Source organism: Macrosteles quadrilineatus, unplaced genomic scaffold (assembly GCF_028750875.1).
Source record: "Macrosteles quadrilineatus isolate MER2022 unplaced genomic scaffold, UCM_ALF_1.0 Scaffold_9__3_contigs__length_116548681, whole genome shotgun sequence".
NCBI lineage: Eukaryota > Metazoa > Arthropoda > Insecta > Hemiptera > Cicadellidae > Macrosteles > Macrosteles quadrilineatus.
Genome location: NW_026542602.1, coordinates 19,755,828 through 19,827,916, shown reverse-complemented (window position 1 = coordinate 19,827,916; position 72,089 = coordinate 19,755,828). Strand labels below are relative to the sequence as shown.

The 72,089-nt window shown below is 32.0% G+C and overlaps 1 protein-coding gene across 1 annotated transcript; it reads left to right on the top strand.

Moving 5' to 3' along the window:
• Window positions 1–11,419: 11,419 nt before the first annotated feature.
• LOC129004389 (allatotropins-like) lies at window positions 11,420–57,629 on the top strand. The gene is made up of 4 exons (XM_054432960.1): window positions 11,420–11,461; window positions 54,338–54,419; window positions 56,074–56,285; window positions 56,948–57,629. The coding sequence occupies exons 3-4, from the start codon at window positions 56,074–56,076 to the stop codon at window positions 57,105–57,107; spliced, it is 372 nt and encodes a 123-aa protein (XP_054288935.1). The 5' UTR covers window positions 11,420–11,461; window positions 54,338–54,419; the 3' UTR covers window positions 57,108–57,629.
• The last annotated feature ends 14,460 nt before the right edge of the window (window positions 57,630–72,089 follow it).

The window sequence follows — 72,089 nt, the reverse complement described above, 5'->3', positions numbered from 1 at the left end:
TGACATAAGATGTGACTTTCTGAAATGGTTCAGAGATCTGGGATATTTAAGTGAGATTAACATCCCTCGTTTTTTCGCTGGGGAGGATGGTACTTTTAGTTTGCATATATTTTGTGACGCTAGTAAATTCGCATATGCTACTGTCGCATTTCTAAGGACTGAGGTCAATGGATCAGTCAATCTTCATTTCGTAGCAGCAAAGTCACGAGTAGCACCAGTGAAAGACCTATCAATCCCTCGACTGGAACTATTAGCAGCCACAATTGGAGCCAGAATTGGAAGGTCAATCTTCGATAGTCTTAATATCTCTGATTTAGAAACACATTTTTGGAGCGATTCAACCACAGTCATATCTTGGATTCAACGAGAAGACAATTGGGCTACTTTTGTTTGGAATAGATGTCAAGAAATAAGGTCATTATCTTGTAAAGACTCATGGAGGTATGTACCTGGAAACCTAAACCCCGCTGATGTAGCTAGTAGAGGATGCTCAGCTAAGGATCTAGTTGATTGTAAATGGTGGGAGGGCCCTCAGTGGCTAAGACAGCCTCCAGAAGAATGGCCAAAAGTTAAAATGATTTACAACGACGAAGAAATCCACAGTGAAAAGAAGAAAGGAATCGTATCAGTTTGTACGAATGCTGAAGAAACTAAGTCAGGCTGGTATTATAGATACTTCAGCAATTTTGAAAAGATCGTGCGTATGGTAGCATGGATTAATAGATTTTATAATAATTGCCGTAGAAGTGAAAAAGTAAATGGTTCCTTAACCCTGGAAGAAATAGAAAAAGCTGAAGCCAATGTTTGGAAACTAGTCCAGAAAGATAGTTTTTGTGGGCTGAAAGATGCTAAACTTGCAACATTATGTCCTTTTGAAGATAAGAATGGTTTGATTCGTGTAAAGTCGAAGCTTACTGACAGAAATGACCACGAAAACTTCAGAACACCAATAGTACTACCATCGAAACATCCTGTTGTGCAAATTTTAATACGCTCTAAGCATATCAAGGCTTGTCACGCAGGAGTTCAGTATTTATTAAGCATTTTGCGTGAAGACTATTGGATATTAAGTGGGCGAAAAACAGTAAAATCTGTAGTATCGTCTTGTGTGAAGTGTCTAAGATACAAAGGGAAAAGTCTACAAACTGGGCCCATTGGTCTTCCAGAAGACAGAGTAAAAGATGCTGCAGTATTTCAAATTAGTGGTGTCGATTTTGCAGGACCAATATATTTGCGAGATGGTCAGAAGGCTTGGATATGTCTTTTTACCTGTGCTGTTTATCGCGCAGTTCATTTAGAACTAGTTTCAAGTTTGTCAACTAAAGCATTTCTACAGGCTTTGAGAAGATTCATAGCTAGAAGAGGCAGACCCGCAATTGTATACAGCGACAATGCGACCAACTTTGTTGGCGCAAACAATGCCTTTACACAAATTGACTGGGATAAAATCCAGGAGTACAGTTCGGTCCAGCGAATTAAATGGAAATTCAATCCCCCTTCATCACCTTGGTGGGGTGGCTGGTGGGAGAGATAGATAGGAATGATGAAGCAACTTCTTCGAAAATGTTTGGGCAACTCAAGTTTAACTTATGAAGAATTCCAGACTATCCTTTGTGACTGTGAATCAGTTTTAAATGCACGTCCCCTCACATACATCTCTAACGAAGTAAATGACTTGATACCTTTGACTCCAGCAATGTTCTTGACTGACATTAAAGAAACTGGAACACCTGATGTGGACAAAATTAATCACGGAGAGTTGAACCGCAGGGTCCGGTACTGCCAAAAGTTAAAAGAAGATCTGAGAAAGAGATTTCGGAGCGAGTATTTGGGAGCACTAATGATGAAGTCGAAAAGGTCAACAAGGGACATACAAGTTGGAGAAGTTGTCATTGTGGAGACGGACGACAAAAGACGTCTAAATTGGCCTTTGGCAGTTGTAAAAGAACTCATACCGGGTAGAGATGGTAAAATTCGTCTAGCAAAACTCAAGACGAATTCAGGAATAATTTTGCGAACTATCCAAAAAATTTACCCTCTTGAAATACAAAATTGTGAGAAAGAAGAGTTCCTGAAAAATGAAAAAATTAAGAACAAAACGAAGCAGGATAATAAAGTGATAGATAAGAAAACTGTGACTAGAAGTGGACGGATGGTTAAACAACCAAAACGGTTTCTCCAATAAAAACCTTGTGTTGAGGAACAAGTTACCTTACGTTCCTCAAGGTGGGAGTATGTGAAAATGACTGATGAAGTTATGATCGACGCTCATATTTGACTGGACTTATGCTTAATATTTTATAAATTTGAAAATCAGCTGTATTTTAATTGTATAATTTTGGCAGTTGATTTATGTTGACTTTTTGTAAGTTTTCTAGAATAAAACAATGATGAAAATGTTACATTTAAAAATGAATTGATTTTTTCTGTGATTTAGTTCGAAAGGTCTAATTTCCACAAAAGTTGAACCGTACAATGTTTAATTGTTTCTAAGTTTGATTTGTTTCGGTAATTAATCCTTTTACAGGAATTGAGAACAATTCTAATTTTATTACAACCAGAAGAATTGTAAAAGTAAGTAAACAATGCTGTTAAGTGAATCTTTTTAATTCTGAGAACTGAATTGAAAAAGCTAGTTTAAGAAAAACGGATATCATAAATACAATAAATAATAAATTTGTAATTTCCGGCTTTATAGGTAACCAGGGAGACTGCTTTTAAAGTTTTAATTTGGCCGAAGATTAAACACCCGCTGCACAGTTTATATAAATCCTAGGTGTTTGAAGTAATATGTCATTTACTTTTACACTGCATTCAATTCTTTAAATAAAATGTACTTTTATATACTCCTAAATTTACAACGAAAAAAAATTTAATATAACTTAAATTTAAAATTCAAGTTCTACTTTTAGTTGAGCAACGAGATTTGCAGGTGAATTCGTATATTTACGTTATTGGAATGTTAAGCTTAATTCATTTGAGTATGTTAGAATTTGAATTATAATTTTAGGTTTTACAAGGCTGTTATTTCTGTAAAATAGTTGACATATTGTATTTTTGATTAAAACCCTATAAATATTAGTTTACCAATAATGAAAAACCTCTGTTAGGTTTGTGATTAGTAACAGTTTCCTGCTTAGTGTAGGTTTTTCTCAGGGCACTCCAATAACGTATACTTCAGTCTCATGGCCACTTGCCACCTAGACAGCGAGCATTACTTAACGAAAGTGACTTGTTATTTGGTCTTTTCACTACATACTTTCGCTTTCACCAAATAAAAACACGAACAAGTTGTCATTTTTACGGTAATTAGCATTATTTCACTAATATCTGTTACGAGTAATTTACAAATCACAAAAAATCTACTGTTAAAAATCATAAAACTATTAACATAATGCAAGGTATCTTTTAAATGAAAATAATCTTACATAATTGCAATACAAGATACAGTCTTGTAATTAAATTAACAAAATTCTTCCCTTTATCGGTCAAGTACTGTAATAGTAGTTTACGGAACGATTGCGTTAACACTATTTAGCTAACACACGGCCAATCTAACAACAAGAAACACCAAAAACAAACCAGCAAAACAGTGGCACGTTTTTCTCTAATGTTTAACCAGAGAGTAGTTACTCTAGATATAATATATTTATCTCAATGGTAAAACTATGCTGTTATGAAGTAAACAAAGCTGTTATGTGAAACTTTTAAATTCTAAGAACTGAACTGAAACGGCTACTTAAAAAAAAAAAAACTGTCGTAGGTAAAAGAATTTAAAATCATTAAACTGTTTTACGACCATCTTTAACTTTACATAGCATTGCCCAATAACTTTCCTACTATTCTTTATAAGGAAGAAATAACTTAGAACGAATAGAGAAATGAATATGTACTATAGGACTGGCCTTAGATCGCCTACAAGATTCTACATCATCCATACATGTCATGCCATGTCTTGGACATGTAGATGCTATCATTAGTAATGCTACTATCAATTATCAAGCAATCGTATCAATTATCACTTACGATTAGAATGAAACAATAATCTTTGGAATGTAATAGAGATGGTTATTGGGGCCAATATCAATACCATACAGTTTAGACACAGTACAATTAATTAAGATTTATCGTCCAGTCAAGTACCATTTGACTACATTTTTTAGCTTTGTATTTAAGGAAAATATCTATTATCCAAATTCATCTCTGAGATATTGATATTCTATTGGATACTTCTTTAACTGATTTTCCCGGGCAATACTGTATGTGGAGAATGGAAGGGCTATTGTGCCATGATTGTGTGAACTGTCTATAATTGTATTCAGATTGTAAGTAGTACAACCGGTTATTTATGTTTATTTACTAATTAAATCCTTGTGCCAAAATCTTTGTGTATAATCACTTTTTTTTAAAGTCTCCCAGATGATACGTTACTACTTACGATTATTTAGGAACGTTACCAATGTAGGGTTAAATAAGTTACTTATATGTGGGTAATACATCAACAGCAAGTTTTAGTAACGACTATATCGTCAAGCGTTTGGATTCAAGGTTACAAAACGAGTAACTGCACTCACTAATTAGGAAGTACATCTCTTGTCATTTATAATGTATACTATTTGAAATGTAAAATACTTTAAAATAGATTTAATTTTCATCCATTTAAACAACTCAGCATTATATATTTTCACTATGTATCTACTCCATTGAGTTGTATTCAGACAGGTCGAAGTGTTGGTTCAGATACACGCAACTTGGCAAAGATAAAGATCTGTTATTTACTTAACAGGTTGTTTTGTGAAATTAACTATGCATGAAGAGAGTCGCGTAAACGGCATCCATCATTGGCATTTGCGTGGTGCTGTACACGCATTTTATTCTCTCAAAAGAGAATAAGCAGTCTTAAAATGTTGATTAAATTGTTTGGTGGTTGAGAAACACCTGTAATACTGTAATACTTAATTAATTTATTACAAATTCCCACAACATAGACAAAATAAATTATGTCTATGTTAAGTGTAGTTATGTTACGTAATGCTACAGGGAACTCAGTAGTGTGGGTTCTAAATGGGGTATTAAAAGCTTAGTATTAAATGAAAGCTACTTCCAATTATGTCAAAATGGATTTATAAACTAGATTAGCATTGTAAATTTGCTGTTTTTTTTATTTAATCCGTAACCCTTACGTGTTCAACTACTTCAACGTAGTGAATTATTTGTTCTAAGCTATTCAGAATAATATTCTATAATAGGGAGAAACTGCAACATTTTGGTTCGAGTCTAAAAATGGTAAATACCTATTAATTAATATCTCAAAAAACTGTTACCATTTCATATAGCCTAAGAACAGATGTTGTTTTTGGACTCTAGGGAGTATACAAAAAAGTATTTCATTTTTCTTTATTAGTTGTATTATTGAATATTGAAATCACTTTCAACGATTACGAAAAAATCTTCTAAACAAATGCTGAAACACAGCATTCCTCAAAACAAAAAAAGTAAATCGGTCCTGGGTCAAGGTTGTACATTGATACCTATGGTACCGGTAATAGTTTTTTTTTCTATTTGCAGAATGCGGTATCAATAATTTAAAATGCATGACTAGCCTTGAAAAAAATTATTTGTAAAATATATGTATGCTTCTGAAATTCAACATTCGTGAAATCCATTTATTTTGACTAAATGTTTAGACAAATTTCAATCATACGCATTTCGTAGATGTACTATATTTTAAATTACTCGTATTTCGTTTACTAATAAAATATAAATGGGGGAAATTTTCTTATGATAAGTTAAATATTGTGTTTTATTTTTAACATTTAACATTTACACATATTTTTTGTAAAATTTTATCTCCAATCATCATTTTTGTTTTACTATTTATCAATAACCATACTTTTGGTTAATTTTATTTTATAAATTTTATGAGCAGGCTCTAATCAACAAAAGTATTGTTTTCTGACTGTTTTAAGACCTGAGAGAATGAGAGAGAATTTAAATGTTTGTCCTTATTTAAGTACCCTTTCGTCATAGAAATACTTTTCAAACTGGCTAAACGTAAGATTTTATGCAAAACGTAGATCCTGTTGTTATGTTTTTGTATATTAGAGTAATTCTGATCAACAAACTATTTATCTACTGTACATAATAAATTCAATGGATAATATTCTTTTATACTGTTTAAGTCGGATAATCTTAGTGTCGAGGTTTTATAGTTATTTTTAAAATGTTTACGCAATCGTCTATATTGTGAAACGGTTATCCACCAACATTCTTGTTTTAATAAATATATGTATATAGTCTAACGCTAACTACACCTTAAAGCATATAGTTTGTCATTGATTTACAATGCAATCAACAAGTAAGTGGTGAGGGCACAGACACACAAATGTTTCATGCATAGATTCATGCATAGAGATGGAAACTGTAGGTTTTGGAGGTACTCGATTAGCTTTATATTACAACCCGGTGTATAACGTATTTTGCGCATTCATACCATTGAAGTGTTTAATTCGGTTCAATTTAAGTACTAGTTTAATTTGGACTTTTAAATTATTACAAAAATAAGTTGATTTATAAAATAGTTAATATATTGTAGTATTGATTATATTTTTTATCATGGTATATTACAGATGAAACACATATTACCGACAGTGAAAACATTAAACCAATTAATAACGGTGATTACCCCGCTTATTTACATATAAACTCTCCTTTAAGTGTTACATTACTTCAGTGAACAGAAACAGACATAGGGTATGATTTTGCAGGAACAATAAATGAGCAAGAAAGAGTAAATAATCGGTGTTTTTTTTGCTTTTTGTGTTTTACGCGGTTGTTATTTTTGTAGATTTATCACTGTCCTGGCCCTGGTCTTGCTACCATCTAAGATTAGCCTTTTGTTGGTTAGTATCATTAATTGATAGCTTAATATCAACGGGAATCTGGGCTGGTGTCCGTCATCGCATTTTAATGTATACAGGGTGGATGAAAAGTAACTTACCCCCCTTAACTTTTCAATAATTTGATATATTTGAAACGGTTTGTGTCAACCTTCTTAGAAATGAGGGGCTACAATATATATGGTAAATTTTGAAAATTTTGCTCTTAGGTGTAGTGGTGGTAGGGTGTAGCTCAAAGTTTTCAAATGACAAGTATAGTCGAGTTTGGTATTATTTTACAGATCTTAACAAAACTAAACGATGGAAATAACACACTTGCCATTTGAAAATTTTGAACTACCCCCTACCCCCGCTAACCCATAGGGCAAAACTTCAAAAATAACCATAACTATTATTGTAGCCCCTCATTTCTAAGAAGGTTGCCGCAAATTTATTTTAAATATCTCAAAAGGTGCAAATATGTTACTTTTCAGCCACCCTGTATACGTTTGGATTCTTTTTTTATCCGAATCAAAATTTTAACCGTTACCAAATTATAGCTTTTATTGTACACAGTATACAACGATTTTAGAAAACGTTACTTCCGGTATATTCCACTTATAAAAATACAAAGTAAATTTACCAATAACACAGTATGAGAATTGTTCCACCTATAGTGTGCATTAGTCTTTCAACGATCTGAACTTTGACTTTTTCAGTTTAAATGAATAGCTTCGCGGAACCGTAGCGTGTCATAAATAAACAAACAGAACTTAACCCGTGTGGGATGATCAGTGTCCAGCTAGTTGCCTGCATAAAATCATTGTACAGATTGCTTTGTTTATAGAACAATATAGAAGTATTAATACAACTGATGTACAAGTAGCAGGAAAGTTTTGTGAAATCCTTGTAAAATGAACAATCAATTAAATATAGCAAATCTTATCAGAAATAATTAGGAACATTTTCAATATTTAACATTTAGTTTAAAGACAAGTCACTAATATAAAATAGCTATTATCCCGAGAACGGCTGAAAGAACTTTACATACGAATACAGGTACATTTTAAACACATTCTCAGAGAGCAAAATGATGTTGTTTCTTTGCTAAGTAAACATTTGACCCGGTCTATACTTTAGCTTAGGTAGGACTTTACTCTACCTAGAATTCTCTACCCGATTGTACAGTCAGTTCAGTTGAAATTTGCCGAATTAATATTTAATTTATACTAGTATAACCATTTGTGCTTGTTCAGATTGTTAAATAAGGTCTATAATAGTTAAATGTTATGAACGCACGTGTTAATATTGAATCCGAGTACAATTTGTCCAGTGTTTTTTAACAACGATGAACATTTAAGCCAATATTAGTTCATATCGCTTCATTGGATTAATACACGAAAAGGGTTAATTAGAATTTATGAATGGTCATAAACTTAGTTTGTTGGAAAAAAAATCAGTTGAAATAAAATGGACTCTCCAGCATAGGTTATGTTTATATTCAAAACAATCTGACGTATTTTTTTTACAAATCTTGTAACCAGAATAAAGAAAACAATGATAATTAAATGTAAAATAACCTTAAAATATACAGTTATTACACGATAGAAAAGTATTAAAACCAAATAACTACGTTTTAGCGAATTTCCCTATAGGGAAGTAGCTATTACCGTAGGTCTCATGGTAAGACTTAGGCCCGGGACCGATCTACTTTTTCATTTTAATGTCCCCAGAGGCCAAAAACACCATTCGTTCAAATTTTTATATATGTATATATATATATATATAGGTATATATATATATAGATTTATATATATATGTGTCCGTGAACACGATAACTTGAGTAATTTTTATCCGATTTTGATGAAATTTGGTTTGAAGGTGTAAGGCGGGATAAACTTGAATGAGTTCGCGATCCAGCTAGATCGGACCATGGGAACAGGGTTTTATGGGGGGTTTTATTGGGTAAAAATTGGTTTTTCTCACTTTTTACCCTCAAAACACAAAATTTCCCAATTTTTCTCTAAACCTTCTTAAAGAGCTTAAAAAAACAAACAATTCAGTATATCAAAGTGTTTTTGTACGGTTATTGGTTACGGAGAAAACTAAAAAAATTGTAAATTTAAAATTCCCATGTTATTCTTATGGAGAATATTGTAAAATGTAGTTTGCTTGTTTATGGATATATTTTGATCAAACTTGGCCAATTTATTTATTTTATAGTAAGCTATCAATATTTTACTAAAAACACACTACTTTATTAGTTTCCTTGTAGCAGCAAACCTAGGTACTCGTTAAACCTAATGTTATTTAAATAGATCAATTGAAAATCAATTCGGCCAAATGGAAATTCGCTTAGACGGCAGGTTTGCTGCGGCGGGGGTATTATACTATTGTAAAAACTGTACAATACATATTTATAAGATTACATTTGTAGGATTTTTTATCATCAAAGAAAATATTTTTAACGACGTACGTGTATAATTACGTAAATATGAGTATGTATGTACTATGTATGTACGTATATGTATGTATGTATATGTATGTATGAGTATCTATGTACGTAAGTAATATAGTTGTGTACGTAAGTATAAGTACCTACCGTAAACGGTATTTTTTCAAGTGATATTTTGAGTGTTTCTATACAAAACATACTAATTTTACGTCGATTTCCAGCATCAAATATAATAGGCCTACATGTTAAAGTTATAAGCACAAGGGGTATACCTACGTATTACAGGTACCGTTACATCAGTCTTGTTATAGTGTCACATTATCTTAGTGATATATTGAAGTGTTCAGTAAGATATATTCCTACCCACTACTTTTATACCATGATATAAACTATATTATGAAACGGCTGACATCCCTATTATAATAAGCCGATCGGGTATATTCATCATAATGCAAGTGTGAAGTATTAATCGTTGAATATTGTTAACTTACTTTTTAAATAACTTTTTGAATTGAGTATTTCAGCAAGAGAGTAAATTTATTTTATTCTTTAGTCAACGGTCCTAGCAGAAGAACCCTAGCAAAAGTAATCTCTGAAAAAGTATTCAAAGATCTTACTCTTTTTTGTCATCTTTTGTTTCTTAAGATTGAATGGGTTTCAGTCAAACGTAGAGTAGGCCTATATTGTGTAATACACCATTGAGTATGCACGTGTATACTCAACGGTATAAGTTTTGATAATCACCGTTTTTACATTACGAAAAAATTATCTTTGAGTAAAGGGTTGGATTCCACATGTAAAATGTAGAACCTTATGTTCAAAATGTTACATTTATAATACTAGTTAATAAAAGCCCTAGTTTGGAATACTATCACATATTTTGTATTTCATCCAATAGATTGAACATACTACTATTTATTTACTAGAGTAAAAAAAAATATCTCGCTATCTTGAAAATCTAAATATAAAATCGTGAATATGTTTAATACAATAATGTCAATGTGTAATTAAATGAAATATTTTAAAAAGAATACTTATTATATAACTAGCTGTTACCCACGGGCTTCACCTCGTTTGAGTACCTTAATATTGATAAAACTATTTATTGGTTAGGTTGAGCTGAAATAAACATAACCGAATACAGTAATACAAACAAATAATCACACCTGATTTTAATAAGGTAAAAAATTGAAAGAATAACGTACACCAAAGTACAGCTGAGGTATTTTGAACATTAGGTAGGTATATAGAAAGTTCCCCTTATAAAGCAATTACGACCTTAAAGGGCAATATAGATATAGTTTTGTGCAAGGTTTCTCGTCATGACGAACATTTTAAGAATATGGTTTATAGGGTGTGACTTGTAATTTTCTCAAGAGTTCATGGGTACTTTGGGCTTTATACTGTATATGGATATGGCAAGGTCCAGGTAATTCACACATCTTCATGTTGTTTTAGCCTCCGGATCACTGGTATAGTAATCAATAATGGTTTAAATACCTTAGACCGTCAAAATTGTCTTTTGTTGTCTATATTTGTAGTCTCTTTTGTAGGCTACTACAGTTACAATCCCGCCCCGAATCACATATTTTTATGATAGTTAACTGTTACACAGTCTACAATAAAAAAATATAAAAACATAAATAAAAGACAATATTGCTATTTTGAATAAACGTTTTAGTGTTTATACGTAAAATATATAATAATGGTTTGAGAAGGGTTTTTTTTAAGGAGCAGGTTAAAAAGCATTACTTGAGTGGAAATTAAAAATCTCTCCTCTTTTTGATAAACACTGTAATTTCTCCATAAATTATCACCACACCCATTTTGTTAACTAGTTAAATCAGGTGCAGTAAATCTCGATTTTAAGCCGCTCAAATCCAATCCAATTATTCAAATGATACGTCCCGAGAGGAGGTAGATACAAGTATGTTTACCAGCGGCACTCCGCCTAGAAGGCTCCTGGAAGGATTGTGAGGGTGTAATAGTTGCAGGGTAGGGTGGGGGCAGCAGTGGGAGGAGGATGGACACGCGCACGCGGGTTGTACCCGTACAAAACGCAACCCAGACGCTCCCATCGTCCATTCCTGTGCGGTGTTTGACTAAGAGAGGAGCGCGTCTGATTTTGGTGAGTTCAACACGTGGTTTGAAGCAGGGTAAACCACTCTGGAGTCAGATAAGACACTCTGTGTGGATTAATTTTTTTCTAAATAAAAGGTTAAGCAAACGGGTGAAATGTGTCCTATATTAACAGTATATTAGCAGCTCCATAAGTTATATTAGCTACAAACACGTTTCGCACCGAATAGTAACTTACTGATTAAAACTTTATCACTAAAACCAACACAAACACTTTGATAAATAACACTTTTACAGTTTTATAAGAATTAATGTAAAAACAATTTTTGCACAGAATACTAATTAATAAAATGATAAAAATGTACCTGACTAGAATCCAGACAAACTGCTTAAAAAACAAAACACTTGTATAAACATTATAATTACATAACCCTTTTTATAAGCTAAAAATAAAGGACGTCCTTAAATTTATCTTTTAATTCCGTCTAATTTTAAATGGGCTCTTTTTCTTTTCCATGTTCTCTGTTTTTCTCTTTAAATTCTCAATTATATTAACAATCTTATTCACAAGGCACTATATTAGGTACATGAGCATTAAGTTTTACCATATTTAACATACAAGCATCATCACCAGTTAGTTAATAAATCCCTTCAGTTATACAGTAATAAAGTATTTAAAGTAATCAATTTCTTTTAACATTTTATTATAAGCAAATACAATTTAAAAAACAAAATCAGTAATTTACTAAAATTACTGCTGCCGTTAAACCTGGTCAGCATTTGAAGATTCCACCTTTAGAATTCTTCCATACAAATATAATGTTTTCAAAATGTTTATCTTCTGTATTTGTACAATCCTAAACGTGTCAAATGTGTACATACAATTTTGAAAAAGTATTTTCTTATCACAGGTTGATTAACAGCTTATTATTTCAGCCAGGTATTTGAAGAACTGATAAAGTCATTTTTTACTTGTTTATTTATTCATTAATCAACTGCCCGTTTATAACGTGAACTGCAGTTTTAGCTACTTAGTTTATTATTCACTCACTCTATTAACTATAAATATTTTTAATCCGTTAAATTACACATTTTAATAACTCAGAGCTGTTTACATATAGATACCTCGGACACACCCAGCTCCGGTCGTTAGCGCTATCCAAACACGGAGGATATTGCCCAAATATTTACCGTGTTGTGGAGTGTAGTTACTGTAAACAACTGAAATATTTGTTGAATTTAGTCCTAATTTAAGACAATCAATCCCTAAGAAAATCCAAAAAGTAAAAGACTAAATTCATTTATATATATAATTGTATTTTATATCGATATTATGGGTGGTTCAGGGAATTTCCATCAAACACAATTTATTTATAATAATCGGTGATTGTTTAGGTAATTTATATTATTTAGACCCATCACGAAACCAAGTAAAACATTTATATACAATATCTTAAACAAAAGGTATACCCAGAAGTATTGATTTATTGTTTATAGGAAATCAACTTTAGCAGTTTAATTTATCTTTCATGTAACGACACAATTAATAAAATACCTTAAATTCTTCATTTAAAACAAATTACTTGACCTATTTCTGATTTCCAATACTATATATTATTTCATTATTACCACAAAACACTGTGAACTCCCGTAATCTAGTAGTTTTTAGTTTTTTTTTATTGAAAAAAATAAACTAAAATAATCGTTGACATTGGCCTGCTAAAAATAAAAGAAATTAATATATTATTTAAGGGATTATTTTCTGTAAAATTCCTAGTTATGTAGAAGTTCTTTAATTGAGTATGTAAAGAGGAAATTGTAATTTGACATTTTGGACATATGATCAAACTATAACCCAATTATAAATGTTTGATAACCAAACTCTTTAATCTAAAAACTAATATAATATTAAAAATTCTTTTGAAAAATTTCTCATGACCATCACATTTTGCCAAAGGGCTTGATATTCCATATGTATTTAGTGAATTTCCCACATATTAGGAGATAAGCTATTACCGTAAGTCTCATTGTAAAACCTTGTCACGAGTCTAAAACACTTCCTCGTTTCGATGTCCCCATAGACCAAAAACACCATAAAATAAAATGTATTATATGTCTGCCCATTAGCGCAGTAACTCGAGTAAAAATGATCCCATTTCGATCAAATTCGGTACAAAGGTATGAAAAAGTAACATCTATTTGCGAATGAGTTAAGAGTACCAGCATGAGCGACTAAGGGAACAGAGCTATATGTGGGGTTTACCTATGTAGTAAAAATCGGTGTTTGCCATTTTTAACCCTGAAGTCATAGAACTTCCAAATTTCTCTCTGGGCAATTAGTAAAACTCAAAATACAAAAGAAAATTGTATTTAAAAGTGTTTTGTATGGTCAATAAATACAGAGTGCATTTAAAAACACAAAAAATTCAAACTCTAAACGCGATTTACATAGAACATAACTAGACTGTTGTAGTTTCCCGGTTTATGTTAATAAAACTTGTCTCATTCATTTATTTTACCTACTTAAGTTTTACCCTAAACCCTATTTATAATCTTTCCCAACAAATTAACAGGTAAGTATTTGTTAAACTAACCCAACTAGCAAATATATTTTGATAGCAAATAAATAGGACATATTTAGGAAAATATTCAAGTAAAAATCCAATGAGGCAAATTTTAATTGACTTAGTCTGCAGGTTTAATGCCACTGGGGTATTATGGTCTACTCTAAATTAATCTGTACGACATTTTCAAACGAAAATAATGGAAGTTGTATGTTTAGTCGTATAACAATTTACATATCCCACGCAAAGAAAATGTCAGGATTTACATTAAAGAGAAGCTTTAGCTTGCATAACTTACTTAAAACCAATCCTTTTATATTGTTAAACAATTTAAGATTTTTTTATTATTATCGCTACTTGTATGCTAAGGCTACTTTTTACCAAAAACTATCAGCTTTTTGTATATAATTGAACCAAACCACGTATTACAAATAATGTATAAAACTGCAAGGTTTTATAGTAAGGCTATTTATACATGTAACGTTAAATATCAATATATGGCACATAAAACTCTCACTCTTATATGTTATCGTTCTGATCATAAATTTTAACCATTGTAGACAACATAAATTTTTGATACGCATAAGAGGCAGGAAAACTAATACTTACAATAGTAGATTATTTTATCTCATATATTGCCAAGTGTTTTTTTATGTAGTTAACAACCATAGTTTCGAAAAGCTTGTAAGCTTCAATTTTCAAGTTTAATGGACATTGAGCGTATTAATTATTTTCTATTTAAGTTATGCGAGCTTTTCTGAGTCGGTTCGTCTCTACTACCCGGCCGATTTTCATAGTTTTGGTCATACATTAAAGGTATGCCCGCACAGATTTGCCACCAAGCATGGGCATACATTTATCTGACGTATAGTTCTTCCCTGTTCATTTCTTGTGGGATTTAAATTTGGGGTTTCTTTTCCGAGTTCGATTAGCTCTTCTACCCGGCCGATTTTCATAGTTTTGGTCATACATTAAAGGTATGCAAGCACAGATTTGTCATCAAGCATTATCATTCGTTTATATACTGTATAACTCGACCAACAAATATAAATTTGATATTTTTTCAAATTCTCACATTAAACACTATAACTTTTATTTCAGTATTTTAATTCACTAGTTCTAGTTACATTATCCCATATATTTTGGCCTTAGAACATTCAGTGAAATACCAGCTTTTATTTGAGTTATTTATTATTAAGATCGGACGTACCTGAAGTAGGACGTATCATAATAATTATTTTAGGACTTATCTGCAATCAATGATACGTAACTCCATTGTTATTTTAGTTTATTTTATGTCTCGGTCTTAAAGTGCTCCTAGAAATAAAGGCTTTAATTTGAGATATCGATAGTTTGAATCAGTTGAGTTCAAGATACTGTATTGATAGGTAAAAAACAACACTGCGGACTTTTATAAACAGCACAAGGTCTTTTAGTAAATTTTAACATATATTTATAAAATACTAACCGTAGTATAGTATGTGTTGCGAGCTATTCAGTCTACCTAAATGTGTAAGGCCTATACTCCTAAACATTTCTTTAGCGAATTTCCCATATAGGGGATAAGTTATTGCCGTAGGTATCATGATAAGACCTAGACCCGGGACCGATTGACTTGTTTGTTTTAAATTCCACAGAGACCAACACTATGCGTTAAAGTTCATACTATGAGTCTGCGAACCAGCATGTTCAAACTATGGGAATGGGGTTAATGTGGTAAAAACGGCATTTTTCCATTTTTGACCCTAAAACTCAAAATCTCAAAATTTCTAAAAAAAAATTTCAGCTTAAAAATTGAAAATTTGTCACATTTAAGCGTTGTTGCATGCCTAACGGTTATGGAGATAATTCAACAAATTGTAAATTTTTTATGCCCTTTGTTATTTTTGTGGAGATTTAATAAACTGTTGTAGTTAGCTTGTTTATGGGTATATTTTAATCAAATTTGGCAATTTTGTTTGTTCCATACTAAGTTAGTAATATTTCAATAAACAAAAGCACACGTCACTACCTTCCCTGTAGCTGCAAACCTAAGTACCTAAGTAGGGAATAAATCTGAAAATTTTAAGGGAATATTTGGGTAAAAATTCATCCAGGTAAATAGAAATACTTTTCGTCTACAGGCTTTATCTGTGTTGGGGATATTTAGATTTTTAATAGATACCCTTTTAAAGAATTACATTTATGTAGATTGTGGTATATGTGAACTGTTACTATAAATATAAATATAGCATGCATTACTTACCATTACTTAATAATTTATTTTTGTAGAAAAACGGTATGAACATAATTATTAAAAGCATTTGTTTTGTCATCAAACACAGTGTTGACATCATTGGACTGATTTTTACGTCATCACATGTTTACAACATGTTAATGGACGCAAACACATACATTACCAGTCGTAACATTCCGTCAGCAACTATGTAGGGACCGCATGCTGTTTTATAATGTTGCGTCATAAAATTTTTCCATCTAGGGAAATTTCAGTACCAGCCAAGTGTCAACAAGACGATAAGGTTTTAATTTAAGAGTACAGGCGAATGAAGAATCTTGGAGCTTGTTGTTAAAATGGTTTACTTGCGTTAATAAGAGATTCAATTAAAGTCTTTGTGCCACAACCTTCTTAAAAGTAAACTTTATATCATTATTTTTTAAATAATCAAGAAACATTCAAAGAACTCGGAAATAGGACAATTTTCTTCAAACTAAACATTTCTTTTACATCCGTTGAAATTATCCAAATTAAAACTTGTAGTTGAAATGTATAGGTATGATCTAGGAATTGTCAAAACACATGTCTTGCGGTCATGGATGAATAAGATTATTCACAATAACACAAGTATAAAATTATTTGGCAAGCGTTGTTTTTGAGTAATCTATTTTTCACCAGTTATCCAAAACAAATCATATTCACATTTAAAACAACGATTTTATTTAATTACGTACGATTAGTATCAATAAAATAACCAATAAAACTACTCTATATTCTATAGCTCAGTTTTCATAGTTCACTCTTTTGAAGCAATAATCTTCATTTTAATATTACAACATAAATGTGGTCATCCACGATTTCATACTTGACTTTAAATCATAATATTTCTTATCAAAATAAAATGAGTATGAAAGTGTTTTTTTTATGATTTTATATTTAATAAGCGGTCCATCAATACACGAAATGATCTGAAAAGGATCGATGGTTTGAAAATCCTCAGAAGTTAAACAACTATCTTACTTTTTCCTATCAGCACACCTACCAGCAACATAGGCAAATATTTAACACTGTACGGATTGGCCTTGATATTCTTACAACAAAGGTAATATTACACTTAAAAATACTTTGAATATAAACACTTTGATTCAACTGTTTAGTTTTTTTTTAACTGTGTTTTGTATTTTTACTAAAGCACACTAACATATTTTTTTTAATGCCCTTAATTGAAACATCCTTTTACTCAGTTATTATCTACAAGACAATTTTTTTTTTAGGAGTATGGATTAATAATACTAATCCTTTTTTATGCATTTGTATATATTCTCATACTGACCTACTATATTTTTAACTTGTTATTATCACTAAACAATTTTAAATCTGAAGCTATTTTATTAGTGAACTATAAGACAATTGATCATTTAATTAATAACTTTTTTTATTCAACTTTATCAATTTCATAAACATTTTATTCTATGTTCCTACATAAGTACTACTATCCTTGTATTTTATATTTTGAAAATCTTGTATTATGTTTGTTTACTTATTGTTAAAATAAATAACTGATTTGATTTGATCATGAACACCCTTAATCAATATTGAACAAGAAATAAAAACATTTTCAACGAATCCTTCTAACTTAAAAGAGAAAAAGTTAGTAAACGCCTATTTGTATATATATGTGTGTGTGTGTGTGTGTGTGTGTGTGTGTGTGTGTGTGTGTGGGTGTGTGTTTGTATTCACCGAATAGTGGCATCCTTCACAGGCACACGGCCGTACTGTGGCACCTTCAAAAATTGTGGCACCTTTTTCAGGGTGCCACAGCTAATTCGATCATTTTTGAGGTTTTCCAGCATTATTACGTCGTTTAAACATCACATGCCACAATTGAGTATTTTTGAACTCGTTGATGTGAGTTAAAGTAGCGCAGGTACACACCGAATTGTGGAACACGAAACCATACAGGTAGCTAGCGCGCCTCGCGCCGTCCGCCGGAACTATAACTTTCCAAATGCTACGTTGCCAATTCTCGCGCCAGCCTACACTCGAAATAGTGGCACCATGCCACAATTCAGTATATATCAACAGTGTGTGGACAGGATGCCACTTAATGAGTTGTAGAGCTTGAGCAGTGTGTAGAACAGTGCAACAAGCAACTAATAAACTAATAATACTATACTGCCACGTACTATAAAACAATTTAAGTACCATAAATGATATACTTTTGCTCCGAGTGCTGAACAATGTTTTACATTACAAATAATTTGTGTAGTAAATAATAATTTAAATTGATTTTACCTAACCCGCCATGTTAAACTTCCCTATCCCAAGCGTGATGTATACAACTTCCTTACTTCTCGAGTGATGTAAAGTATCAAAAACTCACTCGGTGATGTAAAGAAACCCATTTAAATAACATTGAGTGCTTAACTTAAAAAATATAACTCTATGGAGCCAACGATGTTCAACGCTAGAAATCAGCTGTGCGCTTGAATGTTATTATCATGCTTTAAAGTATTTACCTACGACCGTTTTTTAAAGTAGCCATTTCAGTCCAGTTCTTAGAATTGAAAAGTTTCACTTTACAGCTGTTTACTTTCATATCCGCATAGTTTCATTTCATATCTGCATAGTTTTCTCATATCCACACAGGTAACGAACCAATGAGGCTGATCAGCTGATCAGTTGACCAATTTAATTGTTGATCCGACTTGTTCATGTTGATACTCGCGTATTCTTAATTAAGTTGGTGGAAGTCCAAAAATAAATGAAATATTTGCCAAATTGTACCTGATACAATATTATTTATGGTAAGAATGCTGCTAGCAATGTAATATTTAACGAAGTTTAACAAACACGTAATTACAGGAAATCAGCTGATTATACAACAAGTCGTTGCATCACTTTCAGTGGCAATGACAATACACGAAAACATAACCTCTCTAAAAAGTTATCATTAGTGATTGTAAGTAATTAAATCCAGATTGATAGTAATTAAAAAACGGTCGTAGGTAAAGTAGTGTACGCAACTCGCGTTAATAGTCTTTACGACACTCGTAGAAGTTTTTAAGGCACTCGCCAAGGCTCGTGCCTTAAATTTTCTACTCGTGTCGTAAAGACTCACTTAACGCAATCGTTGCGTAAACTACTATTACCTACCTAACCTAGCTTTTGTTAGTAAAAGAACGTTACTGATAGAAGATGAGTGAAATGGATAATGAAAAATATTGTACGTAACCCATGTTTATTGTCGGGTCAGGTAAAATCTTGTACGTTACACGTTACGCAAGAGCGTGCTGTTTACATCACTTAGGTGAATTATGCAACTCGCTTCCGCTCGTTGCACAATATTCACCTGCGTGAAGTAAAAACGCTCTTACTACACTTGTAATGTAAATAGCTATAACGCAACCATTAAAAAATTGATTTTTGTTTACAAACAGAAATTGGTAACGTAGTTATTTTGTATCAATTGAATTTGTACACTGAAACAATAACAATGTTTGAGGTTAGAACGCTATATAAGTTGTCCTAGACTGCTTTTTTTATCTTACAAACTATTTCGTGCTGATACATCTATTTTTTTAACATTTTAGTCATGTTGACAAAATATTTTGCAATTACATTTCTGAATCAGTCAGTAAAGGTAGATTTCGATGCATCATTGCTGAAAGTTATGTTTTGCTTCTCATTCTCAGAGTATTCCAAAGACATCTAATGTTTCAATCCATGTTCAAATGTTATATGAGGTAAACATATAACCGAATCAATTAAAGTACTTAAATTAAAATACATATTATTATCAACACGCATAATCTAGTTCAGATTATAATATCATGTCACAATCATATTTGTAAAACCTACTGTGGTGTTTTAACCAGTCCCCACTAACAAAAGCATAAAATGAAAGGTCCTAAAGAGGTTAACATTGAGTCATAACAAAAGTAGTTTAAAAGTTGTAACCGTGATACTGTAAATAATTTGATATTGTTAGATATTATACGATCGTTTTACAATTTTGTCAATCTATCTGTTACTTTCATACAAATGTATTTTTATTATTCAATGTTTTGTTTTGTAGAACCTTTAGTATTCTCAACTTTATTAATAACTAGTAGAATACCCGTCCTTCGTACGGGGTTGGCATATAAGTAGAACATGATCATTGCAGTGATGGGAGAGGAAACGGTTTAAGAAAATATGGTCTTTTAATTTATACGGTATCCTATAGTGTAGCACACATATACCTATAATAAAAGAATGTGTTTAATGGTTTGCACTGTAAACGAAAACCTATCACAATAGTTCCAAACATGTTAATAGGGCAATTTTCTAACATATTTTAGTGAAATTATAATCAGGCAAACGGGAAATCGCTCAGTCTATAGGTTTGCTGGGGCAGGGGGGTTATATTACTGTTTACAAACAAATAAATCAAAAGAACTAAATACCAAATACCTCATAACTCAGGATAAGGGCCTAGGTTGATAAGGCAATATAGAATGTTGATTATTTCCTATATCCATCGAATGATTTCTTTTACAATGAATTATTATAAAAATAAATAAATATTATTACAACATTTCACAAAATTAAGTATATTTAAGTATAACTAGCTGTAACCCGCGGGCTTTGCCCCGTTTAACTTCTTAATTTTCAAGATTATCTCGTTCGCATGGCTCAATCACGTCCTGGTTGAAGTTTGTTCGCTACGCTCACTCACCTTTAGGTTGGAGCTCGTTCGCTGCACTCACTTGCCTTCAGGTTAGTTCGTTCGCTACGCTAACTCGCCTCCAGGTTGAAGTTCGTTCGCTACGCTCACTCACCTTTTGGTTGCAAATTAGCTGTTGTCATAAATGTAAAAGAAATAATAGTGCTGCACCCTTTTGGTAATCCTTGTAACTTTAATGCTATTGAACATCATAGAACAGAACCAACTTGTTTAATTGAAACAGCTGTTAAGATTCAATAATTCCATTTCTCATAAGGTTAACATGGGAAACTCCAGAGCCATTGGGGCGGAGCCCGAAAGGATTTTTGAAATAAGAATATGCCTATATGTTAATCGGGAATGTGAGCTATCATCATGCCAAATTTCAGCCCAATCCGACCAGTATTTTTCGAGTTTACTTTTCCCATACACACATACACACATACAGCAACCACCTCTTTTTTATAATAGTATAGATTAACAAACGGACTCAGTATAGTTAGATCATAAACAAATGAAGTACTGTTACCAAAACAATCCTATAATAATGAAATTACATTTACATATGGTTTGGCAGCTAATTTAGGTAATGTTAAATAATGTTTACATTCAGGCTAGTGACATCATTATTTTAAATTTATAATCCTTACCCCCTCTGTTCTAATATTCGTGCAGTATTTAATAAGGTTTGAACCCCTTTGAACCAGCTGTGTTGAATTGTGAAATCAAAATCAATTTGACAGTTAGTTAGTTCTGCTTGTTTACATTTTTAAACTTACTAGGTTTGTTCTTTGTTACCATGGATACCATCAATCAATATTTACTTTTAAATCTCTCATCTCAGATTTTTGAAAGCCCACGGGGCAAAGCCCTAGGTGAATATCGAAGCGGCAATAGTTCTATATGTATCCTCGGAGCTGTAGCTTCATTTGTGTGCAATTTGAGCATAGTCGGATCAGTATTTCTTTAGATTAGCTCATACAAACACACACACACAGACACCCCCTCTTCTTTATAATAGTATAGAATAGAATATATAATAGAATAGATAGATAGATAAACCTATTTCAACGTACAATATCAGTTTTAGGAAATTCCTAGTAAGGTTGTTAGAAGTATATTGGCATCCGTGAAGTTTGTGTAATGTTTTTTTTAAATCACTGTGGGATATATTTAACTTCACTTATTATTTATTTAATATGTTTTTACTTCTTGAAATTCTCAGTTAACTGGGAGGCGGAGCAAACAGTTTGTTCTAAAATGAACTTGAAAATTTTAAACAATCTTTTTCTGTTGGTTTACTTAAAGTATATAATGTTCTACTATGAATGCAAATCTTTAATATAGTCTAAATTTCCAGTCCCACCCTAAAAAACTATGATATTTAACAGTTGAATCTTTATAACGTATAAACACATTATTTTTAATCGGTCATCAAACTGATTCTTGAATTAGTAGTTGCAAGAGTACGCAAAACTGCAGAGAGTCCTTGAAAATGCTTGTGCAATGACATAGTTTTAAATTATAAAAGAAACCCTTCAAAAAACTGTATTAACAGGACCAGAGGCCCATGCACATGGTATTTCATTTGTATAAGGCAAAAAGTTCAAATCATATTAACTTATGATTGCCAATAGATTTTGGGTTTCCTTAAAACAATTATATAAAACTGTCTGCAAATGTCAATAAAACTGATTTTATAAGAAATTGTAGATTCTTCTGTTGCTCTGTAGGCGACCATTTTGGTCACACAAGGAAGTCCAAACTTATATCTTAGTTTGAACAACGTCATCTTGATTTTACATTGCTCAAGATACATAATCGAAACATAGGCTTACAAAAAAAATAAGTAAAGAAAGTAACTAGTGATGGACCGCGCATACATAGGAACAGTCTAGACTTGCCTCTTACTGACGTTTTCCAAACGAATATAGAAGTTAGATCTACATTCTTCATTTTAGGCTTGAAATAAATTTGTTTGTGGGTAAGAGCGAATGAGTAAGTATGAACAATAATTTTACCCTTCTCCCCGACACGCTACCATACCACAGCATCTTACTAGCAGAGCTCAAGGTCATTGACGTAATTGTCATGAACTAAATTTAGACTTCCACCCAACAATGTCATCAATGGGCCCTAAAGGTTGGTATGTAACAATTCATGACGGTTGAACAATGGCCTTTAAATTACGCTTTTAATTTGTTTCCTAGCGTTTACCGTATCTTAGAAAAAGTTAGTTTACAATAATTACAAAAACTTGTTGGGCGAAAGAAAAATTCTAAAAAGCTACAAATTAATTTATAATATATGTATCTATATCGTATTAAAGTGTGTTAAAGGTTTAGCGTTTGGTTTACAATGTAAAAATTTTCAAAGTCACAAGATGGTTTCTGAAACTCTTTATACAACTCTCCTTTATAAAAATAAAAAAAAATATATAATCCAAGAAATTGACCTCTTTAGCCACAAAATCCACAGTTTTTTTACTTACCTGACGAAGAAATAAAAACAGTAGCAGCCGACGAACTTTGTTATGTCATATTTAAAAACTCATTTAAAAGTACCGACTTTATTTCAAGATTTAAAATAGAAAATATAAACTTTTGAGCTTTTAATTAGAACCAATAGTGTCCTAGACTAATTGACATCTTACACACGAAGTGTCAACGATTTACCTTTAGTCTAAATGTCAAGTTATTTTGAAGCTGGACATTGAGTTTTGGTGCCGTTTTCATTGGCATCTACCACTTCTAACCTGCACTAAGATGGCGGACCTGGCTTCAACTGCTTGTATGTTAGTTATATAGATGTGCTCCATCTATTGGTCTTATGTGATCGTTGATTTATAACGGAATTGTGATGAAAATTTGATCATGAATTATTAGCAGTTTTGCAGGATGATTAACAATAGTTTTTTTTTTATTTAAATTGCTTGTTAGTTGGCAACAAATCTTAGAGATGTGTATACATTTTTTAGGACAAAATTGAATTGGCAGATGCCATGGTAAAGAAGCGTACTAGAAAAAGTTACTGTCGCCTCATCCAATTTTTACAGCAGTCAGCTGTTGACATGCTAGGCGAGCAACCGCGACAGTGAGGACGGGGAACAGCTGATTTCATGTTCCTAGTTGGCAAATTGTCTGCTAGCTACTAACGTACACATGCATAAGCCATCAGCGGTAGCACCAGTAGCCTCAATGAATATATAAACACTTGTGTTAAGGTTTAAATACAGTAGTCAATGTTATTACTGAATTTGATACTATACATATTGTTACTAATATATGAAATGGAGAAAAACGTTACCTTAAAAATACAAAATTTCCCAATTTATATCCAGACCTTTTTAAATAGCTTAGAAAACAAATAATTTAGTATATCAAAGTGTTTTTGGACGGTTATTGGTAACAGGACAAATTCAAAAATTGTAAATTTAAAATTCCCTTGTTATTCTTATAAATAATATTGTAGTTTGCTTGTTTATGGATATATTTCGATCAAACTTGGCAAATTTATTCAAACAATTACAAAACTATTTGGATCATGAACGGTACTCTAGTTTTCCCAAGGTAGGACACGTGAATTGGAATTTTGGCGTTACAGGCACAATGCCAGTAAGAATCAAACAAACGTACAGATATATACACAAGACTCGTTTCGGCTATCTTATTATATACAACGTAGAAATAACCAAACACTTCATGAGTCTACGCAATGTGCAGACAAAACAGTAAAGACTTTATAATCTTATAACTAACTATCTGCCCATGCTTCGCAACGGGGTGAGAATCTTTGGGTCTCTAAATCCACCGTAAAAAAATAGTATATTTCGTACCTAGGGCCTACAGTGAGGTTTTGCCGACTCGATATCGGGTTTTAAGTTCGGGACGAAGTCGAGAACGTGAAACGATCGAGAGCTGCAAACCCATTTTGGCTCGTGGTACGAGCGCTATTTTTCACCCAAGTATGTTTTGCAATATAACGTCCCTCTTATTTATGTGAAATATTTTGAGGAATCAGCAAAATCAAAAATAACAATAAATAGTTGTCTAGGCAGCTGTGACAAAAAACAAGTCTATTGCAATGCCATGGATACTGCTTGTGCATTTAATATACATTAATGTTTTAAGTAAATAGGCGAACAAGTGATTTTGCGGCCCTAGGGATGTAAACCCCTGCTCGGTCCCCATATGACGATGACAGCTGGCATGGCCAGCAAAACGTAACTTTCAGCCACCAATATAAACCAGCTAAATGTATGTAAAACAGCTAAAAACATCATAGTGAGGTGAAAAATTCGTTACGCATACTTTTAGATTACCATGAATTAATTATATGCATACAGAAAAAACGGAGTCATACTTATTGCGTATTTTAACGTAAACTAGTGGCTTGTAGGGACATAGTCCCTAAAAAGCTACGGAAAAGGAATTATTGTTGGAATATTTAAACAAACTCAGAATCAAATTATCTGTATGTCAGGATAGGCCTAGATATCCCACTACAACATATCTTTTGTGCAAAAATAACAAAACAGTTTGTTGTTTGTCTTTGTTTGCTTTTGTTGATGACGTTATGTTCAATAAAGAATTTGAATGATTCCAGAGGTTTAACTGCTAAAGGCAGCAAACATGTTTATGAATAAATATTAGTTTATTAAGGTAGCTTTGGTTTTTTGGTTAATGCTTATAACAAGGCTTCCCCGATTGAAATACAGTATTGGAAATTGTCTTCGTCAAATAAGAAAAGGCAAAAAATGGTGTGTTGAGATACCCTACCCAGTTATTATTTCTAAGTCTATGCTCATTTTGTAAAGGTTTAACAAAATTATTCTTAAGTAAAGGCATCCCATTGACAGAACTTGGACCTAAATTTGTTTGTGATCAACATTAAAAAACCACTATTAGCCTAGTGTAAGTATGTGGTGTTAATCCTCCTAAAGGTGCGATTGATTTACATATTCTACCAAAAAAGGGCCTAGTCAACGTCTAATTACTAACTATTTTGCGGCTAGTTAGGGTTCCATTACCCAGTTATCGAAACTAATCACGACATAAATATTTTTGGTTCGTTTAAATACCTGTACGAACCTACTTCATCTCTATTCCCAAATTGTTTTCTAAGAGTAACCGTTGAGGTTATTCCACTTCATACAAAATATTGATTAAACACTACAATAAATCTCAAATATAAATGTTAGTAAATAAAAAAAAAAATTGGAATAAATCTTTTACATATGTTTTGAAATAAAAACAAAGAAGATCTTCTTTTAATCTTGAATCGTTTCTTAAATCTTGAAAACAATTTATTTCAACTTTGACATAACTAAAAAGTCTTGATTATTAAAGGTAACATTATCCCTTTATATAGTTGGTTTTATATAGTATACATTACATTGCAGAATTGACTGGCAAATGAGTAATCCAAATGTAAGCTTACTTGCTAATGATAAAATCACGATCAGCTGGATTGAAGTAAACAAAAATCAGCAGTAAATGCCTTATAATGCTATTCTTATGGAGAACATTGTACGTTATATCTAATTTTGTGTTAAGATTTTGGGAATTTCACTATTTTTCCCGCCGTCACGGGATAAAGACCTTTAATTTGAGCCCTCTCACGTCATTCTACGACTTCCCAGTCGCCCACAATTTTGACGCAAAGAATCGGCTTACGTAATTAATATATAGATAGAATAGATTTCTTGTATATTCCCATGAAACTGACAATTTACCCAGCACATTAAGGCCTTTATTCCAAGTATCTCAGTTCGTAAACCATACATACAATGTGACGATAAAATATCAACAAAATAGCATGTAGTTTTATGTAATCCTCACGACATTTCATTTGGTCCATTGACTTTAAATCCATTAATTGTAAAAATTATTGGAGCTTTGAAAAAAACTTCATATAAAATCCTTACACTAATAAAAGACGACGTCATGAGCGTGGGAAATGAGCTACAGCGGCTAGGGCATAGCCACATGAATACAGAACGGAATGAAGGAACTAGAACGGAGAACTGGCAACAGCGCACGCGAGAAGTAGGGGGGGCGCACACACCGCTCAAGCACTACAACGCATTAGTGGCATCCTGTCCACACACTGTTGATATATACCGATTTGTGGCATGGTGCCACAATTTAAAAACTGGAATGTTAGATGTTAAAATGGAGTGTTCATTAAAAATATCGATGCAGACATGTTTCTACCACCTTCCTTCATCCACTGGTGGCCGCAGGTTGAAAGATGCCACAATTAGGTGTTTGCGAGTATTCGGTAAAACCCCGTATGTGTGTGTGTGTGTGTGTAAAAGTGTCCAGTCATAAAAAAGCGTATTAAGAAATTGCGTGAACACTAGTGTGATGCGCTATATACCAACAGACACGTTGTTTTCCAAGAACTGACTGATGTCAATAACACAATAAGTCAGACTAAGTGCAGGTCCACAGAGACCTAAGTGACTTGGTCTTATATTATTAACCGGAAAATCAATAAAAGCACTTAGAACCTGCGTGAGAACATAGCTTCGCCTACGACCTTTTTATTAACTTTGAAAAGAGTAGTTTCAATCTAAGCAAGTTAGGTTTGAAAATTTAATAAGGTATTGTCGCTTGGTATACTTTTGAGTAATCCTAAAACTTATTCCAAATCACTTAATCTCGTAGATTCTTTTATAGTAATACTGAAACAAGTTTGGATTAAGTTTATGAGTGTATTTCATTGTACAGGCATTTTTGTGCCAAGGTCAAACACAATAGTTTATGTGTTTTAAATTAAGTAAGAGTGTAAATATAAGTATCAAGTGTTGTTAGACGTATTTTTATTTACTCTCAGTGTTATAATCGCCAAATATTTTTAAATATATGATTTACAATATGAAGGGGTATAATAACTCGAAACTAAATTTGATAGAAATGTACTTGAAATATCGTTTAAATAAAACTCATATAAATCGTCAAGCGTTCTGGTAAGTACACAATGTATCAAATTTCTTGTTCAATTAAATGTCATGGTAGTGATTTAAAAACTCTTAAACTAGTTGCCTATTTCACCCTAGTTAAAAAATATATGAAAAAAACAAACAAATTATACGTCTAATAACACTAATAATAATATATTTACACTTATACATTTAAATCACAAGACTGTAAAGACATATGAAAGAAGGCAAGTGGTAATCGATTTAAATTGGACACTTCAATCCTCATCAGACCCAATAGGCGAATCTAAATAATATTAACATGGACCTTGTTCAAACCTCTTTTAATTTAGCTAGGCTATCTATGATTACTAGTCATTAAAGACAAATGCTAAACTTAAATTGAATCCACTTAAAAAGTTTTAATTTAGTTTCATTACATTTGATGACTATTTTACGTTTTGAACTTTTTAAGGATGGCAAATGAGACTGAACCATTGACTCAAGGATGATTTGGATCAAAATTGTCATGCATTGTTCTACACAACTGTTGTACAACCCCTTATGGTTAATTACTATGTTAAATTTTCTGGCATAAAGTAGGGTACTTTGTTCTTTAGTGTGCGCAGTTCTTAAAGACCCCTGAATTTCATTACCTCAAGAACCATTCTTATATCAGGAAATTGAGAGAAAACAAACTAAATAATGTATTATGTGAAACTTAAACCTATATCAGTAAACTATATTGAAAGCAAACCACGATTGGAATATTACATTTTACTGAGTCAAATCAAATGGTCTCTACTGAATATAATTCTTATTATTTTCGGTTTGGATTACATTTAATTACAAAAAATCTAATAGCTTGTCCAAGAGTAAATAAGTAAGTAGATTAAAAACACAAACCCTTCTGAAAATACCCTACACAAAACAACTTTAAACATTTAACTAGTGCACAGACATTCATAAATTGAACTTGCACTATCTATAATTTTAGTTTTTACTGCCAAGAATGAAAATGTACAATTAAAACAACTCGTACAGTTCAAGCTGATCTTAAGTCAAAATAAACGCAAAGTAATTTAAACAGTCTAAATAGCTTAATAAAAAGCAATCAAAAGTTTGAAATTGAAAAGAAAGTTTACAATTGCAATGAAGTTTTATAGCATTGCCTGAGGACTTAGCTGAGACCATCTGATGGTGAGGCGTACCGGACTGGAAAGAATAAGTTATTGCAGGCTGTAATTTATATATCATTGGAATGGAAAAATAAAAATACTTTCAATCTCATTCGACTTTAGGAATAAAATAGTGGCATATGATGTAACAAGCAGTTTTTTCCATCTTTATGAAGAACATCGTGTGATTTGTCTTAAATTAAGCTTTTCTGATTTATTGTGTAGTTGATGTCGTATATTAATTCGTAGATCATAATAGAAAAATCGTTTGTTTTGCTGCAACGAGTATTGAAGTCATAGTCATATACAGGGTGACAAAAAAGTCTAGAAACGGCTTAATATCTTTTTAACTAAATCTGTTAGAAAATTCAAACCTTTCACATCAACTTATATGTATGACAACTAATATTTGCAAGCATTAACATTTTTTGACCTCTACCAGGAAACGACCCATGAGGAGTAGGTACATAATCTTTAATGTAAGCATAGGTTGATATGCATATCATATTAAAGGGCTGCTCAAGTGAAGTTCATTGCCGGACACCGCGTCTCAAAAGATTCATCCGTTACAGAATCGCGGCTGTACAAAGTTCTTGCAGAAATACCTGCACAAGCCTTAGTATTCTTAGTATTTATTTATTTATTTATTTATTTATTTATTTATTTATTTATTTATTTATTTATTTATTTACAGACGGAAAACAACAGTATTGGTAGTCAACAGCTCGTAGTCAACATTAGCTAGAAATCTGAAACCCGGTTAATTTGTTTTGAATATTGAATAAAATTAGTCTATGAGCAAGTTGAATTTCAATCTCCCATTGGGGGTGGACCATTTGGAGTCAGTTCCAGCTCTCTTGCTCATACATTCTATTCTAGTAGAACATAATTGATCGGTAACAATGTTACACGTTTCACTTTGAACGCTAAATGGCCCTATAATGTAATTAATCAAAGTAGCAAGAGTCTCGTGTAAATAACTACGACAAACCTTATGAGATTTTTTAATTCATTACTATCCATTGTTACTGGGTATTTGGTTACTAGTGAAAGGGTTATTTCAGTTAAAAGCTCCCCGCAAGATGTAATTATTCAGTGAGACTATTTGTCACCTTGCGGCCTGACCAAACCTGTACACTGATCCCTAGAGAGCAACCATAATAAATGATTTCCATTTGTTTCACATTGCTATTAGTTTTTATTTTCATCGCTTTAACTGATTATCGCCAGGTTGGTTGTTGACGTATTACGTTGTGCTGAATATATTTTTATTCAAGGAAGTAAAATGGCAATCCAATATACCATTTTACGTTGAAAACGGTATGTTTATATACTGTTGAGTGTCTCATGTTAAGTGTCTCAAATGCCCCTGCCGTAGCAAAAACCTGTAGACTAAGCCAATTTCCATTACCTGATTTGATTTTCAATTAAATCTACTTCAATTACATTAGGTTTATAACGAGAGTTTGTTGATACAGGGAGGTTAATAACGTAAGTCTTTAGTAAAACGTTAGTGTGAAATAAAAACATTTGCCAAGTTTGATCAAAATATGTTCATAAAAAAGCGAACTCCAACAGTTGATTTATTCTCCATAAAAATTACATGGAGATTTTAAATTTGATTTTTTTTTGTATTTTCCAGTAACGAAAAAGCCATACAAAAACACTTTATTGTACTAAATTATTTTTTAAGCTCTTCAAAATGGATTGGAGAGAAATTGGACAATTTCATGTTTTGGGAGCCAAAAATTAGAAAAAACAACTGTTTACCCAATAAATCATTCATTACCCTCCCCCCCCACAAAAAAACCCTATTCCCATAGTCCTATCACACTGTTTTGTATCACGTGTGTAACCTATTTCATCGACATCAAATAATTTTTGCTCCAGTTAATTTACTAATGGACTTATAGTATATAAAATATATTATACCTTATAAAATATAATATATGTACCCGAATTTCAACGGAATGTGTTTCTGGCCTCGAATATAAGAAAAGAAAGATATTTACCATGTAATTCGTCATTATACACTAATAACGAGATATGTCATTAAATTTGGTGATCATACACATAGCTTATGTTACAAAACATGTTGTAACTATGATTTAAATGTTTGTAGTAGTACTATACAAAGAGTTGTGAGCTATGTAATAAGCTACTGAATTATTCAATACCTTGTTTGGTAGCCCCTGTTCTTGCAGAATATAAGATGTGGTTTATTATATGAGATATTTAGTCCTCGTCACTCGTACATTTTGTGTAGTTTATTAAGTTGGTGTCACCGAGATTCGAGGAAACCGTGATTATTGAAAACACGTGTAATAACCTTTTTTTATTTTTAAAGCTATAATTTGAATTAGTCCATGTTAGTTGTATTTCTTTTAATATAATTCCCCCTTCCTCAGCAACTGGGCATAGCGTGAGCCCAGCCCAAGTCTTATCACTCTTTACGACACATTTGGAGTGGTTTATTTTTCCATGACAGGAAGTAATAAAATACCTGTTAGCAATACAGAATATAATTGACAAACATTTACTTTGATAACAGTTCGATAAAAACAAACTATAAATCGTTAACAACCATTGTACTGACTGATAACCAGGGTTTCCCATAAGTCAGTAAAGAAATCATTTCTTATTGGGTTTAATGGGTCAAAACTAAACGAAAATCATTGATAATCCTTTATCCGAAATGTCCCGTTAGCAATATATCCACAAGTTTTTAAAATTGTATTTCTTAAAAACTGTTTAGGAAATCTTTGTTAATATTTGTGTTCACCATTTTTTTCAATAAAAAAATAAACAAATAAATAAATAAAAATCCATATTTTTGTTTTAAAATGGCCATTAAAATTTGTATAACCTAAACCAATAAAAACGGCTTATTTCATGCAAGAATGCCAAGGACACTAATTGTCCTTGGTTCTGCAAGGAGAAGATATTATTGGTTCTCCAAGATATTGAGGGAATTAAAAAGGTGAAACATAAGTCCTACATAATTTTTTTTCTTTAAAAAATTATACGACAAGGAGGCTATATATTCCTATAAGTTTGACTTAAACTATTTTAATTATAAACATTCCACGACTGCAGAGGTGAATATTTAATTTCAATCAACAACAGGAAAGCGCGAGAAGCTGCAAAGTGTTTTCTTGAGTCTTCTTATTAAAATATAATATTTCAATTAACACTTCTATCTTAATATCAATCCTAGATTTAAGATTTGTGTTGAAATGTTACTCTTAAGTACTTAGTTTACTACTTATTTCAGATATTCATTTAAGTTATGCTTTTCAATGCTAAATGGATACTCTAACAACTAATGAAAAACAACTTATAATATATCTATTTAGTTCTTGTACACTGTTTGACATAGCATGTAACAATATTGTTGATCGGCCAAATAAAATCATTGTATCAGTGTACCATTGTATCTTTTAAGGGTATTTACAATAGCCTTCAGTTATTTACTATTGTTAACAAACAAATTGTTTTCTATAAATCAATTTTAGGATATGTATACTATTATTTGTTCCATTATTTAATTTCGTTTAATCGTCAAATTTTGTGTACGCCATTTATATTAGTACAACTATAAATTACATGTAATGTATAGTTGTACTAATATAAAATATACACTTGTATATTGTACACTTGTATACACTTGCATAGTAGCCTAAAATTGTGTTTTCGGCAACCAGTACTTATAAATTATTAACTACGATTTTTGAAAGTATGCTCTCAATCAATTCATGGAACATGCAAGCTCTAGAAAAAGCTCTAGATGAAAAGCTAGAAGGAAAAAGCAAAATGAAGTTGCAATACCAAAATAATTCTTTAGAATTTCCAGAAATATTGTAATGTTAATAAAGGGTTTTCTGTATTAAATTTTATTTAAATTCACTGTTTAGGATTAAATTAATAATCGCTTTTCGTATAGAAGTGACAATGCAATTACTATAAAATTAGATACTAATACAAAATGTCGTCGTGTAGGACATTCTGATAAACTTTTAGTGAAAAAACTTGCACCTTGTGATTTACAAGGAGGAGAAATATCCTTGGAAAGAATAATCTTGATGAGTTTTAGACGATTGCAGGTGTAAGCATTTAGTTTGCACTTCTCTATAAACTTTAAATAAACATTTAACCTTGTGATCCTTACAAAAGTTGAGATCTTTGTTTGTTTGAAAGTACCAAACGTAGAACCTGTAGAAACAGTTACCTTGTTTGGTCAGCTTTCTGTTTCAAGGATTGTGTCTTAATCGTTTGTATTTAAGACATATAAAAAGGAAAAGCAAATATTAAACTTAAATGGCGTCCAATATTTACAAAGCTCAGGATCTGGAAGACCTCTAATAATGTGTGGGTTTATCATCAAGCGACTTTACCATGTCATTTATATATCATCATATATTGTCTGGATTTATATAAATGTTTGTGTATTTACTTTTTTAGACACCATTATACTGTTTTCTCCGTTAGTGACATTAATCTTTTATTTTCTTTATGTGATGCCCCAAAGCCTAATGAGTTTCTTTGTTTATTACTATTGAATCTTAGGTTGGTTCTGTTCAAAGTTAAGCATTTTTAATACATTTCAACCCAACTAGTTGCACACTTAAATTAAAGTACAATATAATTGAATAAAATGGAAAGAAACTGAATTTCATCCCGATACATCTCGTGCACAATTCCTCGTAGGGTTAAAACAAGTTTATACTTTTGCATTTCTTGAACAATATTCTTTAAACTGATTAAAATATAGAATAATTCACAACCAAACAGTTGTTTATTGTAAGATAAAAACTCTTTAAATACACTGGATCTTACAAAACAAGGAACCTTATCCTTAATTTGTTCAAGTGTATTTTCAGCCATTTCATCTCAAAAATGTAATGTGTACTGCATCGTAAATTGAAATATATCTATATCAGTTCGCAAAAGAAATATTTTTTGATAACAATTATTTGGGGTTAAAACAATGAAGGTGCTAGGGATGAATAAAACATGTGGTTTGAAATGTCAAAAACGAATGCTCAGAAAAGCAGAAGGGTCTCCTCATGTAACGAGCTCATTGTAAAAGAATCTCCCTACTTTAGAACAATCCCAACTAGAAATACAGTTCGTTATAAGATTTGACAATACGACACCGTTTTTAGAAAAGGTTTTTTCTTATTTAAGCCCAGGTATCAGGGGACCGAGCACTATTCGACGATGCTTTAGTTTGTTTAAAATATGAAACATACTTATGTATGATTACCAGCAGATATGTATTTCCACACGTCCAGTAACATCATAAAATACTGTCAAACATGTTATCAGACAGACGATACGAATTTATTTAATCTTAAGCGAGGAATTTGCAGCAAAAAGGAATAAAAAAAAGAAGTTTTCGTGAAAACCATCCCTTGTTCCGAGGTAGAAAATATTCATAGTCTTATCAATGAATATATGAAGCAATCTACACAAGAATGCTTTAATAACTTATGTATACAGTCGGGATTCCTTCATAGGTGTCCAATAGCCAATCCTTAATGTGGCGTTTTTATAGGCCAATCTTTCTATACAAACTGTATCATAAATATGATAAGTTGTGTAAAGCAATAATAATTATAGTTACTTTACAACCAATAAATTTACCAGATGTATAAAAGAAACTTATTTTGGAAAGAACGTTATACAATTTTAGATCTATATACATGGGTTGTGTTTATATTAAACACAGCTGCAAATAGATCAATTTAGACCACTTGTATGATAAATTTTGGTCAAGCAGATATATATTAAAAAAACATGTACTACATTTACTGTCAGCTTGTTATAAAAGCAGTTGCTTTTTTGATGCTTTACAAGGTGAGAACAACTTGTTAATGTGTGAGTTCTGTTTTGACAAAAACATTGACAACTTACGACTATTGCAAATAAACTGACTGAACTGGTTAATAATCATTAATGTTCTTAAATAATAATCTTTTTCACAAGTAAAAATAAGTTTTTTTGAGAATTCGGTTTTTTTCTTACCTCGCATTGTAGTCCCTGATAATTTAGCAAAGAATCTGTCAATGTCTAGTTTATGTAAATTCGAAAAATAATTAAAGGATATTTATTTGTAACAAATGTGAGCCGGAAGCAAATTAGTACTAAAGCTTAAGCTTTTGTTTTGTAAAGCGTTGATCAAAACATAATTCCGGCCCACATTTACATCCAAGGACGCTAGGCATCAGCCGGGATTCATTTTATACATTAGGCTTGGTCGCGGAAATTTCACTAGGAAAATCCAAGACCTCAAGAACTGAAGTCCCACATTCCCCCACCAGACCACACTGATTTTAAATTTTTAAGCATCACAACTATAAAAGATTCAACCGACTAATCTTTTTGGGCATTTTTTAAAATTAGTAGGCCTATAGGAGGGGATATTCCAAAAAACTTAAAAAACCCTTTATGAGCGTAATGTTAACTTCTTAATTTAACAAAAAAGATTATTACCAGTTTATGATTGTAATATAATAATTTTTGCACGTTTTAGTTGTTGATATGTAACAGTCGATGAACTAACATGAAAAAAACCATTACTAGAGGCTATTTAGATTCCTACAAAAACTCTTGCTAGGTATTCATTAAGTCAGATGTTGGTTCTTATCTCAGGAAGATGAATGAAACTGATGTTTCTACCCACATAACCTTCCGTGTACTCAGCATCTTTTAAACTGACATTGAAAACTCCTTAATTTATTTCACAAGTGTTTGAAAGAAAGTTAAGATAAAATCAATGATTTCAGCTAGGAAAGTCGCTTCCCAAATAATTTATTGTTACAAAAATAATTTCTCACATTACCATTTACAACATTTCTGTTTAGCTGAATTGGAAAACACAGAATAATCTGTTTTATTATTAGAAACAAATTTTTTCCTTCAAAATGTATATTCTGTTCCACTACACTACATCCCAACCGCCTGAAACAAAGGTAAACATTTAGTGGAATATATAACTAAGATTTACACTTGTTCTCATCTAAGAATCAGGTAAAGTATGAAAAGTATTTTTTTGTTTGAGTTGGGAATGACGTTACAGGAAGATGAGTAACACTGCTACTGTCATTTTCATGCATGCCGTATTATACCGGGAAACTCGATCACGTGACTAACACTACAGAACGTTACCGGATGCCCTGACACTTATAATCATCGTTTAATTTACATGCAATATATCAATTTCATTTTTAAATATTAATTTAAAACAAAAACTACGTGCGTTTTTGGACGTAATACGTTTCAAGGGAGTAATGACACATACATATTGTTGTGGTTTTCGTAATTGGTAAATATTTTTATGATGCCTTGGTTCTAGATTTTTTATTAAACAAGTTGTATTTTTATTTACCGTGTAAACCTTGTTGTTTAATTAATTGCATTCTTATATTTTTTACAATAAATTATTTAAATAAAATACAAAGCAAGGTATTTTTTTAAGGATATTTGTATAAATACTTGCCTTTGCTCGCTGTTTATTTAAACTGTGAAGATAAACTACCACGGGGGACAGGATATTGTCCGGGAATATACATATTTACATAAAACATTCGTCATATTGAAAGTACCTTAAAAATTAAATACGCTTTTATCTCATAGCCGTTTTACGTTTTTTACTTACATCCAAGATCTTTTATCATATAATATTATGTTTTCACTAAAAACTAAAATACTAATAAAATGACCCTGACCCTTACCATATATTATAATACACTGTAGGTTTATAAATTAATATAGGTGGACTGAACATTGAACATTTCCATTTTTTTAGATATAGCATGTTGTTCAAGTATGTATTTATACATTGAAGAATTGTTTTGACATCATTCTTTTGGGGTGAAACAAAGAGTGAGCTAAGGATGAATAAAACATTTGGTTTGAACCGTCAAAAACAAAGGATCAAAATAAGCAGAAGTGTTTTCTCATGTAATGAGCTCATTTAAGAAGCTTCTCTCAAGTTTGGAACAATCACGTATAGGAATACAGCTTCAACATAAAAGTAAGCTTAGAGATATATTGCTGAGTAAGTATCAAATCAGCTGTATGGGACCGTGGGGGTTTTTCTTTTGAGCTGAATCCCAAATGTTGTAATCTTAACAACTAGGTTAGTTTGAAAATTATATTTTATCAATCACCATCAATGTAGTAAATTGCTGACTCGTATTTAAGAGCAAAGTTTTGTTTACAAATAGTTACAATCTATAAAAATCATTGTGTCCACTTTCGTTATGACTTCATTCCAATAAGGTTAATATGGGGAATCAGCTGGTTTGGTGGTGGATCACGGGACTTAGGTCCCTGAGATACTGGATTCAAATCCCTCTGATCACAAATGGATGTAATCTTATACTTTTGTAATTATACTTTTGTATAAAGCCGCAACATCTAGGACTAGCCTGAATTAATACTGAATGTCCATTTGAAGCTCTTATCATAAAAATAAAATGATCCCCCTTGTATTTACCATGCTCCAAGGCAAGAAGAATAAATTAATGTTGTATGTAACTACAATTTTGCCAACCTTTGTTACCAATTTCTTACATTTTGCTAATCCTATAATAAACACTTGAAAATTACTTAGCTGCTTTTACGCGTGCAAAAGTTGAAATAGAATTATGGTGCAAATACTAAAAATCTATAATTATGTAAATCAAGAATAATTTAAAAAAAAGTCAACTATACTGCATCCAACATTGTTTTTAAAGAAACAATTTTGTTTGAAGGCAGTACGAGTACATTGTAAACTGTCTATACTTTGTATTTCAATTGCACTTTTCTTCTTTTATCATTGCATTCCTTACCGCAAATAGTGTAAAAAGCTCTTTAGTTTTGAAAATAGAACAAAAAAGGGTGAAGAGGAATGGGCGGTATTGTTGTTGTGAGGTCATTAACAATATGTTTATGTTAGTGGACAGAAATCTGTCCTATATAAAGTAATTCATGCCAGTTTACTTTACTATTCTGTATATTATACTACTAGTCAGTATTGTACCTTTGTACCTTGCTCTATTAGAATAGAGCTCACTAGTTTGCAATTAAAAAAAATGGTTTCAAAGTAAAATATAATGGCCCTCTTTACTTTGAAAAGATATTATATTATTGCAAGTGTAAAATATTAACGAGCATTATATTCATCCATTAACACCAAACAACAACAATTCACAAGTTCTACACAATTATTATAAATGCTCAGCAAAATTTTCTACGAATTTCGGAGGAAGTTTTTTTATGGCAATTTGTAAAGTCAGCACTTGGTTTTTATCTGAAAAAGGAGAACTTCACTGATGTTTCTACCCACGTAACATTCCGTATACTTAGTTCACTTCAAACTGACGTGAAAACTTCTTTATTTATTTCTTCAGTGTTTAAAATGTTTAGTAGATTTATGAGATTCAGGGATTCAATAGAGTAAGAAACTTTCCGAAGCATTTCTGGTTATTGTTTTATTTTTAAGATAGTAGAAAGGGGCAATAAACAAAGGGAAATTTTAATCTAAGGAAATTATAATTTGTCTCTGTTTAATAAATATTTGTTTGCGTGCTAATACATACACAAACATAGCCTGTTGCTTCTAGCAACAGAAAGAGCCACGAGGAGTGGAGTAAAGAATAGAGTTTATTTATGTTGTTAAGATTCACCCTGGTCTCAATGAATATTTATTCGTATGAAGTCAGACACGGATGTTAAAAACAGATATGTAATAGTGATACAACACAAGCAACACACACTTTTAATCACGAAATTAGGCCTCCCTGGAATCTTGCTCTAGTGACTAAAATTACAGCTTGATCAGCTTGTCTATGCATTCAAAACAGTAGTTAAATGATAAGTTACTTTTAAAAAATGACTTTTAAACTCGTAATAATTGTTCTTTGACTATGATAGTAAAGAAAAGTAGATGTAGTCTACTAAGTCATCCATCAAACACTCATTCTTAAATTTTCAGTTAATACCTGAAGCAAACAAGATTCATTTCGAAGTCCTTTCGCCTAAATGTGAGATACGAAAGTCATACATAGCTTATTACAACTAAAATAAATTTAACCCTTCGTTTTTATAATTATGATTTAAATTGTTGTCTATCTGTGTTTTAATAGTGGCACTTACAGTATACACTTGAGATTATACGAATACAAAATTTAATGTTAAGGGCATATACGTTTGTCAAGCTCGACATATTATGTTTTCAGGGTGCTTGTTTTCATACTTTGAAATCCAAATATTGTTATGATGGGCGGGAGATTTTACGAGTATTGTACAAAGGAAGTATAAAATATACTGAAAACCTAAGGTACGAGCAGCCTGTCGATTATACAATCTATCAAAAGTTTTCTGACCAACTCTTAGATTCCTTGGACGATGGATCGGAAAAGTTTCCACCCACGCCAGAAACTGGGCGAAGCACCAACTAGTGTGTTATATGAAAATAACATATAAATCTTAATATAGCTTAAATTTATATTCTTAATTCAAGTATATTAAGTGGTTTACCACGAATTCTTTATAATCGATATGCACTTTTACATAATAAAAATGCACAAAATCTTAGTGACTCATCCAACAAATTTAGGAATTAATAGGCCTACTACAAAACATTTCTTTAAAACCATGTATGACTTAACATTCTTATGACATAAATTATTGCGTTATTACCTTTTTGTGATAGTAGCCTAAGTTTTAAATCAAATTAAATAAAAGGAAGAAACATGGGTTAGTATTCACAAAATCTGCTCTTTACTATAAATCAGTACAACAATTGGGTGGGTTGTAGAAAGATACATGAATCATGTTTCTTATTGTAAATGCTTAAAAGATTTCATCAAGCATTCATGTTACATGTTATACAAACTTGTAATCTTCATATAAGGTTTTTTTTATAATATACCAAAACTATAAATTAAATCAATCTAGACTCATAAAGTGCTTAAAATAAAAATGGCATACGACTATGCATCCAAAAGTACCAAAATGGTTGATAGTACGTATTATTTACATATATGTACATTGAAGAACTGTTTTTACACAACAAATTTAAGGTGGCATAAGAAGCGTCTTCTGTATGAATAAAATATTTGTTTTGAGCTGTCAAAAACAAAGGATCGAAATGAGCAGAAGCGTTTTCTCATGTAACGAGCTCATTGTAAAATCTTCTCTCTAGTTTGGGACAATCACGTCTAGAAACACAACTTGGAAATTGGAACTTGAGAATCAGCTTTAAAATATCGTGTTTGAAAAGATAACATCTTTAGTCTGACATTTACAGCATACATATGATTTAGTCTAAATTATTAGTATAAGTTTAGTTTTCGGCTTAATACGTGTTCTGGAGATGATGATAATAGGGTTCAGTTTTAAACTTGTATTTTTTAAATACTATCCTTAAGTAAATATCCTTGATAAAAAAAAAAAAAAAAAATGATGTGTTTGTTTTGCTTTACGAAAATCAGACAAAGCTGTTTGTGTTCGCATTTAGTTAAACAACTTCAATAACACCATAGACAGTATAACAATAATTTCAATCGTGGTTTGGGGTGAGGTTTTAAAATATTTTTTCAGCATGATCTTTATAATGACCTAACATACTCCAATCCCTACACAGAAACACACCCTCTAACATACTCTAACATCCCACAGGTAAAATAATTAAAACCTAAATAGTTAAACGTTATTACGCCTACTCTTTTTGGTACTTTATGTGATGGAAAAACAAAGGCCGAACAATTGCAATGCAGTGGTTTGTAAAAATCTTTTTTTGAATTATCAATTCCATTTCACTAAAAAAAAAAAAAAACAATATATCCATAAAAAACTATATTTTTTATGATTACTCCCTCCTTCTGTAAAAGAGTATTTAAAATGCTTGTCATAAAACATTCCCTTCACAAACCCTACTATAAGCCGCTGTAAATAGATTTCAACTAGGTCAACGTGTAATAATGCTCATTATAAATGGAAGCACTGTTTGTTTGCGTTGGGATGAGTAATGTTTTGACAATGTCAGAAACAGTCACGCTATACAGAATATTGACTAACAGATTTTCCTGGAACTTAATACTCGGGACTACGTTTCTGTGCAGAAAGGACAGTGAAAAAGCAAGTTTGCTTTAAAAAAAGTAAGTTTGCTTTTTAAAAAAGAAAGTTTGCTTTTTTGGTAATCTAACTAATCTAATTTAACTAAATGTGGGTTAAGTATTTACTTGGGTACTTATGTGTCTAAATGTTCTCTATTCAATGCTTACTCAATGTTTATTCATCTGTGTCCGAACCTATTTAAAATGGGATAGCCATACTGTAGGGTAAACTAACATTTTACAGAAAATCGTTTAGTTACATGTTTATGTATTTCTATTTTTAAGTACTAATGTTAGTTAGTGTTTAACATTAAAACCTAAAAAATCTTATTTTATTCGAATGAATGTTACCAATAATTCTCCAACTCAAAGCCTTGAATGAAATGTAATGCAATATAAATATAGTTTTGTTAATCATATTACAGAAACCCTAAATAATTTGGTGCTACGGATACAAATTGCATGCAAACGTTAAAAAGATTGCGTTATAAGAGCCAACAATCAAGCTTTATGTTATCCAAGAATGGCAACAGAAATAACTTTAACTATAAAACTTCAAAACTTTGTTTAGAAATACCTCTGTTTAGAACAACAATATTGAAGATTTTCGTTTTAGTTATGAAAATTCGAGATTTCTCCAACTTTCTATTCGTATTTTAAGTTCCTTCCTTATTAATTATTACATTTCTTACTGCAATCTAAGATAATTAACATTTTCAGAATTCAACTAAGTATCTTATTAAATAAATACAGGAACATCAACAGTTTATTTAGCTTAGAACCCAAATATCTGTGCTGTATAAGATATTCTACAACAACTTCCTTTACCTTTCAGTACATTAGATTAATAAACCTGGAACAAACAAAGGGAAATGCTTAGAAGAAATATGTATGATTGAATCGAGGAATAAACAAAATTAATAACAAAATTTTTCAGCCTGCGAACAAACTAGTCATTTCTAGTTAAAGTACGTTATTTTCGATTTTCTATTTGGAACAGTTGTAAAAGACCAAAAGAAAATTCCAAAAACTCTTACATGGTCAGTATGCTAATTTTATCTAATTATAAGCCATTTCCCACTATAAACGGTGATCTTTTCCCTATGTGATTGAAGTTTTTTTTATGGAACGTTCTAAACTAAAATGTTGTCGCTGTATAGGGTCAATTATTATGATTTCTACCATCATTGACCAATGAAAAATGCCCAACTAGGCCTAGAATCGGTTCTTTTGGAATTCAACCAATGATCTCCAGATTTTTAAGGGAGATGCTATAGCAGTCTATATAGATAAATATTTATATTTTATCCAACCCATGTTTTATAGCAATTCATCTTTAGTATAGTGCATTTGATTTGAAAAAGTAAAAGTTTGAAATGTCAACTTAAAAAACAAATTATAAGCACATAAATAAACCATATTGTTAGTGTAACAGTTTACAGGTACAAACTGTTTATTTGCCGTTGTAACCTAGCATTAAGTATTAAGTCCAGATTCCTTCATTTAAAGCCCATTGCGATGTTCAAACTAAGCTATTGGTGCAACTGCTTGCAGTTTGAACGAAGTTCAAACAATTGTTGTTTTTACGTAAATAGCCAATAACACAAACCAAACTTTATCAAAAACAAAAAAATTCTTGATTACATGCCTTTTGATTTTTGTTTCTTTAATTGGAACGTTCATTTTGTAAATGAGTAAAAAACAAAATAAGTATTACAATAAAATTATATCTATAACTGGTATATGATATTTTAAGACTTTGTCAATAACATAATGAATGTCAGTGATAATTCCATGTATAGCAAGTTCCGTTTGTGTAGCAAACAAAGCTCAAGAGGTTTGGTACAACCACACACATGATAAATGTTAAACAAGCCGATTATAAGCAACATTAATTAAATTTGCTGTCAGTTTTGTAACACAAAGTTGTTCTGTTTATAACTTCCCACTTTGACTCGTGTAAATGGTGTGGACAACTCGTCTCCCAAGTGTTATAATCCATTAATTTACTTAATAATGGTCTAAAGCCTACAATTAAATCGTAACTAAGTAAATTACCGGTCATGAATCAAATTATCGAGATAACGTATCATATTTTTTGTATACCAAATTTTTGTCGAAGAAAATGAATAAATTAATAATAGTTTTTTTTTTTGAAAATATTTGGTGAGGATAACAGTTTATAAACATTTTACAATTTTTTTACTATGCTATTCTAAGGTTGGTGTCGGTTATCAAGTGACATGTTAAACTAAATGCTCAACTCCATTCATAAGCAGACAATCCATTAAATACTATTATAGCCAGGAAGTATAAAGGCGTTGTATACTTTTACTAGCTGTAAACCCGTTCTACGGACGAGGAACTTGTAGTCAGTTGAAACCTTCTCAGAACAGCAGTTGGTTTGCATATTTAGTGTGCATTTTTTCAGATACGCAGGGAAAACTATTATATGAATACACACAAACTTTGGCAAATACCAAATCTGACAGTTTCAAGCCAAAACAAATGCTTAGCTATCAAATATAAATCTTGTTAGTATAAATCAACGGAGTTGTATACTTTTCTTTATTTTAACGTATTTTTGTCTAAACCTTTTTAATAACTTTCTCGTAGTAAGAGTTTGGCAGATTACCCGGTAGCACTATTAAACTTAATATTTGGTTTCAATCACATCTCATTTAAAAAAATAACTTGCGAACTACTTAAGACATGCTGATATTGTGAACGTTAAAGAGAATTTTTCCTTCCTTGAAGAAGCGATTTGTGACAAATGAAATATTTTGTGGATGTATCGAATTTGTTTGATTACCATTTGATTTCTATGTCAATAATATGCTATCTTTTATAATATAAAAGATAGTACCAAAAAGTTGACGTATCCCATGATATATTATATAATGGGATACAGCATATTTAGGTATAACTTTGACTAGATACATCAAGGAGGGGTTTGATGAATATCACTAAGAAAACCTTAAATATAGGTTTTTATATTTCAATGAAACACGTAACAAATAATTATTTTCAAAATGTCAATTTGTGTTCAGCTCACTTTAAACAACCCTTTAAGACTTCGCAATTTATTTATTCAGTGTTTAAAAGGAGGTTTAAGGTGATTTATGACCTCGTTGCCTTAATCGAGAGAGCTTATTAATTTGGGTTAAAAAAGATTAAGTATTGATGGCGTGGTCCTTGCTTACTAAGATAGGATGGGAATGTAATGATACAGTGATACTGTATATAATTTGTTTATTTCGGTAGAACATCTTTGCACAGAGTTTACCTAATTAATTAATGCTGATATGAAAATGTCTTGATAAAACCCGTTGTGTTGCTCATTTGTGGGTTGGAATACAGAACTTGGTAGAATAAACTACAGCAGAATTAGAAAATAATCAAAGTGATTTGCTCACTTGTTACAGATTAATATATGCTTGTAAACATCCTGCTCCTACAAATAAAGGAAAGGTTAACTTAAGAATGAATCCAAAACTGTGGTTACTTTAAACATCTACTTAGAGAGGGTAACATATTGGCAGAGGCTACCTACGTCTTGAAATATATGTCCAATTTAACTTCATCTTCACAAAAACTGGCTTCGTCTGGTCCATATAGATGAGACGTCTTTTTCACTACCAATAGGCAATAGTATTACTCAATCTTCCATCTCAAATATCTCTTTGTCAGAGCATTGTTATTTACAGTATGTTGTTGATGGTTAACAATTTCAAATATTTAGCTAATTAAAAATATATCAATCACAATATTTTTGCTTCTAGTACGGATTTTTTTTTAATTCATAGTAAGCAAAATCAACGTACACATTCGACAGTACATTCAATTTTTGGGATGAAAAATACATTATAAAATAGTATATTTATATACAACAATAGTGTACGAAATACAAATATTTAAGAAACTAATAAATTGCCATCAAGAATTGTATAATAATTAAGCAAATAAACTATTTTTCTACGAGCAAGCTCGTATAAGTAAAACGGCCTTTATTTCTGTTGCGTGCTGTTAAATATCAATCTTACGTGTAACTTAGGAACAGTTAATCTTTGTTTTACTACACTATGACATGAGCTTACAAAACATTTTAGGTTCTTACAGTTTATTGGTCAATACATTGAATTTTAAAATAGGGCACAGTAGTGAAATACATCAAGTGTCTTAGTAATTTTCTTCACCTTACATGTCTAATAAACTTTAAGTTACACAAACAAGTTTGAATTTCATTTTAAAATACTCTGTTATACAAAAAATAGCTGGTTGTACCTCCCAATAGTAAATAGTGTTGTCGTTAGTAGGTATATGAAATATTATAGTATATAAATGACCAAGAAATGAAAAAATCATTAAAGATTAGTAGGGGAATGAAAGTTGAAATTTCCTTGGATTTTATTGCCTTGTCTCAAGTTAAGGTTCACTAAATAGAAAGTTGAAAATATCACTCATCGGATAGTAATGTTTTGTAGCAAACCTACTCATGGGGATGGTTAGATTCTATTAATAGCTATCTAAGCTAATGATAATTACTATTAATAGCTATCTAAGCTAATGATAATTACGTGTATATCTATACTGATTTATATTATTAATAATAAATATCAATTTATATTTGACTTATTATTTGTATATTATTGTATATTGATAAACTTTTTCATTACCATTTCATGGGTGTTATTTTTTTATCGGGCGGAGAACACATACATAATTTATTTCATATATTTTTCTGACGTGTAAAAGGATCTATTTATTTATCAGATAAAGCATGATCAACCAGCATACGATCGCAGTTTAGCTTAGCTGTTTGTACATGATACAAACTCCCCATGCAGTTTAATCGCATGTTAACAACACCAAACATGTTTGTGACCTACGCGTGTGTGTGTTTAAATGTTTAGTTACATGTAAACGTCAATAGCTTCGAACTGTTTCGTGGTCTTGCTTCCGATACTTCAATGTGATATGCTTGGCTTAACATAAAGTTGCAAAACATTTTTCAGATACTTTAGTTGTCATAATACAATCAGTGTATGGAATCTTTCCAGCTCAATACATTTCAATACCCACATAAAACCAGATAAAACACTCATGTTTTTCGTTGTAACTTGATTAATTTTTGTAAAACATGATGGTATGTATGGTATTCAGCTACAATTTATTTTACCATTGAATTGATTTTATTTATTTTACTTAAACATATTAAGATTAAGTAAAACGAAAGTTTAATGATAATGAAACGTTTTAAACTCATAAAACGTAACTTATTAACGAAGTCGTGAAGATTTATTTATATTTTTTAACAATAAATGAGTACCGGTACTGTTATTCTTTTGAACACAGCAACCACTTGAAAAAGTGATAAAACGTGTGTTGAATAAATGGTAAATAGATAGATATGTATATATATATATATATATATATACTTCTTAAGCAACTCATTGTTCTTTTTCTCAAAAAGCCTGTACTTATCTGAGAAGGTGGGTTTGATCAAAGCTTCAGAATTTACATACCTTTGCCGCGTGACCAGCCCTAACTTCATTTGCAACTGAAGTCCTAACTGTGAATGTAACTGGAAACGTGACTCGAGTTTCAATGCTAAATTATTGCCAATTTAAACATTTCCTAGCTAGTTGAACAGTTTGGAAACTTTTAAAAGAAATGCATGTTGATTTTGCAATGTTATAATTTTCTTTTAAATGTAATTAAATTTTACACTAAAGAGTATACAAAACGTTATACGTTATAATTTTAAAGGTGCGACATATTGATTAGAAACATTTAGATATCGTTAGATTAGGCCTACTTTAAACCGTAAGACACTTTAAAAAATCTTGACATAACCATTTTTCATTTTTAAATGGCTTTGAAAAAATAAATCAGGAGACGCCCCAATAGACTCATAAACTTCAATTTTGTACTCTTGTCTAAGCTATTGACTTGAAAAAAAAATAATTAAGAAGAAACCAATTAAAATATTATCAAGTGTTTTAAGTCTATAAAAAGTAATTGTAGCTATTTATCTTCGAGCTTAAACGTAAAATAATTAATGAATATAGAAAAACAAGCTAACTAATTAATAGCTTGCTTCAAATGTGCATTTTTGTAATGATTTTCCCCACTCTATGTACTAAAAACTAAAAACAAAGGTCTGTCGTTAAAACACACGTGATGTCAGTTGAAAGCAAGCAATAAACTAATAGCCTCGTCTAAATAAATATATTTTGCATTTCAAGCCATTATTAACGTTAGAAACCATTGCAATTCGTAATTACTTTTGATTACGTTGTATCATTACTTTAAATACATAATAAATCACACACCTTCATGGTTCTCACAGAAACTAGGTATATATTTAGCAACATTCATTAATTTACCTAGTGTGTTTTTATGCTTTTAAATTTAATGACTGTATAACTGTATATTATAAGTGAGAACTATATTTTATAGCAAGCCGTTTGTACGTGAAACTGGAAATTTCCTCAGTTGCTGATTCACAGAAAGACTTTTTATATTTGATAAAAATTTGCTGTTATTACAAGTTATTAAATTTCAATATGACCATAATACCATTGAAATACATTTACGTTGTAATTAGGAATATCAACAGCATCCGCAATACAATTTAAAATTACATTTAGCTCAGTAAGCATTATTAATTTAAAACACTTTCAGTTCAACCCTTTCAGCAGGTCAAACTTCTGCAACCGAAATTATACTTGCAAATTTGATTGGGTACGAGTTGCAATGTTAACTACTTTGAAGCTTGCGGTGATTTATTCTAATTGTCTAAACGCTCAAATGATTAAACTACTGCATTTTATACTACTTATAACAAATATTTTTGATAAGTTATACAACGGTTATTATTACGTTTAATTTTAAACATGTTCAGTAAAACCCCGATTAAATGCAATCAATAAGAAACATTTTACAAAGGTCTTGATACAATGTTGTTAATTGATGTTTATTATTCAGAAAGTGTTGTTGAAAATATTATGACCGTTTAAATGTTTGATTTGTATGTAATTTTTAGTTTAAGTTTCGTTCCTGTATGTTAAAACTAAACCAATTGTGTGAGAATACTGTTTCAACTGCATATTTATAAGTTTTTAAAATCTTTCAGCCTCTAAGTTTTTGTGACAAGATTAAACAAATCATTCTTGCTTTTTAATTTTACTGTGACAAAAGTGTATTGTAAAAAGCCACGCTTCATGTAAATATAATTTAAGTGTATTGCTTTATGTTAAGCTGCCAGTAACTTGAAGTACAGTAGTCCAAAATGAGCGGTGAATTTTATTGACTAAGTAAAGGCGCTTTATCCTTTGTTGTACGTCTATGATAAGTTTCTTAGTATCAAAAGAAAGAAGAAGTAATACGTCTTTAACTGGTGTAAATTTGCATCTATTGTTTTTATATATTTTAAGTAAATCATAGGGTGATAATTGTTATCCAACGGCACTGTTTCTTTCACATTTAAAATAGCTATAAACATTCTATTGTACACGATTAAAACGTTAGTGAAACATAAAACAAATTTATGATAATTTGTTGGCAGAAATTAATTATTTGATTTGCTTTTGTTTGGTTTGGAAACAGAATTTTAGTAGAATGACGTTTCCCACTAGGCAATGAGTAAATAAATCACTATTACAATTTTTAGACGTATAATAAACATGTTATGTATTTTCTCAAAGACATATACATGATTATAGTTTTTCATTACCGGCATTTACTAGTTATTGGGACAGCTTATAGCTTTTAACATACTAGTTATATACGTCTGCAATATAAATCTTAACTCTGTCTAATACAAATTGTCAATTGGAAATAGAAGTGAGTTCAAGAGAAAAAATATATTTAATTACGATTTGTCATGCAAAGTCTTTTTACCATGTTAAATTTTCTATTTCAAAAATATATTACTATGTTATAAAAAGAAACCACACTATTACGCTTCTAAACGTGTCATCTAAACATTTATCCACAGCTTCATGTTTTAACACTTTGAGTCGCAATGTACATTGCAACCGTAGAGATCGAAAACACAATGTTTAGAATCATCTGCTCTGAGACTTTGGCAACCTCAAAAAGGATCTGTACTGAATTATTCAAATCCAATTCTGTTTTATCACAAGTGAATTCAGTCTTTACGATAAGTAGACTTTTCGTGGAGAGTTTATAAACTTGAATTTGGGTATAATATGCGTTTGTTAGTTAGATGATTTATAAAAAATTTTATCGTTTATTTTATTTAATAATACATTTATTTATTTAATATATTTTAGTGCAAAGCTGAGTAGCTTATAACGCTCACCAAAAATATACAGTTTGCTGGTTTGAGCCTGAGAGAAGTCAGTCTTTCGTTAGTTGTTCGATACTTGGCTCAGCCGTACTTAATCATTTGACATGAAAAGATGATTTTGGCTATACAAAATGTTTGCTTAGTCAGTGACAAGGCTACCCATTTTGTAATACTCCATTTTATTCTCAATCCCCTTTCATTTTTAGTTTGAAATACACACTGAATACACACTTAACAATAAAAAGTTGTTAACCATTAGTCGAACAGTGACACATCTTTGTGGTAAAACCAAGCGGGGAAAACCAGAGGCAAGGGCAGGAGAGATATCCGAAGGCCTTAAACAGGAATTGTATTGTTTTCGGCCCAATACGCTTTTACCGAGACCGGTTAATCATCTGTACAACATTCACGGTAACTCAGATGGGTCCTCTTCTCTAACATTATTATTAACCTTAATCTTATTAAATTTAAACACACCGTTTATAAGGCCTTCCTATCTTCCATACAGTACACATAGCCTATAGGATGAATAAAAGGGTGAACGCTTAAAACATATTTAGCACAAATACAGTATTTGCGAAGCAACTGTTACTATAAGTTTGTTAACAATAGGTTTAGTCTACAAAATATCGTCTATAGTCACTTTTGATAGGTTGAAGACGAATCATTGTTCATGAATTATAAATGCTTCTTTCGGTTAACGTCAATCGAATTTAGCAAAGATAATATTGAATATTCTCTTTGTAAGTTCAAAGAACTCCGTGTGACTAGCATCTTCCTTGATAAATATATCAAAAACATTGTTTATTAAAAATAGTAGGTGAACCACCTAGGCAGAGCATATTCATCCATGAACAAAAATGGTTTCACAATTAGCTTTTAATTGTTTTTGGGCTTAAAATTGACGATTCTATGCTTATAGCCTACTTCATGATTTTGTTACAGATTGACGGGGTTAACTGAGAAGCTAATTTACTCTTGATTCAGATTTGGTCACTTTTTACCGAAAGCTTAAGTATACCCTAAAAGTTCCTTCTCTAAGTACATCAAATGTTCAATCTGTTAAGTGCATAAAATACTAGAGAACTATTTGAGAAAAAATTGAATAATTGTAATAAAAAATACAATGCCAGCTTGATCTTTACGATTGTGATGATGAATTGAATACCTTCAAGTCGTTTGGTGCTACTTTTCGAACTTACTATTAACTAACACTACCAGTTTCTCTTAACTAAATTCTACTAGAAACTAATCTTGATCTTGTATGAAAATGCTCCCCCTTACAAGAGACATGTAAATACGCATATAACACGCCAGGTGTAAGATACAAATCTGATTTGAAATTTAAATTTACACGCACTTTTTGGAGCATTAGAGATAAGGGAAGCAGGTTTTTATAGAGAGGATTTATTTAACCAATTAAAAGTTTGGAAACTTAATGAGTTAAGGCAACATAAATCAGAATGTATATTATACTTCAATAATGCTAAAACATTTAAAATTAAAAGTTATTCCAAAGTTATGGCAATTTATAGGTTGATATACATTTAATATGCTTTCCTTAAAACAATAGGCCTATTTATTCTATTTTTAATTTACAAAATCCAAAACTTTCCTATTATACCCTTAACCCAACTAACTAATCTGAAGTTATATAACGATTTCTTTTCGACATGTAACGATATTTCTCGATTAATCATAGCCCTAACAAAACTATGTAAAAAAATTAAGTTGGTAATATCATACACCTTTCACTCTTTTTTTGTACGTTTAGACTAGAATTAACCTATTTGAAACCACATTTTATATTCCTTATCCCATCAATACATTTAGATACAAATGTAAAAGAGAACGACATACTTATCGTATGACCAGAATACACTTACGATAAAACCAAATTGGACCTGAATTATTCATTAAAGATCTCTTTTCATGAAACAAAACCCTCAGAAGACGGGTTTGTTTCTAGGTTATTTTGTTACAAATGTCTCGTTGATATTCATTGTTTATCAATAGTCACCCAGAACACATAGAGAAGTACTAAGAACACTAAGAACAACATACCAAGATTTCAATACAGAAATACAACGCTTAATTACAATTCGGTAAGGATAAAACTAATTTGCCTGTGGTGTAATAAATTGTAACATGGTATTTAATTAAATACTATTAGATTTAAACTTTTTAAACTAGCATTATACGAGTAACTATGTTTCAATATACTTTTGTTTATTATTTACCAAGACTTTTGGAAAAGTGATATATATTTTTTCATACATTAAAACGTTATAAACGATGTTTGTGAACAGCTCAGTTGATGAACTAGACTAATTATGATTTTCTCAAATTTAAAAGTTAAGTTGTGTGTATTGCTTTTTATGCGAGTAGGAGTTCCAAAATAAAGAACTTGTAGTATCTTGAATACATTTAGAACAGAGCTTTATCCAAATGAATGTACGTGGCTGAGAATATTTTACTAGTCTTTGCCACATTGATCAAAATATTTATTTCAAAGGCCAGGATTCCCATATGAACATATATGCAATTCGCACATATATCCATGTAATAAACGTATCCAAGAACTGATGGCTCAGTCAATAATTGTGGGCTTGACTGCGTAACCAAATCCGTTATATATCGGGTTCATTTCTTAGAACTGCCACTAACAAAACCATAGGCCTACTACTGTTCATCCTGGTTAGTCTTTATAATGAGTTTAATCGTTTACTACTTGATATGCTGGAAATGTTCCATCATAGTCCAGATGGCATACTATCTAGCAAAGTGAAGGTTAATAGAGGCTACAAGCTTTTTTATGTAATTAAAACTACTTTATGTATACTTAAGATAAAACTAACATAATATTGTGAAAATAGTATGATGATTTATATGTATGTATGAGTTAATCATCATGATATTTTCTTTTACTTAATCATGTTATTTTGATAATTAATCATTACGAACAAACTGTGCTCTTTCCTTCGACCTTTTATTCTTGTTTTATTCCCTCAAACAACAGAAAAAAGTGGTAAAAAGGATTAAAAATAGATTACACCGAAATTTTTGGTAAATTTATATTACACCTATTGTTGTTCATTTATGATTGGCATTGACCCATTCGCTTAGTATTACAAGATGCTTAGTTTTAATAAAAACACTGAAACCTACATCTTCACGTTCTCCATGTGTAAAATATGCACTGATCTTGAGAAAATATAAGTTATGGTTCAAGGTAAAAGATAAAGAATAATGGTTCCTGAGAGCTGCTGGCATTATGTGATAAGTTCCTGTCAGTCTTGAATAAAGATCCGAAATTTATCACTTGGATTTATACGTGGGTAACTGTAGGTTAGTGTATTCAATTTACTGTACCTTCCTGAATACGTCTTTAGGGTGTTACAAGTTACAAGATTATGTTGTAAATAAATGTTTACAGTCACAAACACTCTCAATAAACAAATATTTACAAACCTTCCAAAATCCTCACAAATGCTCAACGTCTTTTGGCAAAATTTTTTGTTTTTTTTTTGTTTCTACTATCAGTTAATAGTGAGTAACTAAGTTCTTTCCCCTTAAATATTTCGTAAAATTGCTAAAATGTCGTACATAATTGTGCTCATCATTTTTTATTCCTAATGTAGCACCTACCCAACAGGATGTATTACCTTATACATACTAAGGCTGTGTTGTTGACCACTTGTATCTTTTAAAGAATAAAATTAAAAAGATTTCTAAATAAAACTTGGCAGGTGACTAAGGAGATGATGTTCACACTCAAATTTATCATCAATATACTCTTTTACGGAGTAGTAGGCTCTTTGAAGAAGACTATCGCGTACAGCCATGGAAAACTTTTTCTCCCAAATACTGCTCTGTGTTCTTGAAGTCGGAATCTAGAAATATCAATTTTGCTTCTGCTGCGTATATTCTAGCTATGAAAATCTCCTCTGGTCTTTCGTAGCTCAATGTTTGACCAAGGGAGGAGGTTATATACTGCCCAATAACAGTATACGAGAGGTCGTCCAGTGGTCGAAATTCGACCAAAAATATGTAATGTACTCACTTCTCTATTTTCACCCCACACTGTAAATAAACATGTGATTGGAGTTTCTTCCATTTGTTTTGATTTTCTGTTTATATTTCGTTGTTATTTCGTCACCAGCATGGCAACGCATAAAATCCATGTTAATTTTTTCAAATTTTCAAACTCATTTTTTGTGCTTATCTTTGAGCCTATTTAAATTTATAAAGGGATTCTGCACACCTACAGGAAAATTGCTATCTAACGGTATGCGCAGATTTACCCCACGATGCACACAAGCTGAGAAAAAAGGTTTTAAAGAAACATGCTTGCCTATTAATATATAGATAGATACTTTTAGCCTTCTAAAGATTGGCTTACAATGTTTAAAAGGAGCGCCAGATGTCATGGCTCTCAAGGCAGTTTCTTGTAGCCTAAGTACTCCATCACATCCTGAAGCAGCAGAGAAGTATGTCGTACGGTAGGTGACTATGGAACATTCCGTGAAAATGTTTATAAGCTACTCTTCAGTCTAGCTTAAGTGAAGCCTCCCTTATCCTTACGGGTAATTAGACAGCGAAAATTATTGAACTTAAGTACTGGGTAGCATGTAACTTAGGAAAAAAGCTTAGTACTCAACTAAATGTCCTTTTAACGTGTTTAAAAAAAGTTACGGAAAATATAAAACATTTTGATGTTTTAGCTGGAACATCAATATTTTTACTATAGGTTTGAAAACGATTTTAGTCAACAGAAAACTGAACCTATTCTTATTCTACGGTTATAGCGTAAATAAAAAACCCACAGTATTTTAAAGTGTTTTTGAGCAGTTTTTTACGGTTTATAGTACACTGCGATTGATATAAGGTGATTTTCTTTTGTTCCAGAGACCAGCCCGTGTGATTGCAGCCCGCTCTCTAGCGTTGCAGTAGCCCTGGTCTTTCCTTTCCGGACTATAGAACACCTTAGGTAAAATAATCCCATCATCATTAAGTTGAAAAGTATGCTAAATGATTTAACAGTATAGGTACCTAATGATCAGGTTTTTCACCTTGAGAAAATATATCGCCTTCGGAACTGAGCTAGTTGTCCTTGATAACTGGTCTTGAGTAAATAATCCTTGCCAAAGACACAACAAATCTTCGTCAATGACAGTCATTCTCACACATATAGCCAGATTGTAATGCACTGCTTGTCGTCCCTGCTTCAGTGTATTGTAATACACATATTTGTCTTGTATCAAATACACTTGTATCATATGTGTCATTAATAAACTAATTTTATAATACATAATGAGAACTTTGAATGACTGTGTAAAAAGATCCGAAAAGACAACATTGGGAGTGTTTTGTTACCTAATTAATAATGGAGAGAGCAATTCCTGAAAATCTGTATTACTAAGATTATGTGATAAATTGAATTAGTTTTTAAGAATTCTTAAATAATTGTTCGTTATATAAAACTATCACAAAATAGAATAACCAATTCAATAGTTGGATAACCCAATAGTTCGGTTTGCCGTTGTAGCCAAGAAAAATGTTCATTGATTTATAATTATCTTTTAGTTCTACAAAATAAAGATTATTCTTACCCTTAACGTTAATAAACAGAACGGAATAACACGTTTTCAGTTCACAGTTTTTAGATTGATCAATAATGATACAGCCATCTTTGTTTTGATTTAATTTACTCAATTAAATTTTCTCATTTTAACATACGGTAACGCTGATTAACTTTGAATTAAAACTATTGTGATGTGTACAGAATTGTATCAAGATTCAGTTGAAATTCGTTTTCCTGTTTAAAAGAGGGCACAATAAACGAAACTTCTAGCGCTTAAAAGCTTTTTAAACTGTTGGATATCAACAATTGACAATGCATAATTAGGCATAAATAAATTTCTTCTTGCTCATGTACTGATATCTTTTCGACTACTTAAAAAAAGTAGACACAAGAATCCGCCGCCTTTTCTTGGTAGCAAAGTATCTGAGTATAAGCTATGACTGGTTTTTACTACTTAATTAAGTAACGATTTGCAAAAGACGTACACTAATGTCTAGCTAATCTATTTGGCGAGGAAAAGTCCATTTAGCCTATTACAGTACTTCCAAAATATTTTGTTTAACTTATGTTCTATATTGATGTTCACCGATGGAAAAAATCTACTAACATAAGGAAATCCACGCAACTTAAAAAAATCATAAAACTCCACTAAGGTTCGCTAAATTGAGGAAGTTATTCTGTCAGTACTCGGCATGATATAGAATTTCTTTTCCATTTGTATCTTATATATTTTTATGTTTTTTCTATCCACTTATATACAGCTAATGTGAGAAACCCAATAAGTGAAGTCAACACTGGCTGTCCATATTTTATTTCTACTGATTATTTACATGTAACTACATTTTACATGAACCTTCTTGTAACTTCCAAATTCTAACTTAGCCCCATTCTGAGACTTTTTAGATAAATAAATATTGAAACTTTCAATAAAACATGATTGAGATAAGATGCTGGATGACTACAAGGATAAATACTAACATTCTCTACCGCACCTATCAGTTTGCCTGTAATGTAGTCACAAACAGTATTTTATTCATTAAAGTGTCGATTGTATGTTTAGATGGGCTCAATGAGGGCGTACACGGTGCTGATGTGGTTGCTGATACTTCTGGTGACGGTTGCCACGGGGAATGTCCCAGTCTATATGAGGGACAAACCCAGGTCGATACGGGGCTTCAAGAACCACGCACTGTCCACGGCTCGCGGTTTCGGCAAGAGAGCAGACTCTGAGATGATCAGTCCTGACATGCCACCGACTAATGAGGCTAACAGGTAAAATTGGAATGGCAAGGTTTAAGAACTGAATGGATCATCCACTGTGGGACGACTTAGATTTTTTTTGTCTTTATATGTGTAAACTAGCTGATCTGAATTGTACCTGAATCTGAATTGTAATTGTATCTGACTACTAAATTCCCGTACGTAGGACGGGCTAACACCTCGTATGTTATTAAAAGGTAACAAACCAAACGTGTGATTACATTTTCACTAATTATTTGGTGGTAATATTGTATATTCCTTAACTCCCTATCCCCAGACAATTTTGCAATTAAAACTGGAAGTAAAATGTGCATTTACTGGTGCCTATCTACATACGAGGAGTGTCAATAACATTTTTGTTCTCTCTAAAAGGAATACTTTACCTTATATCACTTTTTGGTCTACTTTCGCTTCTTATTTAATACTTTTAACAGTTGTTGAATGATCGGGAACTTGTATCGATGCTTAGAGAGGGTTTAATGTGTGTGAAGTTTGAATAGGGTGACCAAGCAATTCTTGCTATTCTCTAGTTCGATCCGATGTGTGAAATATAAAGTAATTGATCATATGATAGTTTGCTTTTTAAGTACACATTTTTTTGCGAATACAATAAAGGGATAAGTAGTTTTTTTCTACATTTATAAAATTTAATGGTTATCGATATTTGTTCACAGTTTCCCAGCAGATTGGTTTGCAGATGAACTACAAAATAACGGCGAGCTGGCACGACTAATAGTTCACAAGTTCATAGATTCGAATCAGGACGGAGAGCTGTCTGCAGATGAACTGTTAAGGCCATTGTTTGAAAAACCACAAGCTATCCCATATAAGTAAACCCACGACTAAAGCCTGGAGACACTGGAAGGCTTCGAACAACTACAAGTTATCTTTTATTAGATTTAGAGTTTAAAACCAATTTTAGGAAATTTTTTAACTAGGTATTAATCTGTTCCCTGCAATTCTTGTATTGTTCCCATATGTTACTTGGACAAATTTATCACAACGGAAAGAATGACGAAAAACATAACGTAAGGAGAGGTATAGACATAAAATTGTTAATTTTTGGTAGAAATATGACTCTTGCACTTATACTGTACTTTGGTTTGTAGCCACTTTTTAAATGTGTTTGGTTCGATTTCGACCGTAAAGTGGTCATCTTAAATTGAAGGATGGCCATATTCTTTTATCATTTTCTTACCTATAGTTCAACCATTTTATGCTGTGTATAAAGTAAACCATGTCTAACAGCCACATCAGTTGCTTAGTTGCAGGTTTGTGCTGCACAAGTGTATGCAATATACAGTATTTGTAAAGTAATGTCTTAACAAAGAGCGTTACTTCAATTTGATTCTAATTTTAAGAAATCCTCTAGAGCATACACCTTTATTTAAAACATTGCATTTTACCAATAAATAGAAAAGAATTATTAACAAATTATCTAGCTTTTTAAAATATTACCAAAGTTGGTATCCAGAATATTTTAAACCTCAATTTTACAAACTTATAGCATTTTTTTAGAGCCAAATTCCTTGAAAAACACATTTGTTATGTTTGTTTAGCTGTTTTAGTAGTAAAATTGGGGTTTCAGTTAGCCAATGTAAACTACTGTTGAATTGGTCTTGTATTCAAAGTTATTATTTTATAAATCAATCGAAAGAACGCTAGTTCAAACCACAAGGAAAAAAGGAATAATTCTTTGCAGAAACGTTAATTTTAAACTTATTCTTAATACAAATAGTAATAGTAGTATTTTATTATAAAATAATTGCTTTTCTTATAAAAAAAACCCTCGACTCTCTTATAGACTTAATGATTTCTTATCTAATTTAAATTGTATGAACAAACAATGAACATATTTGATCATCTTATAGTGTTGTAGTGTTTTGAAACATTGTTTGTACACCACAGTTTAGTGACTGAAGCTGTCTCCAGGCAACCGCAACCCATTTTTGGGTCGCGGGTTTTGAGCGACTCTCCTTTGAGCCCACCGACTTGGGTCGTTCAAAACCCCTCGACTCCTGTAAATAGTCTCTATGTTTTATTTTACTATCAATGTTGAGGTCAAAAGATGTTTACATAGTCTATGTAAATGGAGTAATTGTTTACAAATAAAATTCCATTTTACCGTTACCAAGCTGCAGAATTTTGACTTTTTATTCCCTACAAATCTCTTTATGTAGTAACAACAAAGGTTTATTAATAAACAAAGGTTTTCAATCACTTACGAATGTTTCTTTTGAGAAGACGTTATGCTGTGTTGAACGTAACTTAAGTAAATTAATAGCATTGTAATAAGGCAGGTGCATATAAAAAACCTTTTGTTCGAAATCTACTATTGGATACATTTGCCATCCATATAAACACAGTGCAGAGCCAAATACTAACCAGTTCTTGCACGTTTCTTACCAAAGGTCAACTACACCAGCCCGTAAATGTATTACAACTGGTTTTGAGTAGTCCAGACTCAATTAAATATAACATTAATAAGAAAACTTTTTGGAAGTTGGTTTCTTAGACATGAAGAGGAAAATGTAAACGACTTTAATTATGCTGGTTATCTTATGATTGAGATCTAAGGAGTCACACTAGCATGCCTTACATATAAATAATTTGTACGTGCTACCTACACTACGAATTAGTCTAAGAGTGTTACACAGCAGAATTCTGCTCATATTTATTTTATAAATATATATAGTGGATTATGTTTAAATAAAATTAAAGCAACATGTAGAATGTGTTAAACACGTCTATTTTTAGCATGCGTTTATTAATAATCCCTCAAAAGGTTCAAAAATGGAATTAGTGTGTTAGCCAACCTAATCCAATTAATGTGCTAGCTAACCATTTTAATTTTAGTTCAAAATATCTATTCAAATTAATGAAATTTGGCAAAAATTTTGAAAAGCAAAAACTGATTAGGTAAGTGGTAGACGCAACCAACACTGAAGGACGCCGTCATTTTATAGTACTGTAATAGTATGGTTAAAGTATAAAGTGGAACCAATCTATTTTGAACACCCAGTATAATTAAACTGGCATATTTTTATTTTTGTCAAATGTTATAAAGATCAAACTGAAAACCTCATAGTTAGTTGATTTGATTGTTAGGTTGGTTAGGTTGTTGGTTGTTAGGTTGTTGGGAAGTTTATTCATACTGTACTTGACTTTTCTCTGACCAAAAGTAAACACATTCAAGACATCTAAGGGGCAAGTTGACGTCTGTAAATTAGTCTTTTTTATAATTTGCACCAACAAATTTTTTAAGACTTCCATCACATAAGTTAGCAATGTAAAACTATGTTTAATTGTGATATATTGACAGATGAAATACTGAGAGATTAAATGCTTATGGTAGCTTGAAACATTGTACTTCCACACCATAAAATATGAATCCCAAACTGTTAAAGGTTTAGTGGGGAGCCAATAACGTTTTAAGTGGATTTACTCACAATGGAGTTTGGTTTATTTGGCACATTGCCTTATACGATGTGGATATAGCAAACACACTGAATGGTTTACATCATCTCCAGTGTTGAGGATGAAGTTGAGTTGAATTATTGGACTTATTAGGATCATATAAGTGATTGGTTGTATAAAAATTACATTGCTACAGAATTAATAAAGTCTCCTTCATCTCTGAAATACTAAGCAAAATGTCTGATCTGAAACACGAGTTAACCGATTTTTTTACTACAAACTACCGATACAAAATATAGGAGAAATCACATATTTTTTATCTGGGACATTTTTGTGATTAAGGGATATTGTTGTGATTTATATCCTAAAATCTCAATATATCACCAAAAATAAAGTTAGCCATGTTGTTTACAATTTGACAATATAATACAAATCCTTAAACTGTTTACTTAAAAGAAAAATGTTAATTGTAAGCCTATAATCTAAACGAATTTCAAAGCACGATGAATTTTTTATAATTGTATATACTGTTTATACGTGTTCAATATAATCATATAAATGCCATTTTCAAGGTAGAAACACGTACTAGGTTATTTTTCAATCATAAATAACAATGCAATATTAGAAAACACTGATCATTTATGTACAGTATTAGAAATTTATTGAATTTCCCAAAAAAAAACCCACGCTTCGACCTCTGAAGGTTGTATTGCTCTGAACCCACACAACGTTGCGAGATTGTTATCAAAATATTGCGACCACTTTTCAAGGTAAGGTTTAATAATATTAGAATTTGTCTGAACGTAACTCTTTTTATAAGCAAATGATATTTCAGTGGCTCGATTGTAGTGCTTATACAAATATGTTTATTGAATGGTACCAGGTTTTTGTTTGTGTCGTGAGTATGAGTTGTTTAAATTATATAAAATAAACCTAATCATACACTACGAATTAGAATGAAATTATCTAAAATATAAATCTTACTCATGTTGGGATGAATTCCTATCAACGAAATTGTGTTTTTTTAATTGATTTAAGAAAATAACTTCTTCGTACTAACAAAAAGGAACTTTGTAGGCCATTGGGGTAGTAGTCGTGATCGGTCTCGGCTTACCAACTAAATGCACAATCAAAAAAAACTATTTAACTGCCCTGGTTGAATAAGTAATTACAAATTTGTAAATTAAATAAAAGATTACCAAGTTAATCCTGTAACAAGTAAAACCTACTGTGGTATATAGTTTTAGTTTGGTATTTAGTTTATTAAAAATCATGCTTCAGGTGGTACTTTCCAAAGTAAAAAGTAAACATTACACTAGTATTATTTTATTAGACTGGTTCTAGTTAACCTTACTGATTTACGTAGTAGATACATATAGATACTGCTTCTGCTAACTTTGAAGGACGCTTAAAACCCATGGAATATTAGTTTTTGTTTAGTTTTTCAATATACACATCCAGATAACATTATTGTTTGCTTGATAAATGCAAATCTTATCAATTTCAGAATACAGTAGTGATTTAAAACATCTAAATAATATTACCTTTACTATACCCAGAGTACAAATACTACCCAACGTAACAATGGAACAACAATTTTAGTTTCAAATTCAGACCAATCGTTTTAACTTAAAAGAATTATCAAAATATTTAAGTTCACATAATGTGAAGCACTGTTAACGTTTTATATAATGTAAAATATATTTTATACTTTACTTTACTTTAATACTTTTTAATGAAATGGTGACCATAGAAAATAAGCCAAGTATGAATGGAGATGAGTGTAGGATGAGTGTAGATAAGTGGCGCGATCTTTTAGTCTTGTTAGTGACTAAGACCGACTTATTCCTTAGTCACAGCTGTTAATTAATAGCCTATACAGCTAATGGCAACTAAGGGACCTTACAGTTCATAGTGGAATCCAAAACACATTTTTGCCTTGGTATATACGAATTGGTCTAATTAGCAGGATAGCATTGCGTATAGTTGTAGTACTCACTCGGGCGGACGTTAATCCACACCAGGGAGTATTGAATCCACAGTTCATGCCTATAAATATCCACAATTCATGACCTCCTAGTAGCTGGATTACAGGACGACGTCACCCATCCCAGTACAGAAAAAAATCATAAACTTTCAGTCTGCTGGAAACTACACACTTAAAAAAGTACAAAAAAATATTTGTATGGAACATTGTTTGGGTATAACAATTTATAATGTACTCTTATACATTCCTTACTATACAGGATATTAAGTATTTCATGGATTTACCTAGTTAAGCACTACCTAAACCTACAACACAATTTTGGCAATTCAATTTGTATTGTCTGATTGAAAGAGTGACGTGACAACATGTCAACCAAGATATTTATGCAAGTATAATTTTACATTACTTACCTTTGCACACGTAGCCAATTCATAGAAACAAACTGCAAATTACATGTAAAAGAAGTTATTGAAATTATTCATCCTTACAGAAATATTGTTTATTCTCTCACAAGAAAACAAGGTAATCTTGTCTTTAACAGAAGCGCTGTAGCTATGGAATAAGCTGACAAGATCACCGAGCCTGTGTCCCATCTTTGAGTTGTGTTCTGCCTTCAAGTAGTGTTTTATGTAAAAAGTATTTTCAATCTCTTTATCTTTACTAGACACCTTTAGGTACAGTCTGAATATTTTCAATATATATTTTCAATTAAATTCAAATTCAATTCAATATCCATTAATGTGGCAAAATTAAAACTAGCACTACTGTCTACTACCAATACGATTTATAGACTTCACCAAGAATACAAAATTACTACTCTTTAAAAAAAAACCACTTTTAGAATTTTTATGTAAAAAATTTGTTTTATCATCAAAGAAAATATAATTTTATGCGTATTAGTTAGGCCTATAGAATTTATTTACAGAAACGTTTCAAGTTTCCAACCCTACACATACGCACGAAGGGGATTAAGGACTACCCTTAGGCACAGCACTCTTGCCATAATCTACCCTCTCTTATCCACCACCGTCGGACGTGCCTCGTTACTACTACCACAGAAAACAGTAGTATGTTTTCTGTGCTACTACTTAGAAGATGGCCACTATGTTAACCCGAAGACTACGGTGTTTCAGACCTTTTATTTGACTTTCAGTCGGAAATATATTGTATTTCATACTGCATATTGTAGAAATCCTTTTGGAAATACCAATTTTTTGCAAACTTTGGAGTATGCATTTGTAGAAAAATTATAAAGCTAAACCAATAACTAACCCTTTTTAATTTCTTCAATATTTACTAGTGAAAATTGATTGTAAAAAGAATGTATTTCCACATTCATAGCTAGACATAATTTAATGAAATTCCACACAGTTAGATTAAATCCAATATCAAATATCACCGGTCACAAAGATATAATGAACAACAGAACAAAAACAAAAGTTTTGATAACAGAGTGATTTCTATGGTTATACCGGTACCCAAACAGTTGCACGTGCAAGCATTAAACCTTATGTGTGTTTCTATCAGTAAGTTGTTTAAGTTGAATATCTTCAAAACTGATCTAAAGAGGACTACGTGATTCTATTCTGCGTTTTGATCTCATCACGATAAACGAGTACTACAGCTGCTTTGAAACCAGTTAGTGTTTAGAGATTTCATATATATATTCAATCAACAATATAATTTAAAATTTTGACTTCATAAAAGATAAACGGAAATGGTAATACGTCTAAAACCAACACTTTTCTGTTAATTGCTATGTGACTTAGTAGTTTGGCTAAATAAAACTGTGATCACATATAGTTTTTTAGTTTGTTACCATGTATTACAAGAGCAGATAGGGGGGCGGGGGTTTACAAAATTGCAATATAAGGTAAATCCAATTATTATGTTTCAGTACGATGAACGTTGTAGCAAAACAACGTTTCACTGCATAGCAAAGCCAAAGATCATAACACAAACATGACTACTTACAGATTTTTATTATCAAATGTTTATAAGGTATACATGGAGAAATTAGCTTAGACGGAATTGAATGCGCGCAAATTTAGCCTATGGGCAACGAATAACCCAAAATGTATTTTGTAAGAAACAAACGACAATGAATAAAAACCTCACAATAAAAGCTGTTTTTGTCTTGAATAAATCCAATTTGTACCTCAGAACGGTGTTATTGTCAAAACGGATTCATTTATCATTCAGCAGCAGGGGCCATTGAACTGGCATGTTTTGTCACTTCAACCTGTAATTTCAACAACTTTTGAAAAAAAATACAACGTGCGCTGGTTTTGCAAGACTAATTAATTAATTCAGTATTTTAACATAGTATTACAAAGTGCTGTAAATTAAGGCTCTGTCGTAAGCACAATACCCATTCATTATGTATTACTTTAATACTTTAATATACTTTAATACTTAACTTTAAGGGACGATATCGATTCCAATCCGTGGGGCTTGGGTTACAAACTGGTAACCAAGAAACTTGGCACCCGCTCTCCACCTTCCGTCATGGATGGGGCCACTATGGAGAGGATAGTCGAGTCCCTTTTCCCGGCTCACACGTTGCGCCCACTGCGGGATTTCGGAAGGGTGGATGACGTACCACTTTTCAGTCTTGGAGAGGTGGAGGCGGCCGTCCTATCCCTGAAGAACAATAAGGCTCCTGGACCCGATGGGGTACCCGGCGAAGTTCTCAAAAAGGTTTTGACTATTAACCCCTTGATCCTTTTACGCATGTACAATGCCTGCCTAGTCGAAGGAGTTTTCCCTTCGTGCTGGAAAACAGCTAGGCTTGTGCTTGTTGGGAAGGGGAAGGGAGATCCAGACCTGCCATCCTCTTACAGACCTCTGTGTATGTTGGATACGGCTGGAAAAGTCCTCGAGAAGTTGATACGTTCCCGACTGAATTCAGCCGTAGTCGCTGCGGGGGACCTGTCCCCTCGGCAGTATGGATTTAGGATGGGGCGATCTACGGTTGACGCTGTTGAAGAGGTGAAGCAAGCCGTGATGAGAGCTGAGGATTTTAACCACTACTCTCGAAGGGTTGTGCTGCTCGTCACTCTCGATGTGCGAAACGCATTTAATTCGGCGAGGTGGTGCGATATGCTGGATGCTCTGGAGAACACCTTTCACGTCCCGGCATACCTCATGCGTATCATAGAGGATTATCTCCGGTTCCGCCTCCTCTTGTATGACACTACAGAGGGCCCACGGACGATGAGTGTCACTTCCGGTGCTGCCCAAGGTTCCATACTCGGCCCGGACCTCTGGAATGTCGCGTATGACAGCCTCCTGAGGTCTGAAATGCCTGAGGAAACTGTTTTGGTTGGGTACGCGGACGACGTTGCAGTTTTGATAGCTGCACGTAGCGTTGAGCTGGCTCAGCTAAAGCTGAACCGAGTTATGCGTACTATAAACGCATGGATGACAGACCACGGTCTCTCGCTTGCTTTGAGCAAAACTGAGATCGTGATATTAACAAAAAAACGGATTGACACCATCGTGCCATTGAGGGTAGGGGCCGTTGAAGTCCAGACCGTTCGTTCTGCCAAGTACCTTGGGATTATGGTGGACAGCAAGCTTAGCTGGCGGGATCAGATTTTCCGTACGGCGGACAAGGCCGCTAGGGTGGTCTCCTCTCTTAGCCGGTTGATGGCCAATGTCGGAGGGCCTCGGTCCAGCCGTAGAAGGCTGTTAATGTCTTCTGTCCAGTCCGTACTCTTGTACGGTGCTGAGGTGTGGGCAGACGCTCTAAATAAGGAGGTATATAGGATGCGGCTTGCCCGAGTGCAGCGTCAGGCAGCACTAAGAGTTGCATCCGCCTACCGAACAGTGTCCGAACCCGCCGTCCTGGTGGTTGCTGGAGTCATCCCCGTCAAACTTTTGGCGGCGGAGAGAAAAGCAATTTATCAGCGCCGTGGGGAGGACCAGGCACGAACAGAGGAACGCACCCGCACCTACCAGCTGTGGCAAGAGAGCTGGGAACAGGAGACTCGGGGACGCTGGACCAGGCGACTGATAAAGCAAGTCCAACCTTGGGTTAATCGGCGGTGCGGAGAGGTGGACTTCTACCTCACCCAATTTCTGACGGGTCACGGCTTTTTCCGGTCGTACCTGTTCAGGATGGGCAAAGCCGTGTCACCCGATTGCATATACTGCCCAGGCATTCCCGATGACGTGGAACATACATTTTTCCACTGCCAGCGTTGGGAAAGGCCCCGCCTGGAGGCTCAACAGTTAGTAGGACTGCTGTCGGTGGACACGGTCATACCGATGATGACGGAGGGTGAGGACAATTGGACCTGTGTGTCACATTACATCCAGGGTATTCTCCGCGCCAAGAAGCTCGACCTTGACCGGGATGCGGTGTAGGTCTTAAAGTATCCAAATGCCATAAACGGTGAGAGCCCTGAGGGCTTAGGTAACATGTTGGCCTGACTTGAAGTAATGTGACAAACAATTCCAGGTCTGTGTCCAACAGAGTAGAGGGGGTTTTTTAGTGAGTAGTCTGCGATAGATTCAGGAGTCTCACACTACAGGCTGGCTACCTGTGTGCGTAAAAGCATTTTTACCTCCTCTCCCTTAAAAAAAAAAAAAAAAAAAAAAAACTTAACTTTGAAATGGTGACAAATAAGAAAGTAGGTATTTTAAGCCAAGTATGAATGGAGATGAGTGCAGGATGAGTGGCGCGATCTTGTAGTCTTATTAGTAACTAAGCATGGCATATTCCTTAGATACAGCTGTTAGCCCATACAGCTAATGTGAACTAAGGAACATATTGTTTCAAGTGGAATCTGAACCACATTTTTGCCTTGAAGCAAAGCTTGTAGTTAACTAATTTGTCTAATTATCATTACTCACGGATATTATAACAAAAATGAAATGGATTATTAACATGAAAAAAGTATGACGTCAATCTAATATTTAAATTATATTTCCAATATAAAACGCTCTACTTCTTTGTTGGTAATCTATTTTAAAGTTATGGTGCTACCACTACAGGGAAGTGTTATAATTATATTCTAGATTGCACCTATTGACGATGCGTTTGATTACGAATTTAATATATAATGAAACCTTGCATAACATAACAATCTCCCAGTTGTAATTGCAAGAGAAATGGTTTGGTACAGAACTCATGCATACCAAATTAGGTCACTTTACAACGTCCAGTCGTTCTGACATAGTAATAAATCTGACTAATAAAGGATTTGTGTAGCAGAATGAAACCAATGTTAATATAATACGAAAAGTAATATTGTAACAAGGGTGCATACTCTTGTATTACCTGTATTACCTGTTGTAATAGTATTAATCAACTATAACTTTGCTAATAAAGGGTGTAAGTATAAAACGGAACTTTTGGATTTTGCGTTTAGATTGTAAGCATTGATATATTCTTAATATATTGGCTTGAAATACCTACTTTGTATGGTCACCATTTAATAAGAAAGTATATAAGTAAAGCGTATCACATTATTATTCAATAGGTGTTATACAAAATTAGCTTAAAAGCACGGACACGAGTCCTGGATGGATCACTCTCAAGCATTCGGGTGGCAAGGTGGGAGGCCACGTTGACTAACCCTCCCATACCAGCCAGGGAGGAACTGGCTCCTGGTGGAGGCCTTCATTACACGGTGTGGAAGACACTAAATCGAATTAGGCTCCAGGTACCAAAATGCAAAACGAACATGCCAAAATGGGGTCTTTTACCAGACGAAGAAAACATCTTGTGCGCGTGTGGTGCTGTTCAGGAGCCTGGCCATCTGCTGATCTGTCCACGCCTAGACCAGTCTTGCACATTATATGATATTTTACATGCGAATGACAAAGCCATATCGGTAGCTAATTTTTGGAAAAGCGAAGTCTGATTTCCGGACACGAAAAGTAAGGAAGCTTAAAAGCACAGGATGTGCAAATATTTTTTTATAGGGATCAAGTTTTTTTTTCTTAAGTACATAACATATATCTAATTTATCGAATCAGGGAAATATGTTGTGCATTGTATACGTTGGCGTTATGCCATTTTCTAAAAATTTTCATTTTTGAATGTTTTTTTTTTCACAAAACTAGTTACAATTTACAACAAGCATTTTATAGTCCTTTTAAACATGAACAAAACGACACAACGGTTTATTTAAACAACAGTTCGTGTATGTTTTGACTGTCTGAGAGCAATTGTTTACGGCTAGAAAGTTATTGTAACGTTGTCAATAATTGCAAAAATGTAGTAACTCCCACGGCTTCATTGTTTTCCTAATGAATAGTAGATTGTTACCTTTTAATGTCAGGCTAATACAAAAGTGTATTATGAGCTAGTTTTCTGGATAAGTTTATTGACAGATGGCATAGTTAATTAATTCATAGAAAACTACAAATAGCATCTGGCTTTTTTAGTGAATATTATTACATCCATGTATTAATCTAAAAATAATTAATATCTTGATGCATAAAAAAATAAGTAAAAGAAACCTATCAACAGTTAAAACGTTCTGACTTTTCCATTATTCCACACCCTGTCAAAGAAAACGATATATTTTACTAAAGGACTCTTTATAATTTGACAGGCGATACCCTTGGGTTGTTAGCTTTATTCCTGTGTATGCTAGAATATCAAGGAACTCAAACGTTTATTTATTGTTTACATCATGTATATATTTAAGTATTATTATTTTTTTTACTTGATATAACATTCTTATTTTATTGAACTTGATACCAGATTCTTATTTTATTGAACTTGATACCAGGCTAAGATACTTTTCATTTCATATAAAATTTTTAAATTTTAGAATTTACTTGCAATGTATTTTAATTGCTAAAGACCGAACATATTTGCACAGCAAGATGTGTGATGTGACTCACAATCTCACGCAACCACATAATTAAAAATGTATAATCACATGGTACGCCGCATGCCGTAAAAATGTTGATGGATTATATGCTGACATGCTCTTTTATACGATGGTTACAAAATATTTAATGACACATCAAGGAAGAAATTTAACAACTGTGGCTGAAGTCCCAAGTTGTCATAATTGAGTTTTGTTTTCACCAAAATGTTGCTCTAAGCAAATGTATAACAAGATATAGTTTGTCATAAGGAAATTTCGAGATTCGAACCCGTGACCTTCATTTATAGAAAACACTCTGTACTTGGGTCATGTTCTAAATATTTTGAATGGATTCTTCGTATGTGATTTAGGGGGGAATAATTTTATTTCGTGTCTCTAGGATAGTAGTATGTTTTCTGTGCTCTAGGTGAAAACACACTCCCATAAAAGTATGTGCACATGTGGTCTGATTCACCCGGTATATAATAACGTAGAACTCAACCAAACCCGTTTCTTTGTCTACAAATGTAGTTACTGGTAACTATAGTACTAAAAAGTTTGACGTTTTTCGATGGTAAATATAAAAATTTAAGTATGAAATATATAGCACTCGTATATATCTGACTCCTTCAGAATTAAAAAATCACCATTTATATAGATGAATCACAAAACCGATTTAAATGTACTTCAATATAAAGTTTATTGATCGGAAAATTAATTCTCATAAAAATTAACATTTCAAACTAAAACTGTGATATTGAACACTAATTATCGACTTGTTTCTAGACCAAGCTATTTTCAATTCTCTATAGTCATAACATAATAATGTTTTAATTCAAACCAATTCATCACTAATATATATGCTACTGTTTACAATTCAATTTATGTTTTTTAGTACGCATAACAATTAAAACAAAATTAAAACATAGATACTATTATTTAAGGAATTTCAGAGAGAAGTTGTAGTTCTGTGTATGATAAACCAACAACGAACTTTGTTTGCGTTAAATCATGTACTCCAATTCCGTCCGATTGAAATACCTCGTGAATTACACTAACATATGATTTTTATTGAAACCAAATAGTCACTAATATATATCCAGAATAATCAGCTTTTTCCAAGAAAGTCTTGAGCTGCTGTATTGTTCAATCTCAACGTATTCTTAAAATGTTAATCGTGAGACAAAAAACTTAATTATCCTTCTACAGCAATAACAATTTGTAGTTTGCAGGATAAATAAAATGTTTATCTTGCACCTGCATAAGATAAAAACCATTTTATATGTACGCGCATGATAAAAAACTATTTTTTATCTTGCACGTTCATAATATAACAACCATTCTATATGTAAGCGCGTGATAAAAAACTAATTAATTTTTTGCACGCGCTTTTACAGGAATGTGTGATAATCAACTTGTTATGCGATAAATAACAATCATGTTCAAACTGAAACCAAGAATTCATCAAGCAGTAGAATAATACATAAGAAGATGATTAGCTGTACGAAAATAAGAAAATTAACTGTATTGATCGTAAACATAAACAAATGACGTCACTTTTTGTGCACCTCATCCAGAGTTAAATTAAACAGCATCCCGTCACACCAGCGTATAAAATACGTATGTTTACATTCACCATGGCAACCAAGGAAAGGCCTTAGGTATACTGGATTATGTACCTAATGTTTATCGATGTAATATGAGTAAATCTTTACCATCCTCCATTTACAAAATTTTACTCATTTTTTCTATAATCCTTAAAATACGACATTGTAGCCAAGCAGAAGAAATTAATTAAATTAGTTTCAGCTAACATTTTCATAATTGTAACTACATTAGTAGGTTTAAGAGAATCCTATGTAGCATTTTGTAATATTTACTGTTAACTTTGTGACTCGAAGATATTATGAAGTGATTTGTAGTTTGCAAACACTTATTTTGGTTTCAATTTAAAATTAATTAGATATTTTTTTGGTAAAAATATTTGTAGAAAACAGTTGATGTAAGTAAATGGTTTAGTTATTGTCATAATATAAGAATATAAAACAGACAAGTCAGTTAATATACTTAAATAGTTTTCGAGGTTGAACTATGATCATTTAAAAGGCATCAGGTATTATTTTGGTGTTACATATTACTGTTAATCCATGACACGCTATTTTCCAGTGGGAAAGGTAATAATGATAAACAATAATCGTAGCCTATGGAGCAATTCTAGTAACCAAACAGTAACCATTTATCTTCTTAATATGATAATGGTTAGTGTAAAATACAGTTTTTAAATGTTTTGAAAATAAACTTACCTGTATTTGATTGTCTGATAGCTTGGCGTAAAATGTTGATAAGTAATATACAATGCGTGTGGATTGGAGAAATTCAATAAATTGAAATTTGATCGCAGAACTCTGTGTTGGTCCTAGCTCTAAGTGCTTTTGAAGATGAGGCTAACTCAATATTAACCTTGATGCTTGAGCAAGACCTTCTTGAATTTGTAATACCGAAAAGTGATTCGCCATTTTAAGTAAAATTTACAGTTTTCAATATTGCTAGCACAAGTAGATGTATGAACTATTATATAATGTATTACTAACTCAATAACCCATATCTAGTAAAAAAGGTTTTATGGATAAAGTAGTTAAAAAATCTATGCATTTTGCCAAAAGAGTATAACTCACCCTGTACTAGATTCACAGTAAGATTTTACACGCAGTTTCTAATTACTTATGGTATTGATTTAGTAAACTACTAACTACTGTAGTAAATACTGTTTGTAAATTGATATTAGTTGCTACCGTTGAACTCACTTTATCGGTTTATTTAAAGAATTGCGTTACAAACGATTTACAATATTACTCCAAGACATTTATTTCTTGATTCTTTACAAAATAGTTTTCTTATAACATCTAAACATTAGGCCTAAGCCAATATAAATCTGTACTATAAATGTTATCACCGACAAAGAGTTTCAGGGCGTTCCCATCATCCTATACCATGCACTATTTCGAATTGGTGAATCAAGAATATTATTTTTCCTTATCGTTAACTGACTCTTATGTGGCAGATCAATCAATTAATTATCATAGTCAAAGTTAACAAAAAAATTTCCTTCTACCTTAAAATAAATACAAAGTTTCTTAAAGATCGAATAGAAACATAAAAAAAATATATCATGGAAAAATAGTTTTATATCTGATATGGGGAAACATTTCATTCAAGAATTTCTCAATATTTTGACCCATGGAACCGTTTCCCTGAGTTTGGCTGTTTGCTTACGATCCGGTATAACATGAAGTGTAACCAAACTCATTAAAGGTTGAAAGCAAATATTTAAACAGTTTTCAGGTAAAATAACGTTGAAGCTCACACAGAGACTCACTCTTATTTAAATTGTGAAACTAATCTTACTTAATTAATTTTTGTGAACAGGAATTTCTTTTTTATGTGATTGCGATAAGAGTAACTAACCTTATTTTCCCTTCTTGAAATATATACTATAATTGATCAAATAATGCTAACGCAGGTTTTTAAATGCCATCCGAAAACACTTTCCGGAAACCAAATCCCTATTTGTAAAAATGT

Bases quoted from the DNA above. Each gene is read 5' to 3' on its own strand.
- LOC129004389 (XM_054432960.1), top strand. From the start codon at position 56,074: ATGGGCTCAATGAGGGCGTACACGGTGCTGATGTGGTTGCTGATACTT. The intron at 56,286-56,947 runs GTAAAATTGGAA...ATTTGTTCACAG, and splicing joins CCGACTAATGAGGCTAACAG to TTTCCCAGCAGATTGGTTTG.